At 45.8% G+C, this 63,249-nt stretch overlaps 2 protein-coding genes across 4 annotated transcripts; both read left to right on the forward strand.

The window, feature by feature from the left end:
* Nucleotides 1-3,031: 3,031 nt before the first annotated feature.
* PCMTD2 (protein-L-isoaspartate (D-aspartate) O-methyltransferase domain containing 2) lies at nucleotides 3,032-15,958 on the forward strand. Of its 3 annotated transcripts, XM_068416323.1 has the most exons (7): nucleotides 3,032-3,126; nucleotides 3,535-3,558; nucleotides 6,257-6,591; nucleotides 7,916-8,018; nucleotides 9,796-9,967; nucleotides 10,941-11,064; nucleotides 12,614-15,958. In XM_068416323.1, exons 3-7 carry the CDS (start codon nucleotides 6,285-6,287, stop codon nucleotides 12,994-12,996), a joined length of 1,089 nt encoding a protein of 362 aa, XP_068272424.1. In that variant the 5' UTR covers nucleotides 3,032-3,126; nucleotides 3,535-3,558; nucleotides 6,257-6,284; the 3' UTR covers nucleotides 12,997-15,958. The 3 variants fall into 3 exon arrangements, with proteins under 3 accessions (XP_068272424.1, XP_068272421.1, XP_068272422.1); XM_068416320.1 differs by lacking the exon at nucleotides 3,535-3,558; XM_068416321.1 differs by lacking the exon at nucleotides 3,032-3,126 and having other exon boundaries at nucleotides 3,134-3,562.
* Nucleotides 15,959-19,416: 3,458 nt separating this feature from the next.
* Nucleotides 19,417-60,506, forward strand: LOC137672252 (peroxidasin homolog). The gene is made up of 23 exons (XM_068416357.1): nucleotides 19,417-19,580; nucleotides 26,724-26,795; nucleotides 34,358-34,429; nucleotides 34,665-34,736; nucleotides 36,882-36,953; nucleotides 38,489-38,560; nucleotides 40,144-40,313; nucleotides 42,442-42,559; nucleotides 44,148-44,317; nucleotides 44,715-44,987; nucleotides 45,130-45,246; nucleotides 46,807-46,965; nucleotides 48,301-48,413; nucleotides 49,683-49,839; nucleotides 51,285-51,393; nucleotides 52,146-52,303; nucleotides 53,603-55,106; nucleotides 55,561-55,695; nucleotides 56,324-56,532; nucleotides 57,479-57,593; nucleotides 57,957-58,050; nucleotides 58,391-58,508; nucleotides 59,855-60,506. Exons 1-22 carry the CDS (start codon nucleotides 19,417-19,419, stop codon nucleotides 58,484-58,486), a joined length of 4,221 nt encoding a protein of 1,406 aa, XP_068272458.1. The 3' UTR covers nucleotides 58,487-58,508; nucleotides 59,855-60,506.
* The last annotated feature ends 2,743 nt before the right edge of the window (nucleotides 60,507-63,249 follow it).

Consider the following 63,249-nt stretch of genomic DNA (forward strand, 5'->3'; position numbering starts at 1 on the left):
AAAGGAAGGAGGAAACTGTAAAACAGGAAAATAAAGACAAGGAAAAGCAAGAAAAACCTTGGCTTCAGCTCACTCTCATGAAAATTGCTTGCTCTCAGCAATTAAGTATCCCAGCTAATGAAGGATGGAGACCTGATTCTTACTGGCAAGATTGTAGAGCTGGGGGTTGCTGGGAGTAGGGACAGGGATTGCAGTTGTGCCTGTGGGGGTCCCTGCCCTGCCCCAGCCCAGGAGCAGATGCTGGGGTGCCCCCTCCAAACCCCGCAGCAATGCCTGTACCGCTGGAGACACCTTGTGGTAAGTGGCTGAGAAATAGAATAATGCTGGGATTTAACCAGTGCCACCAGGCCCTGCCTTCCCAGCCCTACTCTGCTTTTTCCGCTCTCGGAGGCTGCTGGGGCTCTTCAAGCCAGGGAGAGCAAGGCAGTTGCAGGGGGCAAGTGTCTTCTCTGGGTGCTTCTCCTGGCTAATTCCTGTAATTCTCTGTCTGGAAACAGAGGGGCCGCAAGTCTCTGCGATCCTGGCAGTGAAAGGCTGGAAGGAATCATGAATACACCTGGGAAGGCTCTGGGTATTTGGGAATCCCTAAAACATTCCTCGAGCTCTTTCTGATCTTCTCGGGGACTTGCTGCAAGAGCAGCTGCTGCCGCTGAATCTTCCTCTCTGCCTCAGCGACAGTTTGCAGGGCAGCACGGTGGTGCTCCCCTCTACCCCTGCTGCTGCGAGCTCTCTGCCTACACCACAGCTGCTCTAGCAATAGTGGGAAATGTTTTACCCAGCTTTTATTTTAACAATTTTTGTGCAAAAAAAATAAGCCAACTGCTATTTTTCAAGCGGCTCTAGCAGGAAGGGGAGCAGATGCTGAATGGAAGCCCTGGAATCACATGTGTAAGGAGTTTGTCTGATCTGTGTTTGGAGATTTCAACTGCGCTGCCATTACGCTTGAGTGCTTTCTGTATTAAACAAGACGAGGCGAGCGCAATCACCGCAACCTGTTTTGGTTGAATCAGCAAGGAGGAGTTTCAGAATAATCCCATTCTCCCAGGCAGCTGTCTTCTGTGAAATGAAAGTGCAGACATCTACAGTATTACCCCATGCCTGTTTGCAGAGTCTGCTGTTATCATGTTAATGAAGGAAGCTGAGATAATCACCTTAAAGCATAAATACATCTCGGATGCTGATTCACTTTCTCCTATTTGAGTCTCATTTACCAGGGTGATTCTTGTTTTTTTTCCACTGCGGGCTTGATGTGTCTGGAAGGATAGCTCTTTCTTTTTTCACAATTCATCTCCAGAAAACTTAAATCAAGAAGCCTCTTGTCTAAATGTTGTTATTCCTTCTCATTTTGTAGCCATACGTAGTATCAAGTCCTGGATCTAAGGCCAGTCCAGACAATTTTGTTTGATCTGCAGCCCTAGATGTCACACAGATCACAGAGCCTCAGCCAGAGCTGTGTGGGTCATTACGGATGAAGACAGACACGCACTTTTAGAGGGTAATTTCTCTCATTTTGAGATGGGTGAGAGGAACCACCTTTTCCCCATGTCTTGTCAGGCCCTGCCATGTTGGTTACAACCACTGAAGGAGCCTACGTGGCTGGGTAAAACCTAAATCAGGTGCCTAACACGCAGCCAGATCACATCAGGGGCCAGGGATCCCTCCACTGCACGAATGGCAAGTCTGATACTGTGGCAGTCTCGCAATACTCCATGTTTCCTTCAAGCCCCAGCCCCTGGAGTCAGGTGAATATGCATCTCACTTATTTTCTTCTCAGTGAATTTCTTTCTAGCTTTATGGTTGCAGCAAAAAAAAAAAAAACCCCTCCAAGCATATGGCTCAAGATGGGTGTTAATAGGCTCAAAACACAGAATATCAGTTAGCTCCCGCAGTAATGTTTTTTTTCTAAGTTCCCATGATTTTTTCCCCAAGCCTGACTAACGATATCAGAACATCTGGTGTTGGCCACGCTTCACACAGGAGGTTCAGCTACAGCGCGAGGACTGTGTGTGCCAGCTGGAGACTGGCATCCCCCCAGCCCCTCGCCAGCTCCCAACGCTGGGCTGCTCCGTGCATCCGCTCCCACACCCTGGGAAGCCGCGATCACCCTCGGAGCTAGGGCAATGTGCTGTCACAGCGGGGTGTGCTGTGGAGGTGTCCTGCAGGGGATGGGGACTGGGAGAACTGGGAGAACTGGGCGCTGAGCTGAAGGAGCAGGTGTGGAAATGCAGCCCTGTGCGGGGAGCCAGAAGTTAGGGCAGGGAAGGGGGTACGGGGCTGGGGGAAGGCAGCCACACTGGGATGATGGGATGTTCCCAGGGACAGATGGAGAAAGAGGAGAGTCTTAGTCTGTATTTAGTCCTGGTCTGTATTTAGGCTGGATTTGTGGGTGCAGGCTGTTGGCCCAGTCTGTATTCAGACCTGGTCTGCATTTAGGCCCTGCTCGTATCCCCAGGCTGCTGGCCCAGGCCATATTTAAGCCTGGTCTGTTGGCTCCATCTGCATTTAGCCCCTATCTGTAGCTCTGGTCCTGATTTAGGCCCTACCTACAGGCCCAGCCTGTTGACCTAGGCTGTATTTAGACCCAGTTTGTACCTAGGGTCGGTCTGTATGTTGCTCTCACCGGTAGGCCCAGTGTGTTGTGTGCTGTGCTTTGTATTAAGGCCTGGTCTGTAGGCTCCAAATGCAGGCCTTACACACAGGCCCTGTAACTAGGCCCCATAAGCAGGTCCCATATATAGGCCCAGTCTGTTTTCAGGCCGCAGTGCCGCCAGGGAAGGGCGGGCTCCTGCTGTGACGGAGCCCGGAACCCCTCGGCCTCCCCCGCGCTGGGACGGGCCCGGCCCTGCCGGGTCTCCCCTCAGGGAACCGGCTCTGCCCCGCGCCCCGCAGTGGTACAGTCTTCCCCCCACGCCAGGTCTGCATGGTACAACCCAAGCAGCGCCCCCCGCCGCGCAGCAGTGGTCTGCTCCCCGCCCCCCCCCCTCCCCCGCCGCGATGGTGCGCGCCGCGCATGCGCAGCGGCGCGGCCGGCGCTCAGCTGGGCAGTGTTTACCGGTGCGGAGCGGGGCGGGACGGCCGCGCCGCCGGGCCCGAGAGGGGAGCGGGCCGCGCCGACCCGCCGCTCAGGTACGGCCGGGGCGCGCGGAGACCCTGTCTGCTGAGGTGCGGCGGGTCCCGGCTCGACTCGACTTTCACCGGGCCGCTGCAGCGCTCCCCCCCATCGCACCCCCCCTTCACCTCAGCCCCGTCCGGAGCCTCCTCAGGCCGCTGCCCCCCCTCAGCCCTGCGGCCTTCCTCCGGCGCTGGGGCTCCTGCTGAGGGTGCCCCGCGGTGGGGGCGCGGCCTTTCTCATGGCCTCTCCTTTGCCCCACCACCGGCTCCCGCAGGGCCGCCCTGGGCATGGCTGGAGGCAGCGGTGCTGTGTGGGGACGGGCCGCACCCAGGGGTAATTAAAGCGGGGGTGGGTGGCGGCGGTGGTGAGGAATCAACATCAGGCTTTCCTGGACCTCCCTCCCACTCTCTCATCTCCATCAGTTTCCTCGGCAGCAGCCTGATAACGCAGGTAGTGGTTGAGCTGTATGGCGTGGGGCTTTTTAATTTGTTATTTGAGAGGGTTAGGAGGGATCGGATTGAAAGCTGCGGCAGCTGTAACTTTTTTTTTTTTTTTAAATCGGTAAACATCCTCACCTTTGTTATTCCGTCTGGAGCGTATGATGTCAGAGCAGGAATTACCCTGGAAATGCGTTGGGGTGAAGAATTGCATTTGTGTGCCCTGTGCATTGTTTTGAGTCTTCCCCTGTGCACCTGCTGATGTTTGTGTTGTAAGAAATTGCTTTAATTTCAGTGTTGTGTTCCAGGCGTCTGAATGCAGCTTCTCATGTCACACTTGGGTTTTTGTTTGTTTGTTTTTCTGGTTTGTTTTTCTTAAAGGGGAAGATAGCAACATGCAATTGAAGGGATATTTCAATATTAAAAGGCTGTGTGGTTTGATACCTGTGTTGTGATCTGCTAACGATCATAACTTTTGCACATGAACTTCATGCCTGCTCAGATTTGTGGAAATCTGTGCTTTACCTAGAAGTGTGAAAAGTGCATCTGTGCCAGTTGTGGAGGCAGAGGATCTTGTTTTAAAAAGCTTGCTAAAAATAAGTCCTACTTGTAGTCTTGGTTCCCACGTCCAATAGGAGAAGGGAAACGAGGTTAAACAAAGATGTGGAATTATCCAAAGAGGAGTTTAAATGTCAAAGTTCTGTGTTCTGCATGTAAAACGTGGATTTTATTGGAAGTAAGCTAGTGTCTAGTAAAAGTGATCATTTCAGAAGTAACTGACAGCTGTCACAGCTTGGAGATTCCTTGATCTAGTTAGAAAAATATCTCCCATGTCATAGAATATGGAAGAACAGTTGTTGATCATATAGCTGAGTTAAAACCAGGTCGGACCAGTTGTCCCAGTGAGGCTTGCATGCATCAGAAAGAATTTGTTGGGGATCCAAAGTGGAACACTGTTAAAGCCACAACTTTTTATTCATACTTGAGATCTAAAAATGTAGGTTTTTAATAGCAAAAAGAGCTTAAGTGGAAGAAAGAAGCAAGCCTAAAAACAAAATATACAAAAGAAAGTCAAGGGAATCAACACCCTCAGGGAAGAGAGTATTTTAATGAAGAATGTTATATAAAGCATATGACCAAAGATAAAAGCAGCCCTGTATGTGCAGATGCAACGACAAGTAAGAGGAGAAAGGAAAAAAAAAATCAAATTGGCTGATGAACCCACCTAAGCCTTCAGCTTGATGCATTTCCACTGTGAAATAATAAAACACAATCATTTTTTATAGAGAAAATGAAGGAGTAACTATAGAAAGGAGAGGGGTGGCATTTTTTTTTAGGTTTTATTAATGGTCTGAAGCTGGATTGATGTATTTGAGACACGAATGTATTAAAAACTGGCTCGAGTTCACTGCCTAAGTATATCCTGTTTTGTGTGTCTCTGCAGGTGATCAGGATGGTATGTTATTTGAGTAACTGTGAAATTTCCTTAGACTCCTGTAGCTTTTCTTTGTTTCCTCTGAAACTGAAAGTGTATAATTTGCTCTTGCTGAACCTAACAAATAAACCCCAACAATTTAGCTGTAGGCAGATCAACTGATCCCAGGAATGAACCTAAAACTGCTGCTTCTGTGGTTGTTATTGTGAGCAAAGAAAGGCATTGTAAATAAATGCATTTTTAAAAAAAATCATGTTGTGTTTTCTGAAAAGGATTTTATTTTTTTTTTTAAGATATGGGTAGGGAAGAAAAGCTAGATTAATTTTGAGTGATAACTTCTTCTATGTTCTTTTCCCCCATACCTTTTTCTTTAAAACCTACAGATGTTTTACTACATGAAGCACATAGCCATGCTTAGTGTAATGCACAGTCAAGGAAGGTGCTTGCTTTTCTTTCCCCCACCCCATCCCCAAGCCTGGATAGGTTGCTGGAGATGATCATGTCAGTGAAGTCAGAAGTGTTTGTAATTTATAAATCTGTGTCACTGAAGAGTTTCCAGATGGGGGGGTTAGCTCATCTAGGACTTAAGGAATTCCACAGGCTTCAGTGGAAATTCTCTCTGCGGTTGCTGACTGTATCCTTAAGTGTTTTAGTGATGATGGTGGCTTAAGCTCTAAAGATGGGCTGTGTGAAAGTGCATTTGCTAAAGTAAGTAAGCTTGTGCTCTAGGTCAGAGGTTTTAACCTCTGTGAAATCAGCATCCTGACGCATGTTCAAAGAAGATGTAATTTGAGATTTTTCTGGTTCCTGCTGCCTGTGTCTTAGTCTCTTAATTTCCCCTTGATACTATTAGAGATAGAAAGTCTGCGTGTAGGAAGAATTCTGTTAGGCAAACCGAATTTCCACTGTTGGTTGCATTTGCAATGAAAAATGACCTATAAGCATAGGAGCTAGAATAATCCTTTATATAAAAGGGTTCAGTGAAAAAGCTGACATGCTAGTAAAACGTTGGTAGTGTTTGAAGACGGGCATTGCACATTTAAATTGTCTATTGTGATTTTCCCCAGTAGTGTCAGGTACTAGATGCTGGATCTGCTGCATTTTGTTTTTCATTGTTTGACTGGGGGATGGGGGTGCTGATGGTAATCTTTTTCTGCTGCTTGTGGTCCTTAGAGTACCTAAAAGTCTCTCTCTAAGTACTTCATATGCAGCAGCATAATTTAGTGTTCAAGTGCATGCTCTGCACCTCACCTTCCTTTATTATTCTTTTAGTTTTAGTGCTTATAGAAAACCATTGAAGATGGGAGGTGCAGTGAGTGCAGGAGAAGATAATGATGAATTAATTGATAACCTGAAGGAGGCACAATACATCCGAACAGAACTGGTAGAACAGGCGTTCCGAGCCGTTGATCGAGGAGATTACTACCTGGAAGAGTTCAAAGACAATGCCTACAAGGACTTGGCATGGAAGCATGGAAATATTCATCTTTCAGCACCATGCATTTACTCTGAGGTGATGGAAGCTTTGGATCTGCAACCAGGGCTGTCATTTTTGAATCTTGGCAGTGGCACTGGTTATCTGAGTTCTATGGTTGGACTCATCTTGGGTAAATGCCTTTTCAATCATGTTAACTGTTTATGTTAGATTAAAAAAGAAAAAGTTTTGAAATTGAGAATGAAACATTCCTCAAACAATGAAACTAAAAGATAGCTAGGGAAGTAAAGAATGCATTAATCCAAGTGGCCAATTTATTAGGATTCTTGCAACCTTCTCTCTGGAACTGGATGGGATCCAGATTTCTGTGGCAGTTCAGAACAGGCAGCGATGTAATTGCACAGGAGGCTGTAGTGGATTCCTGCAGGCCTGGACACAAACTTGGGTTTGTTGTCCCTTAAGCAAGAACCCAGCTCAGGTACAGGAGTGCCATGTTTAAACTAGGATTGAGCATGTCCACAGAAACCTGTGACTATAGCTGCTCTGTGCCTTGTTTGTTTTCACACTGTCCTGTCTAGACTGAAACATGTTTGAGATTCAGTCTTGACTCTTCCCAACATACAGGTGGGAATAGTCTCTGGAAAGCAGTTAGTGCATCAGAACTGACTTTGTGACCACATCTGCAGTAGGCACAAAGCAAAGCATCAAAGTGCAATTATACAATTACAGTTCGCCCTTAAGTATTTCAGTCAGCCACTGTGCTGCCAGGATAGACAGCAAGTGACTATAGGGAACATATTTTCCTTTTGTGAGGGTGTCAGGAATTTTAACTGCTGAAGTGTTTGTTGTCAGGATAGAGCATCACTCCCATCTCCCATGGCTTTTCGTGGAATCACATTTGTGGTTTTCTGATGGGTCTGTTGGGATTACCCAGGATGCCAATATGTAACTCCAGGGCTTTTGAACTCTTTGAATTTTTGAAAAAGTTACCAAGTCAGTTCTGAATAAAAAGCGTGGGTGCTGAACAACTTCTGTATTTCCCAATTTATTTTTGCTCTTAATTGAGGTACAATATATGGTGACTGTTCCTGATTCCTCTGAGGAGATTTTAATATTATTTTTATACCCCCTTGCTGATAGGCTAAAGATTTTCAGGAAGGATTTACTAAAACATGCAGGGTATTGTTCTGCATTGGAATTTTTTCCGAGTGGTCAGTTTTACAGCAATAGTATCAGTGTTTCCCTCCTACAGAGGAATTTCCTGCAGTTAAGAGCGATTGATTCAAAATCAATTGTGCAAAACAGCCTCCTTTGCTGCCAGAAATTGCAGGTGTAGGGTTGCAATCCCCATTGTAGTACTAAGATAGCTGACCCTACACAAGCGCTGACTGCCTGACTCAAGGAGCAATCTGTTATAGGAGGTAACCTGCAGTGTATTCAGTCCTGCTGGATTTTGTGTTGCCTGTTACCTTTATCCTAGTGTTCTACATTTGCAGGTCCTTTTGGGGTTAACCATGGTGTGGAGCTTCATTCGGATGTGACCGAATATGCGAAGCAGAAATTGGACTTCTTCATTAAAACAAGTGACAGCTTTGACAAGTAAGAATGCGGAATGCCCCTTTGGATTCATTTGGTGCTTTTGGCTTTAGTCATGGCAGTTCTTGGTCCCCTGTGGCAGCTCTGGATTCAGGGTAATTGAGGATTCTGGCTCCTTAGGCTTGCTGAGCTGCAGTGTGTGACCTTCTAAGCTGATGTGCATTGTGGGGGAGTTTCAGAATTTTTGCAGTGTTTTTAGTAGCAGAGCTGCTGTTGCAGAGCTTAGAGGAAGCTGAAGGTTACTTATTTTAAAATGCACTTGCAGGTAACAGCTTGATACTTGCAAATAACAGTTATGTTTGCAATCTGAGAGCATGCATGCTTACGAGACGAATATGAACTGATTTCTGTGGTGGCCTAATATGTTTTATCTGAGAAAAAGAAAAATGGTGTTTTAAAATATGAAGGTAGTTTTATGATGATTAAGTTGGTACTAAAACTGCTTGGGATCTGATTTATGTTCTTCCTTAGAACCTCCATTCTGCTGCTGTCACAAGTAATAACTTTCCAGCAAGATAACCATTGCCAATAGTAACCTCAGCAATAAAAGTTGTAGCTGTCATATTTTTGGATCCGTCTCACAGTTTGTTCAAACAAGGAAGTAAAGCATCTCTGGATACTTGATAGTCCTCCTCTCTTGGGAGGAAGAAAATTAGTCATTACGTGCTAGAATTTAAACTGCTCAGCCTTGTGCTGTTGCTGCTGTACTGGAAAACTGCTGATGAGAGCACTGTATTTTCTTGATGTTGGCAGCAGACTGAAGTTTGCAGAGTGGAAGGTGCTTGCACACAGATGACTGGCTTTGTTTCAGAGTCACATTGCTGCTGTTTGAATAGGTGTTTTAAGGAAGACTTTTTTTTCCTCTATCCAGATAAATACAGCTATGGAGCAAAAGTGAGCTGAATTCAGAAATCAACATGACTGGAAAATTGGCATTGCTGAGAGAAATGGCTGCTGGGTTATGCTGATAGAACACCGTGTGCAGGAGCTGTTAGCTGGCTGCTCTGAATGTCTAGCAGGCTTTGCAAAAGCAGAAAGCTTCAGGAAGTGTTTAGGAATAAATAGGTGCTATATTAAGCTGCCTCTCAAGATACCAGTAGAAAGAATGGATATGTTGTACAACTTCTACCAAAATCAGCCCTTAAATGTGGGGTTTAAAGCTTATGTAGATTTGGAGCACGTAAGAAAACCAGAAGCATCGTAGAATCATTCATTTTTCTTTCAAACTGGATCAGAAATGCTATAGGCAAAAATTCTTTTTATGAAGGGTGAAATCACAGTTCTTTTGAAGCTAATGGCAAAACTTCTGTTGGCTTCAGCAAAGCATATTTCTGAAGCATCAGGTTATAGTTCCCCACAACATCTGAAAACCATTTAAAAGCTTTTGAAAATGCCAAAAAAACCCTGGTGCAGTCCTCAAAAGACTTCTAACATTTGGAATTGCAGGTCTAATATTTATATTTGTGTATTATAACTGAGTCAGCATCAGGTGATTAAAAATAGCTTGTTCTGAAGAGTTATGTGCAACTCAAGTATGAAACTATGCATCCTTATCCTTTGGAGATTTTCATCTATGAATTCTCACCTCATTGTTCTGTGGTTTTGAGACTTCTAGCTGTGGTCTGTTCTGGTAATGTCTAGAATATACAGGCTTCAGGGGAGAAATGCCATGAAACTTTTGGTTTAAGTATTTTTCATTGTTTCATTTATTTCAGAATCATGAAAATAATTCATTTGATAAATTGTAATATTCTTGTATGATACACATCTTCATTTTCAGATTTGAATTTTGTGAGCCATCTTTTGTAACCGGCAATTGTTTAGAGATTTCGCCGGACTGTACTCAGTATGACCGTGTGTACTGTGGTGCTGGAGTACAGAAGGAACACGAAGACTACATGAAGAACCTGTTGAAAGTTGGGGGAATTCTTGTCATGCCTCTAGAAGAGAAGGTTGAGTGCTTTTCTACTTATGTTTCTCATTCAGTTATTCTTAGTTCTGATCTTGGTTTAGTCAATAGCTCTTCCTTTAGTTTGCCTTTCTTGTAGCAGATTGGAGAAAGCATCAAGTGCATCACTTTTCACTATGAGTGGAAACTGAACTCTGCACTCTTCATAATAGTTAAGAAATTCATAGTTGTACCAGTCTTTCACATATTCTGATCTATTGTTGTTAAGTGCAAATTTACTTTCATGCTGCAGAAAAATGTCAGCGAGGCTTTGTTCAAGTTTTATATAATCTAGTGTTGTACTTACGGTAAAATACAAAATTTTACACCCTGACTTATGAGAAAGTGTACAAGTTGTCCCTATTTACAAGTGTACAAGTGTCAATGGATTCTTTTTAGTAAAAAGTGGATAACGGCCCTGTGTGTGAGCTCAAGATTGTAGTCAGCCTGTCTTTCTGGTGTAAAGGTGTGTTGTTTTAGTGGACTTGGATGGCTAAGGTGTAGTTATCTGACGGTTTACCTCTGTCAGGGTGGTTGAGATGAGCAGAGTGCAGAGTTTCTTCCCAGTAAGATGCTGTGCAGTGAGTTAGTGTAGGAGATTTGAGCTGAAAGAGAAATCTAGTGATCCACAGACTTCCTTCAAGAGTGAGTGTTCATCAGTGACTGATGTGTTTTCTCAGTGGTCAGACATAGCTGTTCTGATTCAGAATTGAGGAAGATCTGGGAAAGCAGGGTGACCCAAACTGCCAGTACCCATGCTCTGTTTCAACAGATGAAGTTCCTTGGGGCTAATCCTGTAAGCAGTTCTGAATTTTCTCAGAAAAACCCCAGTGTTTCTCCTTATTACTTAACTTTTACTGTTGTGGCTTCTAGTACTTCAACCACTTGTGCAGGCAGAAAAGTTGTTTGTTCATTTTTTGTTCAAAAATCGTACTGTGGTTCACACAATGGACAATAATCTCCTTGTTTTGGTTTAGTTGACTAAGATAACTCGTACTGGTCCTTCTGCCTGGGAGACCAAGAAGATTCTTGCTGTTTCTTTTGCTCCTTTGATTCAGCCTAACCACGCAGATTCAGGAAAATCAAGTCTTGTTCACTTGCGTGAGTACAGACATTCTTGAGTATGGGGGAGGTTTCTTCTGCTATTTGGCTGTAAGCTGCACCTTGCTTTCTTAGATGTAACATCCCTATGAATCCTTTGAGGAAAATTACTCTCAACTGCTTCCTTCTTTGAACAGTTGTCTAAGTCTTGTGTTGGATCCCAGCCTGCCGTTGAGGATATCTGGAGGCCTGGTGCAAAAATCAGAATTGCATAAAATAGATTCTAAATACAAAGGATTTCGTGTGAAATTATACCTAAACTTTGTGGGATGCTTGGTCACTGTTTTTGCACACGCAGACATCTCTTTCAATCCTGAATTGCGTACTGTTGTGGTTCTCAGGCACTGTGGTGATGGAAAATACACAAGCAGTACCTGTGAACATACATTTTATCTACTCAGAAGTTTTAATCACCCAGCAATTTACAATCATCCTGAACCTGAAACGCTTGAGGGATGGAAGTTGTGCAATTTTTGGGTAGCTGTTTGAAATGCAGGTTGTATGCAGTGGCCTCAATCTTTAGATTAAGACTTAAGTGTAGAGAGGCCTCTTAAGACCACATGAAGACAGAGATACTTCCATAAAGAGATTAGTCAGGCTTTGTTCTTATTCTGGAAAGGTGTCTTTGCATGACAAAAAGCAGCTCAGTAAGCAGTCCATGCAGTGCTATAAAGTCCACTAAGTGCATATTTCAGCATACTTTGTATCGTGGCTTTGTAGTGAGACCTGCATTTATATTACATGTGATTTTTTTTTTTTTTTTCCTGCCTCCTTCATTCAGGTCCCAGGAATGCTTACTTGACAGTAGAAGGCAGGGTTTTTTTGTTTGTTTCAGTTTTAATTCATTTTAGTACATGGATGTGTGTGTATCAATACATTTTTTTTTTCTTTATGCTGCATGACTTGTGTTGTACATTTGTGGGCTGGCAGCAAATAAGTGCAGAAGACAGAACAGTCTTCCAAACCATTAGTGTGGGAGGTATTTTAATACAGTAACTTATTGTATTCTTCTATAATTACTTTTGCCAAATGGTTTCCAGCCTGTCTTCACCCACTAAGTCTGAAGCAGTTTTTGAAGAGCATAAATAGTACTCATGTTTTATAAGTGAAGAACTTGGCAAAGCTGAAGTAACTTCACAATAGAAAAATCATTTTGTGGAAGAGTTAAATAGACTTCAGGTCTAGTTATCTATGGTAGGAAAATATCTTTTTCTCTAAGTTATTAAACAGTCACAGTTTCAGTCACTAAGTCTGCATTCTTATAATGTTTAAGGCATGTATCTTAAAATAATTGTGAGGACTTGACATCAAAATATGAAACTGTTTTTCATCCCATTCTTTTTCTTCAGTTAATGAGAGAAATACATAATTAAATTTTCTTTGGAAAGTTACAGTTTATCTGAGTTGACAGGAGTTGAATAGAGCTGGTTTTGTAATCACAGCAGGGAATTCAAGTGGCCTGATTTAATTTGAACAAATACAACTTTTCCTATGAGTGCTCTCGAGGGGAGTTTCTCCATATCTGTTCATGGTTTTCATTTTGTTTTAGCCCCGGTGGCTGTTCGCAGCCTTCAGGATCTGGCTCGCATAGCCATCCGAGGAACCATTAAAAAAATTATACATCAAGAAGCGATGAGCAAAAATGGAAACGGGCTGAAGAACACCCCAAGATTTAAACGAAGACGTGTGCGTCGCCGTCGCATGGAAACTATTGTTTTCTTGGACAAAGAGGTCTTCGCTAGTCGTATCTCCAACCCCTCAGATGATAACAACAACAGTGAGGATATGGAGGATGAGACACAAGAGGAGGAAGAAACTAAACCCTCTGAACTAAAGCCAGATCCCCCTGTAAACTTTTTGAGGGAAAAGGTCTTGAGTCTGCCTCTGCCTGACCCCTTGAAATATTACCTGCTTTATTACAGGGAAAAGTAATTTCCTTCTTCTAGGAAGTAGGCAGAAAATAAAGTACTACTTAGGGCTTGACAAATGTATACCACTTGCTTGCCTGCTAATATGACCACCCAAGGCAGTCGGCTAGCTGGGGAATGTGGCTGCTGTTTACTTAAACATTATAGCTTTTTAAAGTTTTTTCTTCTCAGTTGTGTGCTATAGTTTTATCCTACAGCAGGGATTCCTTAGGAAGCAAGTTGGTGAAATGCTCAGCTGCTTATGGAAAGGAGGATTTAATTCCCTGATGCTAACTGCACAGAGATAGTCTAAAAATCTCATGGCTGCTCGACTGAATTGCAGTTTTTAAATATTCTTAAGCAGTTCCCCAGAGACCTTTGCTGTCTTTGCTCTCTCCCACCATGTGTTTACCATGGTGTGTGTTTAATGGAGGGTGAAGTATTAGTAAAAACTGACCTGGCAAATCTTGTTTCTTCCAGTAACCTGAAAAAGCACAACTTCTACAGACATGAAAGAATTTTTGGCATTACCCTTGTGGCATCCAGGTTTGGAATGAGAAGGAAAGCATCAGCTCCCCTTTGGTTGGTCTCAGTTTTGCTTATAAACTATATATACTTTTTCAGTAAAAGGTAAAAATGTTTTACAGAATATTGTTTTTTTGATGGGAAACACGTGTTCTAGTAAATTAGAGATGCAAAGTTGGGGGTTTTTTTGTTTTTTGTTTTTGTTTTTTTTTAAAACGATGGAGGCAAGTGAAGAGCTGCAAAGGTGATTAGCTTTGACAGGATGCTAGGGTAGCCAGGGCTGTGACTGTTGTCTGTGGAAATGTTTACAGAATAATTCTGAATGGGGAGATGCATAGCAGTGAGTTGGTGAAAACTGACTGTGAAAGCAGAATCTAGGGGATTTTGCTGTTGTGTGAGAGAACTTACGTCCACTGGGCTGAGCAGAGTGAAGTGCAGAGCACCAGCCTGAGCGGAGGGGTGTGTGTCCTGGTAAATCAGCCAAATGGAGTTTTGTGGAGGGTATGTAGAACCTCAAGAGAGTCTAGAAAGCCCATCCTGCAGTTCTCGGGTGTTCCCATGTGTGTGCCCCTGCTGTAGCAAGGTGGCTAGAATCACACGGTCCACATGTGGTAGGTGGAATGAAGTTGATCAACTTGATGGGTTATTTTATTCCTGCAACAGTTAAGTAGATGTTTTAACAGGTTCATATAGAAGGACTTTGCACTCTGCAGTTTTGTGGATGTGAACTCTTTAATTTTTATTCCCAAGTCTTCATGCAGTGGGTATGGAAGGAGATACCGTGTTTAAAAGGGGAAGTTTACTTGGTTCAGCCTGTTTGAAAAATCTACCTAAACCAGTAAAGGCTGGAAAGAAACTCTTGAGCTTGTACTCCTAAAGCTGGGTAGGTAATGAAGCTATGTTAAGGCATTGCCCCATCAGAAGCGTGTAAGTTGGTATCACTTTGATGTCTTTTTTTTTTTTTTAATTACACCATCTCCTCATTTTCTGAGGAGGAATGAATGAAGACTGTCTTGCCAAAAATATGTTGGGTTTTCAGTTAATGGTACTGAGTTGCACAACTTGCTTAATGACAAGTAGCGTTTTAAAGTTCTGTGTGGCTTTGAAAATAAATGGATGACTCTTGTACGTCTAAGCCCGAGGTGGAGAATTCTTCCTTGCTTAATAGGCTTTTTGTATATCTTTGAGAATATTATCTGATAATACAGTGTCATGTGGCCGCTGGCACACAACACAGGCGTAGGCTGTGTTTTGCCTCTGGTTTCCTAAGTCTCCACTTCTGGTCTAAATGGTACCCCGAGCTATCTTGCTCCCTCAGATTTTTATTTCTTTATTTTAAATGGGGCAGTTCTGTGGCCACTGAGCTGATGGTTTCCTGTAAACATCCCAGTACCCATCTTGTATTTCTGGAAACTACAATGAATTTCTTTCGACACATGAAAATTCTGAATATGACAGTAAATGGAAACTTAATAGAATCTACGTGTAATATTTCTCTGTGCTTCCCCAAAGGCTGTCACCTCTGTGTTAGGCATTTCTGCTTAATGGCTCTCATACCAGGTATGTGCCTTTCTGGATCGTGGCACAGTTTCCATACCCCTGCATAGTACAGGGTGCCTCCTCCTTTTGGCTGCCAGGTCATCTTTCAGTTTGTTAATTACAAAACTTTTAAAGAAGTTGCTTTAAAAATGACATTAAACTTCAGGTTCGTATTAGTAAACCTTGCTGAGATTCTGGTAAAGCTGACCAGTTGAGGGGAGTTATCCTTTATTTATCCCTGTTTGATTTTCCCCCCATCCCACCCGAGTTGTAAGAGATATTTTATCAGAATTTTTCACCAGATTTGCCTTTTTTATTACATTTGCTAGATTTTTGTAGCTTTCTATAAGATGCATAAAATACTGCTATTTTTCCTGGATAAGGTTGAATAAATAAATATATATACAGGAAATTTATGTTCTAGGTTGTCAGCTTGTCCCCTTGTCCAAAAAAACACAGATCCAAACAAACCCAGAGTAGAAATTTTATGTGTAATATAATTGTGAAATAGTATTGCTTATAGCCTGTAAATGAAGGGGAACTGTAAATATGTTTTCCCTGTGCACAAGCACTTGCACTGTAGTTTTGTATGCATTTCTAATAGAGGAGTTGTAGCATAACTGGTTTTGTAGAGTCTGTGAGCTCTCTAGGAATTTTACCTGCTTTGACTGTTTCCTTTTGTGTTCTAAGAAGTCTTCACTTTAATAGTGTGTGACTCCTTTTAGGTTTCGATACCGCGGTAAATTTGCAAAAAGAAATTAACTTCAAGCTGCTTTAATCATTAGTGTGTAAGTTGAAAAATCTTATGTGTAGAAACTAGAGTTAAATTGGCCTGAGGCATGCAAAAGTGTTACTCAATGTAAACTTTATTAATAAGTATTTCTGTATCAATAAATTCAGTAAAGACTTTTTAGCCTTCTTAACACGGCTTTGCTTCGTGTTGTGATTAGAATACTTTGTGGGTAAGTACTTATTTCCATAATTGAAGGTTAAGACACTACAAAAAGCACTTAATAATATGGTGCAGGTGCATAGTTTTAGATGAACTCCTCAGAATATAATCTCTCAAAAGAATCCTGCCCAGCTGATGACTTCTGAACCTTTATGTTGTGCAAGATGTATTTTGGAGTTAGCACCCACAGAACTGATCTAGATTTAATGTATCAGAGCGGTTAAAGAGTGAATTCACTTACCTGGCTGCCAGACCTGTAGACAACAGATATCAAGAGGTTATTTAGTCCATTTCTGTACTTCAAGGAATTGCTTAAACCAACCATGTCAGGAGCTTGTTTAATGCATTCTGGCACTGCAACTCCCCGCTTGTCTCCTGTGCTCTGTTGCAGTGCTTAATGAATGCAGATTTTTAAGAGCTGCTGTTCAAGGCTTCCATTTCACTAGTATTGAGAATAATATTTTGGCTTCAGCTGTAGTAGGAAACTGAGCATCATAGCAAATACAGCTGTTGCTGATCAAATGTACGTGTTAACCTTTATTCCACAGGATAATGATGTGTAGTTTGTGTTTCTTCCTGTCATCTGTGTACACGATAGATGTTCTTTTATCAACTATAACACAGACTAGTTCAGTGTTAATGTTTTCCTTCATGTGACGCTTGCTGAAAAAAATCCTTTTCTACTTTGGAAAGCTACAGCTGTGCCATACAAATGGTATCAAGTAAATTAAATTTATCAGATAATGTTTATGTTCACTTCATAGTTAAATGTGCAACATCACAGTTCCCTGGGAAGTGGTGGTTAGGGAAATTTTTCTACTGGGGCAGAACTGATAGTTAAAGCAAAGAAGGGTGGTGGGGGGAAAAAACCCCACACCTGAAAAACAACCCCAAATTTCCTTGCTTTCTACTAGTGTAAAAAACTGTCCAGCAGAGGCTGGAAATGCTTCAGCATAGGACACAAGCGTTAACTTTGATTCCTGTTGCTTAGGAGTTAACTTCTGGTTCTTGTTCAGGGCAGCACACTCCTTTTTAAACAATTTGTCATGTTGATGGAAAATAAGATAAATTAATGCAAGAGGAAGGGAGCTGTGATTGCTGGCGTTTCATAACATCTCACAAACATCCCGTTTTGTCGTGAAGGGGAGGTAAGCAAGGCAGAAGAGGTGTGTTTCAAGTTCAAGTGAAGATCTGCTTCTAAGTAAATGTACAGGTTGCAGAACTCGCCTTCTTGCACTCAGGTTATTCCCTGGCGTATGGCCGCTGTTAAATCTGCTGACTTGGCTAAAGATCCCACTCCTACAAAGTGTAGTAGGCAAATACCCATCAATCCTCCCAGAAGCTGCCACCCACCGCACAGCCAGGCACTGAAATAAGATTCCAAAGATGGTACGTACAGAAACATGAGTGATGCCTAGCCAGGCTCTCCTGTGAGGTATCTAAATAAACCTGGAAGGGATTTATTTTGCAGATGGTTGGCTTAGAGCTCAGAGTTGATGCACTAAGATGTAATTGGAGGCAGAAGGCAAAAGCCTTGTGTTTGAAGTGGCCAGATGCGCCAGGGAAGATGTTGATGACTTTCCTAAACACTGATGCGTGTTTGAAGAAAGCATTTTTTATTTTCCTAGAAATATTTATTTACGGAGCAGCTCCTAAGTGGCCGTGTTACCCTGTCACAGAATCAATCAGGTTGGGAGAGACCTCTGGGATCACCGAGTCCAAATCTATTTTGCCAGAGTTCAATGTGTTTTGGACAGAGGTGATAAGGGGATCAATCAGGCTGGAAGAACTTAAGTCTTGAAGACTTTGATGATATAACATTGTCTTTTCTGATGCACGTGAAGGATGGACTTCTAATGTACTTAATTTCTCAAACTGGAGTGAAAAGCTGTCATTCACCTGGAGCCAATTGTCCTACCGAGGCTGAAGCAGCTGATTTACCCTTTCACAGCCGGGTTTTGTAGGAAAAGGGGTGGTGGCCACTAGAGGACACTGTGCTCCAAGCCATGGCTGGGGGCCACGGGGCGAGCGGGGGTGGACCTGCTGCCATGCCAAAGTGACGGCAGGACAAACAACCAGCAGATCGCCGAGGGTGAGGTGCAGAAACCTGCAGTATGATGCCCTCCTATAGCTGGGAAAAAATATAGCTTTTACCACCTACGACATGAAATTTGGAAGTGAAACCCTAAAACCCAACACTGTGTCCCCAAATGCTCAAGTGACAAAGAATCTGAAGGGAGAAGAGAACCGGGGAGGTTTAAATGTCACTCTTAAGTACTGTTTTGTCATGTTAATTATGTCATAGTTTACGGTATAAAGCAGACTTGCAGGTTGATGAGAAACTTGTTTCATCTCCCAGGTCATGTGGAATGGTGCCTTGTTTGGAATTCCTCAGGTACCTTTGTGTCCTAATGAGCGTTAATGCCTCAACTCCTGCTAAACCCACACATTGAAGGTCGTGTATAGTAAAAACTTAAAACCTGAAGACAACCTGTTTTCACTATAAGCTTCTTTATAACCGTGAAAGGTGGTTAATTTAGCTGGAGACAAGTCCTGCCTTTTGCATCTCAATTTTTATCACCCAATGGGAGAAACTGAGATCTGCATTTCCTACAGTTCAAACTCGGTTTCTTTGTTTCTTTCCCTCTCCACCCAATTGCCTTTAATTTCTCAAAAATCCTGACATTTTTCCAAATGACATCCTTGTAGAAAGACGTTATACTAGCTAAAAGGGCTTTGAAATTAATCAGAAATCAAAGAACCTTTACAGGATGCATACAATGAGGTTTTATTGTCTCTATTTGCAGGTTATTTCTCTGTTAGCGATCTCCCTTTTAAAATCATTTCTCTGTAGCATTTCACCCTCCTGTCAATGGTTGGAAACATATTTTTGCTGGATGTTGTAACTACATGTAATAAGAGACAGGCTCTACCCTGAAAGTCTTCCTGCCTGATGCATTTGACTGTTAGATAAGATGCTGTCCTTAGTTGGCAGAGAGTGTGCTAAGGCAAAAATTTTGACTTTAAAAAAGCTTGACCCTGGGTCATCTGCGTCCTAGCTCAGCCCTGGAAGCACAGGGTCATTTGCTGGTCGTTGTCCACAGAGGTGCATCCTGCAGATAAATGCCTGAGGAGAAGGTGAGGAGTTAACTTGCTGTTCAAGATAAGAAACAAGACAAAAATCAATCACAATTAAGAGTTTATATTTCAGCACCACAATTAAAGAGGGGTGGGAACAGTATGATGTACATAGTGCAGAGAGGGTGGGCGGTTGGACTGTCAAACTGCCTTAATTTAATTGCAAACACATGCTGATGAGTCCCCTCCTCCTGGACCTCAGGGCTGGGAAACTTTTTTTTTTCTTTTTTTTTTTTTTTGTGTCAGCTCCCTGCAGTTCAGACTTGAGGCAAATACACTCCAGCAAACACCATGCTGATCAAACCCTCAGCTCTTCGAGGCTTTTTGTGTTTTCTCCTCTTGCCTGGTTTCTCCTGCTCCTGTCCTAGTCGCTGCCTGTGCTTCAGGACTACAGTGAGATGCATGCATCTGATGTTGGAAACCATCCCCGACATCCCACCCCAGACAAACATACTGTGAGTAACCATTTCATTTTACTACCTTCCTTACCTGCTGGGTCTTTAGACAGAAGGAAGCATGCCTTTGCCCTTGCCTTTTTGTTTTTATCCTCCTTTTTTCTGCAGAATTGTCTGCATCGCAGACTGCTTCATGCTTTTAAAGCATAAAACAAACTGCTGCTTTTGGCATCGGTTAATTGTTAACAGGACAATCAAGGGAATTGAAAAATTTAATAAGAATAATGCCAGGCGATCACTGGAAGACAGTTTTGGAGAATCAAAGGTCACGAATGTTAAACTGAGCTTATAGAAAGGTACACAGTTTACATTTGAGAAGGCTTTGTATATGGGTGTAGGGAGAGAGAGGAAATACTGCAGTTCAGGCTCTTGTTTCTACAGAAAAAACCCACTTTTTTAATAAATACAACCCCATTTCCAAGACTTTTTAAGTTCTGGCTTTCCAGTTTTTATCTGAAATATGCAAACCAAACTCTAAGGCGTATTTGGAAAGCAACAATTGTGGCAACTCACAGATTCCTTGAGAAATGAAGTACCTGTTGAGCTGGCTGTGCCTCTTGGGGAGGGAGCTGCTGCCTGAGTCCATTTGAACAGAAAAGGTGGAGAAAAGGGCATTTAGTGCTTGGAGGCTCCTGAACAGCTCTTCTGGACTTCTCTGTGATTGTGAGGTAGCTAATTCTAAACTTAAAGGTGGCTTTAAGATGCAGGCACACGATACTTCCCTTTGTGCTGCTCTTAGCTGATCCCTGGGTTTGCAAGACCTTTTTTTGTAAATAGTAGGAAAGACTTGTCAAAAATGTATCTTTATGCTCATCCTCCTCAAACTGCTGCTGATTGTAAAACTTTTTCAATTCTGGTCTGAGAAGCCTTTCCCTGTACCTGTAACAAACCCAATTCGGTCTCAGCCAGAACATCTATACGAGCATTTCTGCTGTAGACATCTCACTGATATTGCTAATGCAGTTTCTCTGCTGGCAGCCTAAGGGACATGGTGGCACTTTGCTGCCATCCAGATCTGCTTCGGTGGGTGGAAACCACAGAGGTTCTGGCGTTAGTGGCACACAGGAAGATGTCTACACTTGCTACAGCAGCCAGAGCTATGTTGTTGGGAAATCTGTTTGCAGCTGGGCTACTTGGGTGTCAGGCTGACATGGGGCAGGGCAGAACCTGGGCTTGCTCCCTGCCCAGGCTGGGGATGGAGGGGTTATTCCCCAGTGTGGAGCTGCTCAGTACTGGGTGTCTTGTTCCAAACTGTCTGGGTAGTGCTTATCTGCTCTTACTCTGCAAATTGTCACCAAACTTTCTTTTCCCTCTTATCCCCCTGCATCGTGAAATACTAAAATATTTAAAGTACCCTTACACTGTTTGATTTTAGCAAAATAACTTGTTTCTCTCTGTTTATACATAGATTTTATTGGGGGAAAAGTTTGTTTCTTTGGCTGAACTGAGATATTTCGGAGCTCAGTAAAGCTTGATTTCTGTTCTCTGTTTGAAATGAGACAACATTTACTGTCACGCTGGATAGCTTGAGTGTGTTTCTGGTAGAGATTCTTTGAGTACAGAGGGAGGGGAACTTACTGTGCTCTCCAGTACTGGACTGTGGATTTCTAAATGCTTCTGGCAACAGCACGCCTCTGTGCTGCAGGGGGCAAAACGTAACTCTGGACCATGCCTTGTTCTTGCAGCTTTAGTAAAATTCCAGGTAGTATCTTGCTGTAATGTAGGTGGCATTGAGTTGTCTGTAAAACTCAATCTAGAAAGGTGGCCAGGTTTTCCAGTTCTCTTTTAATACTGTCTGCCTAGTTATAAGCAAAGCCCATAGTGATGAGCAGAGATCCCTGTAGATATAAAGACATACGAGCCTGGTAAGTGTTCTCTGTTGGCAAATCATGTGCTTTTGTATGGTGTGTGGCAAGTAAAAATCCTGGCTTTCTGGCTATCTTGAAGATCTAATGTATGTAAATGCATTTGCCAGCCAGCATCCCATTGTATCTGTTATAAATAGCATTTGAATAATTAAACTTTTTTTAATTGTGGAAGATCAAAGAATGCATCTTAACCGAGCCCCTGACTACTCCAGCTTTTTGCTATGTTAATCTTTCTCCTGGGAGGACTGTTGTGTTGAACATTCAGAATTATAGCAAGAATAGTCTTGATCGTGGAGTTATTCTGAGTAGAAAATGTGGGGTTGTGATATTTTCCACATTTGCCCTTTGGTATGAATAGGACCGAGTCTGTGACTGCAGATTCAAACCCCGATCCCAGGCTCCAGCCCGGTTCCCTCGCAAAACAGCTGTGGTTTCCAGATGGAGTTTGCTTTGAAGTTGGGAGTTTGGGACTTTCTGACCTCCGTGACTCCGTGCCACCCTCTTTAACAATCCTTGAAGAGTGGGGAAGTCTTCTAGCCGGCACACGCTGTGCTTCAACAGGCCCCGTTGGCAGATGGCCCCCTCGGGGCTGTAGCCAGCTGGCGTAACTTGGAGCAGCCCATAGCCTTCTCCGAGCGATGCTGGGATTGGCATGGACCCAGTTCCAGGATTGATGAGCTGTTACTGGCTCCTCTTTGGTCGCCGTTTCCCTCCTCCCTTCCCAGTCCCAGCTGGGTGCAGCTGAGGATCTGGCCCAATGTCTGCTTTTAGCAATAGACTATTTATCTTTGGTAACAAAGTCTGTTCGTTTTATCCCAAGCAGAGAATAGGATGGCAGGAATGACTACACGTGTACAGATAAGTAAGCTATAGAAATTCATGGTGTATAACTGCAAACGTATTTTGGCTGCTGGCTGTTCAACTGGAACACGATTATCCAGATGTGATCTGCTGGTTACCACTGGGATTCCAGCAGTTCTTTTAGCCAGCAGCCCAACGAAGGGAACAGCTGTGAAACATACTCTCAGAAAATTTCCATAGGTCTTTAACCTTCGAAGTCATTTGTTCTACAGTGTAACATGTAAAACAATAAACTTGGAAACATGTGGGCATGAGTAGAAGAAATCCATGGAAAGAAGTTCCCCTCTGGCTGGCAGCTAATGGATTGCAATCCAATTATCCATGGGTTGTTCTCCTTTCTGCGTTATGCACAGCACATAATGAGTGAGGACTTCTAGAGAAACATCGCTGAGGGCACAGGCAAAGGGATCTGAACGCATCGCTGGCGTGAACTGAAGGTGACCCAGTTGTTCACAGACCTGGTTGCTAATTGGGCGGTGTGAGCATGGCCAGCTTGACAAGTTTTGTTTCCCTTCATCGTTGTGCTGCTTGTTTGGTGGCCGCTCGGTTCCTTTCTCCCTCCTGCAGCTCCTTACGCTGCAGTAGGGAAGGCTGTAGGAGGACAGGGTGCAGCTCTCTTAGTCTTAAGGAGCATAGTTTTGAGAAGGAACTTTATACATTTGTTGGGGAAAGGTTTAGTGAGCAAATGAGTTCCTGGAAAGGCTGCTCCCTTTGTGGTCTCTGTCGTGCGCTTTGGGTTGAAGAATGGATTACTCATTTCCTCTGCCTGTGATAGTCTTATATGCAGCCACTGAACGCACACCCACGCGTTCTGGATGTGCCAGGTGGGATCTCTTTCTGATTTCTTTCACTGTAGTGTTTAATCCTCATTAAACCTTTTAGAAGTGACCAAAGTCTTCTGTATGTTCTGTTTATAAAGTCCCTTCAACGGAAGGAAAACGGGGAGGGAAGGTATTTAAAACATATTTTCCTTCCTAGAAACATTCAAGCGTCTTTTGATGAAAACATCCTAACTCTTGGGATTGGAGCTACCTTAAGTGTTTAGAAATCCTGCCTTCACTGGGCTTCACGGTGCTTCATCATCTGGTTCCCCCTTGAGTACTTGCATTTTCATTGACCTCACCACATCCTTCTCCCCGTAGGTATACCAGGATTTTTTCCTGTGCTCTTTAAGGAGAAGTCAGTATTTTTTGGTGAAAGAATGTGTGTATTTTTGGTAAAGACTTAAATGGTCATGCTCATACCAGGAAAAAACTGACACCTGTGCTACCACGAGACTTGATAGTAAAGAATGCCCCAGCAGTTCATTTAAGCTGGCATGGTGCTACTGCTTCTTGGCCTCCATGGAAAAGGTAAATATTTTCTTTTAATCCCTTTGGATCAGGGTCAGAACACACTTCAGGAGGAGGGGAAGTTGTCTTCATTTGATGTGGGCGATATCTTGAATAGTTGGTGCAAAGGAAATACGTGTTAGGTTAAGGGAGTCCTGCTCCTTGCCGACATGAATACCCAAGAATAGACTCCGCTGGTTTGATTAGGATCAAACCTTAATCTGCATACCTGCTGCTAATACATAATAGCTCAAATTATCTAAGACTGATGAAGTCAACAGTTTGCTGTGTCATCTCCCTACTTGAATATGTGTCCAGGGGCAAAACTATGTTGTGGAGGTATTCCTTGCTCCTGCCTTTACTGGCAAGAGCTAAAGAGATGCACTGTGGCAGCTGATGACATGATTCCACCAGGGATGAAGCCCCAGCAGACCCCTCCTGCCCTGGCACTGCCTTCAGGGCCAGGCTGTGGAGTGCAACATTCACGCCAGATTACGTGCACAGAAAAGGTGGGATCAAACAGCTTGGTATGTCCTGCTCAATTACTATCTTGCCCCAGCTGATGCAGAGGGAGCCCTTTTGAAAATCTGATCTCTGTTTGTAGGAGCTGAAATCTTAAAAAGCTGGTTTGGGAATGCCTGTGGTAATTTCTTAACTGAAATCCAGTGTGCCCATCCCTAAAACTTTAAAGTGTAAGCAGTGTGGCAGTGCAGCAGAGAGCAACAGCCTGTTCTGCAGCGTGAGGCTCCCTGCATCTGCTTGCTCTTCAGTGTTTCACCCATGATCGTACAATCTGCTGAACTAGTACTTCCATGCTGAACATATTTTCCTTCCTCTTCACTCCTCGAACAGTCAAATCTTGATGTCTTAAGCTGGTACACCCCAAAATAGCCAGGACTTGGAAAAACCCCCAGCCCCGAGCCTCCCTGCGGTCTCCTCATCTGTCTGGCAGAGCTGGCGATGCTCAGCTCCCCATGTAGGGATTCGGAGGCGAAGGCTGTCATTTATTAAAGCCATTTGGGGACTCGTGTGTGAGAGGGACATTCCTGAGTTGGGGAGCTGATGACAGTGAGCCTGGAAGACTTCACTTCCATCTCAACAAGGCTGTTCTCCCTTCCTGCCAGGACTGTAGCTGTTTGGCAGGACGAGGCAACCTGCAGAGCTGACTCCAGTTCTGCGGATGAGAGACACGATCATCCTCCTGATAAATGTTCTGGCTCTTCTTATATATAGGAAACTTGACTTAAAAATGGTGCTTAGGATGTCTTTCACACCCTTCCTTCCCCAGGAAACACTGGAAGGAGCCTCAAGGTCTTCTCCCTCTTTGTAAAACCACCTTCACTCTCTGACTGTGTGGATAATGATTGGGTGGCTGCCACTTACTCAACCAGTTCTGGGTGAAATGGTCCAGAACTGCCAGCATCGTTGCTGTGTGCAACGGTTTTGAACACAAAAAGATGCTTCAATGAAACAAACCCAGTAATTTCCATGGAACTGCAGTAAAATACCTCTTGTAGCTAATTATCTGCTTAGTTAACAGAGTAATACATGATTCTGTAAAAGCCTAAATAGATTAAACAGAGTGGAAGTTTCTTGTAAAAGCCATTGATTGCTTTATATGCTAATCACTGTTAATTATTTAACACACTGCTTTCAGGAGTGATTGTTCTGATAGCAGCTGAGAGGATCAGAAAGATTCAAGTGTCATTCTGTAAAGACCTGTTCCCCCATCCATTTGCAAATTCTGGCATTCTTGGTAAGCCTCTGCCGTGGGGTTAAGAGTTCCCAGGGTCACAAAAGGTGAGTTATCTCAATAGCAGATCCTAGATCATCCATGTATTCCAGCCCAGTTTCCTGTCAGAGCTGTGGTGCTTTGGCATGAGGATTTGGTGAGGTTTTCTGCTGAGCCAGTCAGGCTGATGTTGTCCGGAGGGATCAGTATTGTGTGATGCAGGACAGGCACCGTGTGTGTGGAGGTAGAAAAGGATCTGGGCTCCTTTAGCAGCAGCTATCCCCTTTGTTCCTTGTGGAAAGGTATCTTCTAATCCCAGACTGCCGGCTTGTGTTGAACTTGTAGCTATTTTGAGAATTCTTGTTTTAAACTCTGCCTCCAAATGCTCTGTAAAGTACCACCAGAGTGACGGGCAATTCAACATGTTCGTGTGTGTTTTCCTCTTGAAGCAAATGCCCTTAAAAGGCTGCCTTAAACTGAGAAATAGCTGCGTATTCTCTAAATGTGGTAGATCAGGCAGCGTAGGAGAAAAAAAAAAGCAACTTCATTGTTGTGCTTTGGATAGAAACTAGCAGCAAAAAGCATTTGTCAGTCTTCTGTGATTTGTTATAATACACTGGATCATACAAGGTGCCAAATCAATGCACATTCCCTATAGAAGTGTTTCTACTTGGTTAACCAGGTTAAACCACTTAGCTCTTATTTTATTATCTCATTAGCAATCAGCCCCCCCATGTTTTAGGTCTCCAAGTCGATGTAGTTACATGGACAGCCCTTGAAATTTGCCAGAATCCCCTGGGCTCCACTAATTCTAATTGAAGTTGGCACAAATGTGAAATGCAGGCAGCGATAAGCTGTTCTGAGTCTTGGAGCATTGCGGAGCAGAATGTGAAATGCTTGTTATATGAGGTTATTTGATCAGGTTTAACCATTTTAGGGCAAAGATAATTTTGCTAGGTTCACGTGATGATGTGAGTTCCTCTACAAATCAGTATGAGATGGAAGTGTAATTGCACATGAAGTTGGGGTAGTGAGCAGCAGACTTTGTCTGTTATTGATGGAGATGATCCCCTGAGTCCTTTCAGTCTTTAGTTTTCTATGAAATTAAAAGGAATTTTGTAAATATAGGGTTGTCCTGGCTGTTGACTGGCTTTGCAGGCATTAGCAGACCCCAGCCATTGTCCCCACTCCTCCACTCCCTTCCCTGGTCTTTGTCTCCATTTCTCCAGTTCATGTAGGCCTAATATGATAGACTCTCCCAGCAGCCCTCCTCCCTTCCTCCTGTGGATGATGCTGATTGCCGAGGGCTTGTTTGTATGACAAGTGCACTGATTGTATTTTCTGCTTTCAGAGATTTACGTTTCAACCACATCAAGGAGATACAACCTGGAGCCTTCAGGAGGCTGAAGAACCTCAACACGCTGTAAGTTCCACTCGGTGATCCTGCAGTGAGGACATACATTTATTGCTTATGTTAGTACTATCCCCTATAACGGCTTAAAGATGGCCTTGGTCTTTTAGTTATTTCAGCCAAGCTTTAAAATTCTCTCTGTTTTACCCTGGGTCGTGGTTTTTACCCCTTTTAATTAAATGTGCCATTTAATAACTTTCATTTTTTCACATTTAACCTGTCTTTTTAAAAAACATTTGAGAAACCTGATGTATACTATTACTGACTGAGGATGTTTCAGCAGGTACGGCCTTAGAATAGCCCATAAAACCAGCTCTGGCCTGGGATCAAGGTAGCAGAGGGATGCATTAAGAGCTTTTTCTTTCCATGGCCTCGTCAAATGCATGAACCACATGAGCTGCTCTACATGATTTTAACTGAAGAGAGAGCGTGTCCTTCTAAATGCCATCTTGCTCCTAAGCCTTGCCCTACAATAAATGCCTACACCTACCCTACTGCAGGTAGCAATGGGAGTAGAAGGCAGTGCCTTTAGTCTTGCATCCCAGCCGGAGCAGGCATGCTCACGTACTACTCACTCTACTAACAAGTTTCTCGCTCTGCTCAGAGGAAATAGTGGGAGCCTTTGCTGCTTCTTGCTGCTGTAAGGCTGAGGGTTTGAAGATAGATATGAATACATCTGCACCGTGTAGTCAAGAAGTTGAAACCAAACCAGCTCCCAAATCAGAAACAGAAGCTGTGTCAGCACACCACTGTGCTGGATGTAATTGGCCTGTTGGGACTCAGATGTGATTATTCGAGCTGTAACACGGCGCTAACAGCTATAAGATTTCCAGGTCCAAGTTTGAATCTCTCTGCGAGGCAAACCAGCTACCCTGGGAACCTGCACTGCATGACAGATGCTCAGATTTCCTGGGTCCATACTTTCATGGTCCCAAATGGCAGGAGAAAGTCCAGGTGGTCAACTAGTAGACTGGTAGAAAACTTTATTGCCAGTGATGCTGTTCATCTAGAGCACAAGAACGGCCCATGTTACTCTCTCAAACAGCACCATGTGGTACTTAATTACCAAAAACAATAGAGAGAAAAGTTCCAGAAGATTAATACTGGTGGATTTCTGTCATTCAGGATAGGGGGAGAAAAGTGACTAAAATATCTAGAGAGAAAATAGAGTCCAAGTCTGTAGGGTTTTACCTTCTTACAAAGCTCTGCTGAGGCATCTTGATCTCTGGAGCTGTTCTTCCACCTCTGAAGCTCTCCTGAGTCAAGGAAACAAACTGTTCCAAATTATGTCATCTCTGTGTGATGCAGACAGATGTTTGGCAGGCAGCTCGGCAGGACCGCCAGGATAGTTTCAGCCGAAGCCTGGGGAAACGAAGGATGCTGGCAGGGCTTCACTTGGAGAGACGCTCCACCCAACCTGCGGAGCGTTGTAAGAGATCCCAGTTCCTGCCCTGCCAGTGCCTCGGTCTGGGCAGGTCCCTGACATCTGCAAGACTTCTGCTTCTGTCTTTCTGACTCCTGCCACTCTGCTTAAAGCTGGTTATAGATACACAGCCTAGCTGAGATGGAAAGACCTGTCTCTCTGTAATACCTGTTTATGCTCTGTGGATTTGTCTAATTCTTTTTGCTTTCTGTCTCTACACCCTTCTGGACAAGGAGGTCAAGGACAGCAAGTCCATGAACAGGTACTAAAGGGAATAGGCAGGAAGCTACCCCCTAACATCCCTAATCTTGTGATTATGGATTCTGGGACAGTAAGAGGAACATGTTTTGCACAGATAGTGGGAGGCTGTCCCTAAACAGTGTCCTGTGACCATTGTCAGAGCTGGAATACTAGACTAGGTGAAGCACTAACAAGACACGGCATTTTTATATATTTGAATTCTGAAAATCAACTGGTTTTGCAAATGAAACCTTTCCATTTAGATAGTACTTCGTATGCTTGGTTGTGTTTCCTGGTTTGGCCGGCAAACTGGAAAAATCAGTTATTCTCACACTCACAGTGGTTAACTCCCACGGATGAGGAGCTTGATAATTGAACGAGAGAACGTCAGACCTCATACTCCTAAAGCAAATTTCTCTCCAGGAACTTTGGTTTGTCCAATTCCCACATCAAAACTGACAAGAGCTAAAGAATTTGCTGATGTTTCTTAGATGGTAAACTTTTGCCTGAGGACTCATATAGGTCTTCAAATGATAAAGAGAATAAATCCTTTAAAGTCCTTGAGAGATTTGCTGGCAAAGTTTGGCCAGAATATTCGAAGCAAGAGGTTTGGAGGACAGAGTAGCTCAGGTTCCACATGCAGAGCTCTGAGCTTGCAGCTTTCTCCCACGGGACTTAAATAAATGTTCCTTAAGCAAACAAATGCTTTTAAATGAGCCTTTTCCTACAGTGCTTTGGCCTGGCAGAGGAAGGGCAGTAGATTCTGGTGAAGTTTCTGTTCTGCATCTCTTTTTGGGCAGGATGGCTGTAGTATATCCAAGTTTGACAGTTTACAAACCACCCTGATAAGGAAACCTTTGTAGCCTGCAGTGGATACGGGGAGGTGGGCTGTGAGACTGACAGAAGAGGAGCCTGGTGTGGATGGATGTCCTGTGGGGCTTTTTTGACAGTTCAGACCTTCCCCTGGCTCTCCTCTCTTGTCTCTCCCTGATGTGGGAGATTTGATAAATTACAGACCACTACTTTAAATGAAAACAGGAGCCCTGTTTGTCTGTGAAAGGGGCACAGTCATTATATGTTTCTGGCTGGGGACTCCTGGTGCAGCACCACAGGTAAGCAATTATCCTGAATGCTGCACCACTGGGAGCTCGTTCATCAGCTGTCTGCAACGTTGTGTGCATTGGAGAAGTCCTCTTGGGCTAAAGGTCTTAGAGTTGTAAGGTTTCCTCATCCTTTCCTATTGCCTCTTTACATGCAGATGTTGGTGTCAGGATCTCCTTTGTGTATTTTTAAACTGTTAATATGTCCTCTTGGTAAAAAAAAAAAGAGTAGCAGGGAGAGGGAGGGGAAAAGCTCTTGCATGCCATCAACAAAATACCCACAGCTCCTCAACGGATCTTTTGCTCGAGTTTGCCAACACCAGCCGTGTCGCTTAACCCAGCATTAGCTCACAGCAGGTGGTGGACTGTGGAAGAGAGCAAACACATTGCGAGCCCATGGCGTGGCTCAGCGTCTCACTGCTTTCCAGCTTTTACTCCTTAGGTCATCTTTGGGTGGGGATGGATGATGACACCCCTGCATGAGTGTCCCCTTTTGTGCTCCCGCAGGAGGTCAGCACCCTGCCATGTTGACCCAACTGGTCGATTGCTGTATTTTCAAACCAAGGCCATCATAACCAAATGGTTGCTGCTACTTGAGTTTTTCCAGCATCATCTATAGAAGTGGCCACCCCTGGGAACAAAGCACTATTTCTTAACTTCTCCAGTAGGTATTTTGTTCAGCCTGTGGAATGGGCACCCTGGAGAATAGGGACTCTGTGGAGACCACATCATGGTATGTGCTTCTGCCTGGGCCTTTGCCCTGCCAATGTCCTTGCTCACATCATGTTTCTTTTTCTGCTTAGGTGAGAGCAAAAGGCACTTCTGGCGAGCTCAGCAGCTCTCCTTTACATGCTGCTTGTAAAGGGTTTCAGGGTGAATGACAGGAGTAACATGAAGGCTGTGTCTTGAATCCTCTAGTAGCTCATGAGAGAATGTGTTCCTGCCAGTGAGGAAGGGATGTCAGAGCCTGCTTGGATCTCAGAATAAAAGTTTCTCCCTCAAATATGGGAAATGGCTATTCCAGATCATTCTGTCAACAAGGGAGAATGCATGGCTGAACATGAAACTCACTTTTTCTCCCCCTTTAAATACATTATGTGATGATTTCTATTAATGGTGGAAGGAAAAATACAGCTGTTATGTCACAACGACTGTAGCATGTGATTTGTCAGATGAAAAGAGGAAAGAGTACATGGTTTGAGTCTGAATTCTGTACTGTCACATCATTTAATACATTCTTCAAAACAGAAAATGACTCGTTTAATGCAATTTAAGCCTGTGCTTGGCAATCCAGAGAGAGGGTGGGGAAGAAGAAGGGAGGGGTGGTCAGGACATAAAACCTAAAGGAAACTGAATGTAAGATGTTCTCTTACTGAATCTGGGCCAGATCTCATGGTGCTTGTATATCTTAAACTTCCCAGAAGAATTTTTCAGGAATAAAACCTGTGTGATTTAGTCCACCTACTCATTTGGAGCCCAATTCACCAGCTGCCATGAAGGGGAATGCTATCATTTTGCTATCTTTTGATAAGCTCCAGGAAATGTACTTCTGGTTCTTTTGATTTAGGTTGTTTTGCTACAGGGTATACTTAAGGCATGCATCGATAATGATCTTTCCAGCTTCTGTCTGCCAGAGCATTTATTCCCAACAGATCTGGTTAGCAGCAGATCTTAGCTTTCAATCCTCTTCAACATTAGCAGGAATTTGGGCGTTTTGCTATTGATTGCAGCTGGGATCAATACCAAGGCCATGCCAGGATTTTGCACACTTCTCTGCCTAGGTGAATTGCACAGAAGTCAAGGAGCAGACAGCTGTGCACAAGCCATCTGAAGTCTTTATAGGAGCCAGATGTGCTGTCTTGTCTGTGGATTTCTCTGAAAGCAGCATTTTGGAACATGTGGACTATGATGGACTTCATAAATTATCTCACTTTTGATTTTCTTCCAGGACATATCCTTCTATTACAATGGGGAATTCTGAGACAGGAAACAGAGATGGCTTCTTCCATACACTTTTTAACCTTTAATTGGGCAACGAACAAATTTTTAAGTATCAGACGATGAGATAAGAGGCTTGTGTGCTGCATGCCATCTGAACTTCCAGAATTTGGCTTGTTTGGCTTGGATCACTGATAACACCCCCTTGAACTGTCCTAAATAGCCAAGACAACAAAGCAGACTAGGTTAATGCTTTTAAATAGCACCAAAATGCAGTCAGACAACATGTTGGAATTTGAAATCCCTCTTGGACTTCAGTTGCAGCCCAGACTTGCTGCGTTGAAGATAAAGGGTCAGTGGAAGAGTCCAGACCACCGTGATGCGTGGGGCTGCTCAGGTTGTTGGCGTGTCCTTGCCTTAAGGACCTGGTCATTGTCTCATGTTCCCTATGAAAGGAGCAGCCGATGCCAGCTGCATGGCAGGGGACAGGTGCTCACGTCCATGGGAATGATGTCGGAGCTGGCACCCGTCTCAGGCCATCTAGTGTCCTCAGAAGTGGGGCCAAGGATCAGATAACAGAGAACAAGCTGCCTTCATTCTCCCCTGGCTGAAGATGAAAGCGCGCTGACAGAGTGCAGGGAAGGAAGGGTGCACGGTTGGTGCCTCTGTTGTCTTTGTCCCGCGGGTAAATAGCCAAAAGCCCTCTCCCGCGCTGCTCTCAAGCAGTTATTTCCAGTCCTTGGGTGCACAATCATCAAATAAACCTTTGGGTTGGTGTTCAGGGGCTGTATTTCCACTCAGCATATCTGGCTGTCAAAGCAGAATAGCGTGTTCCAAGGACTTGACATCATTTTTGCATCCTTATGAGTGAAGTTGGGTTGTTTAACCTCAGCTGTGTGTATTGAGCCATTGCTTCCAGCTGGGCAGGAACTTTCCAGCAACTTTCTGCCTTAACCTCCTCAGGCTGCTTGTCCCCAACCCTGGCAATGTGCAGTTTGGTAGTGGCACCCACAGCCGTGGTAGCAGGGTAGCTAATCAAGAGAGGATATGTTTAAGAAAAGACTGGACATGGCACTTAGTGCCATGGTCTAGTTGACGTGGTGGTGTCAGGGCAATGGTTGGACTCGATGATCCCAGAGGGCTCTTCCAACCTGATTGATTCTGTGATTCTGTGATAGTCAAATCAAGGATACTGAGATTTTTCTCAAACCCTTATTGCTCTGACTTCCAAAAGCTTCTTTGCAGTTGGGTTTCTCACGTGCTTTCTGGACCCTTAATATAATACTCCACCTGAGAACAAGCTGGTGGAAAGCTGGTGTGACGCAGGTGCCTGGCAGTAACTTGTGAAGATGCCACAACACGTCTCTGTTTCTGACATCTTTTATCTTTGCATCCCTGAGGCGTTTGATTTTATCTTCTTCTTTCCCACACGTTTTCTTCCATTTCTCCCCACCTCTTTATCTTTTCTCTCCATCCTTTACCTGCACAAACTATTCTTCCCAGGAAGGGACCTTTGCTTGTAGTGCCAGAGGCTGGCTGATGCTCTGTCTACCCTATTTTCTCCAGCAAAGTGGGGCAGAAGGTTGGGCTTTACTGCTGGGAAAGTGCTGAACTGTCTTCTCACCTGCTGTCTGGTGGCAGATCCTTTTTGAGGAGTGTAGCTATCACAAAAAGGAGCTTGTAAAATAGAAAATGCTCATCCAACGCACGTGTAGAATTTGACCCAACGTTGTAAGGTCTGGCTGCTTGCAGAGGGAATAGCAGTTTTTCCTACAACACTAGAAAAATAAATCTTTGCAGTTCATGGTCGCAGCTCTCCTCTCCATCCACATCTCCATTTAGGAATTTTAAAAAAATAAGTGTAGCTGGTGAAATCCTCGCTCTGAGCTGTTGGGCTATAAGCTCTGCCAGCTCTGCGGCCACCATGAGGTTTGCCAGATATGAACATCAGTAGGATACCGTGGCGAAAGACCGACAGGAGTGGTTAGGCAGCCACGATGAATAGTTAACCGTCGTATGTTAAAGAGCTATTTATAAGTGATTTATTTCCTTCTCTCGGTGTTGGGCTTGGCAGTGGTTGCAGAGGAGGTTTTTGTGGCGTTCAGCTGCGTGGTTACCGCTGTTGCACACAGCGTGGTGGTTACGAGGTTGAGCTGTTTCTGGTCGTTGGCATCGGTCATCATCTGCACGCACAGTCATGGCAACTGCACATACAAGTCGGAGATTGCCTGCCAACGCGATGCTGTCCATAGGTTTTGTATTAAAATCTGGCACAAGGCTCTCTAGATCGAACGAGGCTGTCTCTGAATAGCCCCAGGAACAAGATCTGTGTTTATTTATTTTTCATTTGCACATATTTGTGTACAAAGTGGTTAGAACAAAGCGTTACCATTTTGTAACTCCTATAACTCCACTGTGAACTAGTATTTTAAATGGCATTTGTACTCTTAAAAACTGGCTCTGCACACCCCTACTCACACGTCGTTGAACACAACCATGCACCTTCAAAACCCACTGGGGTTGTACAAGAGTGGCAGCAATGATTTAATTTCTCCCTCCCCTCCCTTCTGCCTGTCCCCCTTCCCCTCATCCCCTTCCTGGATGAAATTGTAACTTTGAGGTGAAAACCACTATGGCAAAAGGTAAAAAAAAGTCTTTGAACATTGTACATGTTGGAAGCACTCGGCACCTCTGGGTGAGAAACCTTCTCATTGACTTAGTGGTGTGAGTATCCAAACTTATTAACTCCTTTAAACCCTGAGCTCTGCAAAACACAGGTTCAGCATTTTTAGTGGGCATCCAGGGACACAAACGCCACAAGTCTCACACGTGCTGAATTCACCGGTTATGTTTTTCTTTCTTGGTTTGAACAGGCTGCTGAATAATAATCGGATAAAACAAATTGCGAGAAGATCCTTTGAAGATCTGGAGAACCTGAAATACCTGTGAGTTGGTAGCTCAGTAGTTTCTTCACCTCTTTGAAATGTAACAACCCGCTTCTAACACTGGCCAGTCAAAGATGTATTTTCTGTGTTAATATCACAGCTATAAAACATTGCCCTTGACTCCACTCAGCAAGCTCTGCGTTGCGTTGGGGTTCATAGCTGTTTCCCGTGTCTTTTTAAAGCACAACTGCTGATCAGTTGGCCTAATGCTTTTTTCTTTCTCTCCTTTTTAAAGCTACCTTTATAAAAATGAAATCCAGAGCATCCAGCAACATGCCTTCAACGGGCTCCGTTCTCTGGAACAGCTGTAAGTACAAACGAGCCTTGTTTGTTGCTGGATGTGATGTGTGTCAGAGCTGATTTATTGGCTCCTCTAACCCAAGTGCTGTGTTTCCAGTAGTGGAGAGTACCAGACACTTAGCAAGGAGTAGGATGAGGCTTCTACTGTTTTATCATCCAGCTTTGCAAGACTGGCTTCATTTGAACACAGCTGGTCCCAGTACTGATTTTGGTTAGTTAATGCTGAGGTCTCTTCCTACTGACGTCCCATATGTTTTCTCCTGACCCTAAACCTCTGGAGCATAGGAAGAGCCCAGCTGTGCTTCTGATTCCCTTTACATCCAAAGACCTTACGATGGGAGGAGATAGAGGTCTGTAGGACAGCTTGAAGCAGAAGGCAGCTGGTGTGTTTATGTCTGCTGGGACTCCTGGAGCAGAGAGTAGGATGTGGCCCCTTTGCTTGAATTGAGGGTGCTGGGTGAGTTTCTGTCTTACCCAAACCTTTGCTGAAAGCCAATGGATGAAGTGCGAGCTGAGAGCTGGGGCAGGGGGTGTTTGTGGGAGCGACGGTGGTGCTCGGATGCTGTAAAGCATCTGGAAATTGCAACGGGGGAAGATGGTGGATCCAAAGAGAGAAATGACCTTCCCCCCAAGCTGCCTGGCACTCTGGGATGAAAGGAGCTTCTCATGTTTTCCTGGCAGCTGGAGCCCCTCACAGTGACACTCTAGCACTCCTTATTTGCTTCCCTTCTGTCTATTGCAAATCTGTGGTGTTTATTCAAAGAAGTTTTGGGTTTTGACTCTTAGTGCTCCACGCTCAAGGTGAGATGGGAAGACTGAGGTCTGACTCTTCTAAAGTGTCCTGCTAAACTGGGATTGCATTTTTCATGCTGGGGTCATGATGTGTTATGTGCATGTGTGTAAATACATGGGTACACATGGAGCGAGTGTGAGCATGGATGTTTGAAGTGTAGGATTTATTTGCATCATTGGAGAACTGGGACCAAAGGTTCTAATTCATGGATTGTGCCAAATGACAGTGTTTATAGGGCTGGAATGTAACTAAGGATTTTGATGTAAAATGGATAGGATCCAGCCTGTTCTCCAGGCCAACAGCAGAAATGGACAGAGTGTAATGGGAAGTTTCAGGCAAGCTTAATAATGGGTGTGCTACCAACCTTGTGTACAAGATGGTTTTTCATCAGCCAGCTCAGCGAGGATGGCTGGGAGCAAACACAGGGAGCAGATACCGGCTCAGCTATGCTGGGAGAGGAGATGATGCTGGCCACAGTGATATTTTAACAATGAGCGTTCCAGACTTGATGTCACGAATAAAAGAAAAAAAAACCCAACAAAACCACAAAACCAACAAACAACCCTCTGAAAGTCCCATCTGTTTTCAATCTCAGGCAGGCATGGTTCCAAAAGAATTAGCTTTGCTCAAATCCTACCCCGTTTTCCTGCACCCCACAAGCCAGCTTTTCAAGAAAAAGTATAACCCGATTGATGGACGGTATCAGATGCTTTCCTCAAGGTCCAAAGCAATGACAGCAGACATCTGAGACTTATTAAAGCACTGTTGCTCCCCGCTGCAGAATCTGAGTCACCGACTCTCGGTTTGTGCTCTGATAGTGGACCATTTATCATGGATCCTTCCATTACAAATCAAGCAGCCATGTGGCAGCTTAGGCAGTTGTTTCTCAATGCAGTCCAGCTACAAGAGCTGAATGAGAATTTGTAGATCAGTGATTAATCCGTGTCCGCTGTGAAATTTATGCCTCTGTGTAAAATAAGGGGGAAGAGTTTAGGCAACTTGGACATTAGGAAGCATTTCTTCTCAGCAAGGGTCATTAGCCATTGGAAGGGGCTGCCCAGGGAGGTGGGGGAGTCACCATCTCTGGAGGGGTTTAAGAAAAGACTGGACATGGCTTCAGGGAAGAGCAAATCTGCCCTCCTCTTGTTAAGAGAGAGGGTAAATAATTGACAGAATAGGGAAAAGCCAGTGTTGGCTACTGGTTTTGTGTGTGGAAAGTGGAGACACTGAAGAGAATGCTGGCTTCTCCACATCTGCCCAGAGATGTGTAGTGACCGACTGGTCGATTGATCTGGAAAGATCTTCTGTCTTTTAAATTGCAATCTGTAACCCTGCCCTTTGTGATTTTCTGTGTGACAGCTACCTGCATTTCAACAACCTGGAAAGCCTGGAGCCAGAGACTTTTAGTGACCTGCCTAAACTTGAAAGGCTGTAAGTAAAGATGGGACCTTTCTTGTGAGTAAGGGGGCGAGGAGAAGGGGAAAAAAACCCCTTCTTTTTATGTAACAGTTTGTGTAGCATGAAGTGTGGTCTTCAAAATGGAGGGAAATGCAAAAAGAAGCTTCCTTGAAGGAGGAGGTTTTACAGACTTGCCAAGTAGAGGGTTACTGAGAATAAGAAGGGAATTTCCCATGTTATGTTATATTCAAGTTTCCACCTAAATAGGGGTAAATCTGCAGAAAGCTCTACGGTTAGCCAAGCCAACTTAAATTTTACTCTGACCATAAGGTCAACATTTGTCACTGTTGGGCAGTGTGTAGCAAAAAAGGGGGTGGAAAAGGAATAAAGTCAGAAGAAAATCTAACAAGAAAAACACACATCCTTCTTGAAAGCAGTTAGGAAACAAAGTCCTGTGTCTTCTGCTCCCCAGGATTGCTTCTAGGAGTAATGTAGCCCCTAGGATGAAAGTTCACATGGTGGTTCCCACTCCATGGTGAAACCAACAGACCCTTCTATGCTGCATGGAAATGTGCCTTACATCCATACACGCTAGGAAAATAAACTCGTGGGATCCAAACACCCTTAGGAAAATTCAGACCTGGATCAATGCAGCATGGCTGACCTCAGTCACTGTATTTGATCCAACAAAAATTCTGTGTTTAAATTTTAGAGGAGGATTTGTCAGCACCCATGCAGGGCAGCTCGGCTGAACTTGCATGTACACGTGTGTATGCAGACACTTGCACGCAAGCTGTGCTGCTTTTGTATTTCTTCCCTGTTCCACCATCCTACTAAAATTGCTTCCGATCTTTTGTTGATCTTGTCTGGGTTTTAGATGTAACCGACATAATTAAGCTTCTCCTTCCATTAAGGGAATGGAGAGTTAATTATTCCATCCTGATCCCTTAGCGCAGTCAGGTTTTTTCTAAGAACTGGGGAGTCTTATCTGTGTGCCAAGACTCTGGAAGTGAGAATTTGCCTCAGCTTTGTTCAGAGATAAGCCCAGTTTAGGCTGTTGTCTGAATTAGATTTACTCCTGCTTTATAACTACATGGAGTCTAGGACATGAGCTGTCTAGTGTCTTCTGCTGGAGCCTTACTTCAATGGCTGCCCTTGTAAAATTCCCATATCTTCTGCAGGGGGGGAAAGAAAAGGTCCTTTCTAAATTAGAGCTGACCCAGGCACAGAAAACAGAGGGTGGGTCCAGTCTGTGGGGATCTCGTGCCCTTTCTCCTCCCTTTGCAGAGAATGAAGCAGATTAACTCCAAGGTTCCAGTTTAAACCTGTTACATCACATCTTGAGTCACCGTTTCCAGTCCACACCCGCTCTCCGCGTTGGTGCGTCGCTTTGCGCTCGCAAATGAACGAAACCCCTGTAGCTCATGGAAACAAACACAGTAGATGTAAAAACTAAGCTCTGTTTTGATGAGCAGCCTTTGTATTTAAACTGAGTTTTGACCTGGGATGTTATCACCTGCCTGGTGTAAATACTGCATGATGTTTTGGCATGGGTTCTCCCCTTGCAGATTCTTGCACAACAACAAGATTTCCAGGATTCATCCAGGGACGTTCTCTCAACTGGAATCCCTCAAACGGCTGTAAGTAAAGAACATTGCAAAGAGCAATTGTTTAGCTTTGATCAAACGGCCAGGACCTGAGGAAAAATGTGCCTGCTTGGCAAAGCTTTTAGTTGTTGCACTTCTAAGGCCACTGGTAAGTTTATAAAACAGTTTTGATTGGACATGAGAGCTGATTTAACCGGTTAGTGGTTTCTTCATGCTAGTGTCTAGTTGTAATCTAACTATAATCTTCTTACAGCTCAAATATGCCACAGGAATGAACATTCCTGGAAAGTCCTCACAACCATCTGCTGTCCTACACAGTTTGAATCCATAAAACATCTTTCAAAAAGGCAGGAGGTCCAGGTCACAGACACGACCTCGAGCAGGTCTGCAGATCAAATTGTAACATAGGAGGAAAAATCATAGTCGTAAAAGAAAAGGCTTTTTTTTCTAGAGATTGAAAATACTCAGGGGGGTGCCGAGGTGCACCATTCTCATCCCATGTAGGAACGCCCTGCTGTGTTATTCCCACATAACCTGGCTGTCTCTTAAGCTTACTTTTTGCTTGCTTAAACCCCCCAGAGCTTTGCTTTGTTTGTCTTTTATGATCTCCGGAAATCAGTTCTATTAAGTGTTTTTGGGGCAAAAAAAGGCAAAAACTCAAGAATTTTGGTGTTCTGCCATGATTTTAAACTACAGGAAAACAATGTGTTTCTCACTGCAGCCCTCTGTGATTTCTGCAAGCAGGTAAAATGCTTCACTTTAACAGGGAATAACTTGTGACGTTGTCTGTAGGTGTCAGAGGAAAAGGTGGGGTGAATATAAAATGCTGTATCAGGTCCTCGTGCGAAATCTCACGTTCTCAAACATTTGTCACTGCAAACATTAGACCTTTCTTCCATGTTTTTTTTTTTAAATGGCCCAAACTCATCTACTGTAAAACTGTCAGTGGGGAAAGAGGCATCAATTAATCCTCCTGTAGGCTTTATTTATCCTTATGCATAGCACTGCAGATAGGAAGGAGGTCAGTGGAGGGAGAGGCCTGGGTGTGCTGGGAGGTCACTGGTGCTCCATTTGGCACGGTTCAGGTGTACATTGTGGTAATAAAAGTTCTTATGGTTGTGCAAAAATGCTGCAGCCTCTAGCAGCTGGTCACAGAAAGAGATTGATCCAAAGCACGCTAAAATCAAGGGGGAGGTTTTTTGAGCTAAGAGTGAAAGAGAATGGAAAGCTCTAACAGAGGCAGTGTTATCTGCTGTTCTTACAGAACTCAGGTTGAAGTCTTCGTCGTGGGGGAAATACCAATATTTCAGTGTCCCCCTTTGCTTCAAATTAAGCCAAAAGTGGATAATCCAGTTTAACAGAATAATTTTCCTTTGAAACTGGAATGGCTTATGGGTAATGTTAGTTTTTCAACTAAATCATTCTGACTTGGTTAAGCGTCCTATTTAAATGTTGTGGGTATCAAATATCTCAAATTTTCATTTGGGGTATAATAAGATACAGGGAAGAACAGCCAGGTGATCCTTTACTCCGGAGGGCTGTTCCCCTCTGCATCCTGGTGAAGGAGGCAGCAGTCAGAGGCTGGGAAACAACCTGCCTTGTCCTCGCTCTTGCAGGCGGCTGGACTCCAACTCCTTGCTTTGCGACTGCGACTTGATGTGGCTGGCTGAGCTGCTGAAGGAATACGCCGAGCAGGGCAACATCCAGACAGCCGCCACCTGCGAGGCTCCTCGGGAGCTGCACGGCCGCTCCATCGTCACCTTGACCGCCCAGGAGTTCAACTGCGGTGAGCGAGGTCAAACCCCTCCACCGGCCACCCCCCAGCCCATGGAGTTGGGCTTTTCTCTAGGAATTGCTTCCTCCACCCCTTTTCCTCCCTCTTCCCTGTCCTGGCATCCTGCTTTCTCCCTCCTTTCACTGCTGAAATGGAGAAATCCCAGGGGGGTCACACGAGTTGTCAGGATAATGCAGAGAAAGCTGACAGTCACGTGGGAGTTGGAGGCAGATAATTTGTCACTGAAAAATGCCATTTTTCTTCTCAGCAAGGGTCATTAGCCATTGGAAGGGGCTGCCCAGGGAGGTGGTGGAGTCACCATTTCTGGAGGGGTTTAAGAAAAGACTGGACATGGCACTTAGTGCCCTGGTCTAGTTGCCATGGTGGTGTCAGGGCAATGGTTGGACTGGATGATCCCAGAGGGCTCTTCCAACCTGGTTGATTCTGTGATTCTGTGAAATGAAAGGGATTGTTCTGAAAAACTCCAAAGTTAAATATTTCATACAGAAAAAGACAAAACTGACTTTTAAGTGCAGGCATCAGTGGAGGCCGGCACAAGCATCGGCTGTGGTTCCCTGGTACTTCACTGCTGGTAGAGTCAGTTTGAGATGTTCCCACTCGCCCAGGCCAGCTCTTAGCATCCCTCCTGGATATGCCAGTCCAGCTGGGTGTGTGTCCATGCTGTGAGCCAGATGGGTGAGATCAGCTGGATTTTGAAGAACTCTCCCTTGCATTCTGCTTTTCTCCTGTGATTTTATTTTTTTTTTTTTTAAATCTTGACTGTTTCACAGCTTAATTTAGGGCACAGCCATGCAGAGAGTTGAACTGGCACAAATGGGTCTGTAACCTCAAGGGACAGGGAGGAATAGGAAGGGTCTAGAGAAAGCAGCTGGGGGCACATGGAGTGGGACCGGGTGCAAGTGGATGTGCCACACAACGAGCTGTCCCCTCAACACCCCCGGTGCCACGGTACAGCCATTAATGTAAATTTGTTCTGGTTTAGGCATGGGCACACAGTGGGATGTCTGTCAAATTAGCCAGAGCACCTGGTGGGAAGATTTTGCTGGCATTAGGCTTTTATGCTGGTATCGTGCCAGCTGGGGAAGACAAACGATGCATAATTCAGCGTAAAGCTCTAATGATGTAGGCAGCTGAGTCAGTACAAAGCCTGCTGGCATCAACTTAACCCACCGCTTTTTAGCAGATGTGGAACAAATCTGCACTGGATCAGCGTTTTGTACCGTGGGGCTGCGGTGGGTTTGGTCCCGCAGTGGCATCGTGGAGGCTGGTTGCCAAGCCGTTGGTGTGCAGTCTAAGGAGCAAGAGCACAGGTCTGCCCCTGGGAAAAGGGGCAGGTTCTCACTTAGTCTTGTGAATAATCCAACTGGTTTTACTGGATTACTGGTGAGCATACAGATTGTTAGACAGGTAAGTGCTCTGCAGAATCAAGAGCTCCTGATCACGTACGTGACTTCATTCCTCTTTTAGCACATCTTTTAAATGTTTAACTTGCTTAGTGTTTGAGCACATCTTGAAGTGAAGCACATAGTGAAAGGCTTGGCCGAGCAGGGATAGGCTGATGAATTAGGGACATCATGAATGAAATCCTGTCAAAAGGGAAGGGGGTGATTTGCAGCAAGCTGGCACTGTGTTTGACTCGATGATCCCAGAGGTCTCTTCCAACCTGATTGATTCTGTGTGTTCAGATGGAGCGGGCGGTTGCTGAGAGCAGCAGGGTGCCAGGGGCAGAAAAACAACCCAAGTGAGGATGCCACTGACTTCTGTGCTTATTTTCGGGGAGACAGGGACCAGCTCTCGGGGCAGCTATAGTGAACCAGTGTGCAGCAGGTCTGTTTTCTCCCAGCGCTGCCCGGGGCTGTGCAGGGAGCTGATCTGCTGCCCGACATATGGGCAATAGGAACAGCCACTTCGATTCTCCAGGGCTTTTAGCGGGCTCAGATGGGTGCTGTTCCCTCCCTGGTATCATCAGTTTTGCTGTTGTTGGTGAGAAGTCTTGGGGTGGCTCTGAGTGGGCGCCGCTGTGCCCAGGGCTCTGCTCAGGGGTTGCGTTACCCACTGCTGGGCTGCGGGTGGGTTTGTGCTGCTCCAGGCTGGGTTGTGTTAATACAGTGTTTTGCAGAGAGGCCTCGCATAACCTCAGAGCCCCACGATGTCGACGTCCTCTTGGGAAACACGGTTTATTTCACCTGCAGGGCAGAAGGCAACCCGAAGCCTGCGATTATTTGGCTGCACAACAAGTAAGTCGCACACGATGAGCCCTGGGGTAGCAAAGGTTTTCAAGCACCGAGCTCTTCAGTGACTGCTTGTAATTACAAGAGCTGTTTCACACAACGTAGAAAAAAGAAAAAAAAGAAATGGATATTCCATGGGTTGTATTTACCTTCCTTTTAACAGCATTCTCTTGTAACCACGTAATCCAAGTGGTGTTTTCATCCACATTTGAAATATTTCATCTGCCTTCGTAATGGATTCCAAGAGCTTATCTTTCCCATAAACATACTCTGCAGGCTGAAAGCAATTGTCTTTTGATAAGAAAAAAAATAAAATTAGTATTTCATGTTGCCCTAAGCCACCGTGCTTGCCATTTATTAACTGCTGAAATGCTTCTGGTCTCTAGGTTTTTCTCACTGAAGGCCTCGCGTGCTGGGAGAATGGCTCTTTTTTTTTCAAAGGGAAAAATCACAGTGCTCCACTGAAAGAGAGACCTTGCCAAGCAGTGTGTAGGTTAAAATATGGACGAAAAATATGAGGCAACACTGGAAAAATATGAGGCTGTGCTAGATGCTAAAGTGTTTCTGGGAAATGCTACACAATAAAATATTCTGTGCTCAAGCAGTTGCCCACTGTGGAAGTGAAGTTACTTTGCTGCTTTACGAGCTTCTTGTCTGTGGGAGCCTGAGTAGGGCTTGGTTATTAATAAAAATGATCAATGTATGCTTCTTCAGCTGACTCCCCACCAGGCAGAGTTTCAGCACAGAGCAAAAGTTTATGGCTGAGTTAAGTCCCCCTGGAAGGAAGGTTTTTGTTAGGGAAACGCTGGCAGGCTCCCAAAGATAGCATTGTACGAGGGGTAATGATAATAAATGTTCTGCAAAGGAGATAGGACTAGAGTGAAGAGACACCAGGGGAATTAAATAAATGCCCAGCAAGCAGATTAGTTTGCATAGTGGATTCAGCCTTTGTCCAAGGGGGAGAGAGGTCCCTTCTCAGTCATCTGCAGCCTTCCAGGATTCCTTCGTGCTGGGACAAATGGGCTGCAGCAGTGGGACCTTCTGCCGCGGGCTGGGATCCAGGAGTCGCAGGTCGTTGTAGAAATAAGGAAGATGTTTCACAGCTCTCGGGTTGGGTTGGAGTCCAAGCTGTGTTGGGGTCCCACAGTGACTTACTCAGAGATTTTTGCCCCCCACCCCCGAGGCCTTTGAGCCTGTTTGAATAGAAATGGCTGCATGCAATAACAATATTAATTCATTATTATATTTGCACTTAGTAAATAATGAGAACAAGCTTTCTGGGCCTAGATGTCCTGACAATAACAACAACGCCATTGCATGGGAAGGGTATGCTCTCCTGATGGGCCATAAATGTCGTCTGTAATCAGTGGTGAGAGAAAAAGTAGCTCACCCAGGGAGTAAATCAGAGCTGGAGCTGAAGTTCAGTGCTGTAAATCATAACTCTTGCTATAAATGTCATGAAGGCTCAGAATAGCTCCAAGGAAGACCAACTCACTGCGATGCACGCAAAGCCCCACCACTGCCCCAGCAGCTCGAGGGAAGACCACCAGCCTCTCCTGCTTTCATACTTCACCTGCTTGTGGCTGTTTTTCAGTAACGAGATTGACATGAAAGACGACAATCGCCTGAACCTGCTGCAAGACGGTACCTTGATGATCCAGAATACCAAGGAGTCGGACAAAGGCGTCTACCAGTGCATGGCCAAGAACATAGCTGGGGAGGTCAAGACACAAGAAGTCGTGCTGCGCTATTTTGGCACCCCATGTAATTGAGCCTTGTGCACCAGCTCGGGTTGGGAAGAGAGTGGCTAACGGCGTAGCGTGGTCTGAGCTTTAGGGGTTCCTTCATGGGAGTGGGGATTTTAGAGGTTGAAGGTAATTTGGGGCTGGGGAGGGAGTTTGGAGGCTGGGATGAGTTCTGCAGCACAAAGGTATCAAGGGTGAAGGGGACACAGGGGTGGGGATGCTCCAGCACTGAGTGACCGGGATGGGGAGGTGGTAGGAACAAGTAGCACCGGTAGAACTGCTCACATGGAGGATTTGGAGGTTAGGGAAGAGCCAGGTGACTGCTAGCTGGGTTGCATGAGGAGCCCAAGCAATTTCTGCCTCTAACTGAGCAGGCAGCAGAGCTTCTGGTTTCTGAAGCACTCGTTTCCTTCCAGCCAAGCCCACTTTTGTGATCCAGCCACAGAACACTGAAGTGCTGATTGGGGAAAGCGTCACCTTGGAGTGCGGGGTCTCTGGGCACCCCCACCCTCGCATCAGCTGGACCCTTGGCACAGGCTCTCCTTTACCGCAGGATTCCCGTTTCGCTATCACCAGCTCTGGAGGACTCTTCATTCGCAACGTCACCTTCTCAGACCAGGGGCAGTACAACTGCAACGCCAGCAACACTGAGGGGTCCATCCAGGCCACAGCAAGGATCATAGTGCAAGGTGAGGACAGTTCTGGGATACAGCGTTTGGTCGGGGGGGTGTATTTAAGCCCTGTGACTGGTTCTGCTCCCATGAACTGGGCATTAACCCAAGTGTGCTGCCTGAGTTTTTCCTGCTGCTCATTCATTGCTTTCCCCTCCAGATTCTCCCAGGTTTCTCCTCATCCCCACTGATCAGACAGTAACTGAGGGACAAAGTGTGGATTTCCCCTGCTCTGCTGAGGGTCACCCTCCACCCGTGATTGCCTGGACAAGGGCAGGTACTGCCTCGCTTGACGTGTGGTTTCTTTCTCTGCCGTGCCACCATCCACGGGGTGTGGGTGAGTCCAGGGCGATGACTTGCAGTGGTGACACAGGACAGATGGTGATCAGCACAGACCTAGTTGCACTAGGAGGTATGTCGTACATCACCAAGGATGACGTTAAGCACTGAGGAGGTGACTCTTAGGTCTATGACACGCTAAGTCATCGTGTCAGAAGGAGAGAGTGTGCCGTTTTTCATCAGCATGAAACCCATGGAAAGCCTCAAACTTCTTCCTGCAGTGGCTTCCTACCTCCTTTGAAAAGGCAAGGTCTGGACACCCCAGGTCAGTGGCTACCACCATGTACCAGCTCTTCATCATTGCCATTGATTTGCTCCTCTTGGGGAGCGTGTTGCAGGAGAGCACCGTTCACCGCTGACACACCTCTGAGGTTTCTTTTAGCTTAGGACAAACCACTTTAGGCCAACAGGTGGTGGTGAACTTGTAAAGTCTCGGATGATTGTTAGCGCTGGCTCCGCTGAACCGATCCCTCCAACACTTTCTGGGACAGAAGCCAATAACGCTTGGCCCAGAGGCCTTCCAACTTTTCCTTATGCTTCACAAGCCATAATTAATGGTTTAGTGCTGTGGACTATTCATGGCTATTATATTCCAGCTTCCACAGCAATAGCTCTGATGCAAAGTTAAGAAGGACCAGCTGAAATTCTCCTCCACCAGCATGTTCTCCACCTCCTTTAACCTGTTTTCCGCCACTGCCCAGATTTCAGAAGATATCTCTTAGAGATATGGAGCACTGCGACAAGAACTAAGGTTAAGAACTGCTTTGTAACCAGGTTTGCTAGGTCACTCAGCAAACTAAGCGAAGCTTAACCAGGCTTCACAGTGCTTTCACAGAAGGCACGCTAAGAGCAAGACCAGAGGAGGAGAAGCGATGGAGCATCGCTCATTCTCAAAGCCACTTTTGACAAAGCGGGGAGGATTCAGATTCCCTTTGGTATTTGGGATGAACAAATAGAGCCCTTATTTGGAGGAAAATGGGATATTAGGAAAAAAAAGTCGCTAAACTGAGAAGTTCTACTAATTTTGTTTGGGTTTGGTAAAGCATTTTAATTTTGAACTTTTCTCCTTAAATAGAGGAAATATTGAAACAATGCAGTTTCCAAACCAAAGAAAATCAAAACACCAAATTAAAAAAGACAATGCTAAATGTTTCCATTGATTTGATTAAACAACCAGTTTGGATAATGGAACACAGATTTGCTATCCATCAGGTGTCAGTAAATCTGCAGTTTGCACTAAGAAAAGGCTCATGAGGAAAGACAAAGGGTACCAGCTCCTTTCCAGTTGCTTAGACAAGACAACTGAGTCACGATCCTGGGTGTGGGAAGAGCAGCATCTGTCCTGGTCCTCACTTAGCAAGATGGAGATGGCATTTCAGGGTGGCTGATGTCATGACGGGAAGGAAATGAAATTTTTTTAACTGTCACACAGATGTCTCCAGTGATGGGAAGAGAAATCTCACGGACAATTAACAAATCGCACTGCTTGTTTGCCCAGGTGGGCCACTGCCGAACGACCGGAGGCACAGCATCCTCTCCACGGGGACCCTGCGGGTGATGAGGGTGGCTTTGCACGACCAAGGCCAGTACGAATGCCATGCTATCAGTGCCATCGGAGTGAGGACCCTCCCGGTACAGCTGTCGGTGACCCCACGAGGTGAGCTGGTGGGAAATATGGGCTGGCAAATGGGTGTTACGTTAACGTTATGGTATATAACACGCTATCTGACAAGGCAGGGAATTGCCCCGGACCCACGGGATGGGATTTGCTTTTGCCTGGGAGCAGACATCTGACCCTGGGAGCTCCATCGGTTGGTGGGAAACGTTAAAGAGATTTCCAGAGTGCCAAGAATTGTAAATTGGAAGAAGCTGCTGCAGTTTTCCTTGAAAATTTATCTGATAGTCTAGAAAAAGTATAACCATGGGAACGAAACTCATCTGGTATGGCCAGGGAATGGGCTGGTGGTGGTTGGCATCTGCACAAATAAATGCTAGAGCAGGGTTATGGGATCAGAAATGACCTTTGACGCCCCTCGGATGAGCTCTGATAGCTGGCCGGTTTGACTGAAAGATGGGGCCCTTTAATGTGTTTGGGAGTTGTTATTAAGAAAATGATTTTGGTAAAAAAAGGAAACGGATTTTTATCTGAGAATTTGCAAAAAAATATATTAATTAAATTCTTAGTAATCTTTTCTTTACTATTTTTAAATTTTGGCTTTCCTACAGAATGAGTTGTAAGATTCTTTTTTTAAATTAAATATTCTGCAAAAAACCTAATTCCTTCTCAGGAAGATTTAACTCTGGCTCCAGATACGTTTGTCTTAAACATTAGCTACCAGGCCATAGGTTCAACCTAAATTCAGGTATTCTAAAATCAAGCCTCTGTAAAACACAAGTCAGGCAGGAATGCTTTCATGTTTTTATTTTCTTTTTTGTTCCCATACAAATAATCGTTCTAAGTAAGCAAACATCCCTGCTTGTTCACAAACGTGGCAGAATTTTACTAATGGTAGACTGGAGGGAAGGAAACTATCTAGAAACAGGAAATTAGTGATGCTTCAAGCACAGAACTCACAGAATATTTTAAGACCAGCAAGATCAATATAATTATTTAACCTGACCTGACTAACACTTGATGAGAGCCTCATCCGATAATTCCTGAATCAATTCACGATCCTTGTTTCAGCCAGAACATCTTTTCTAGAAAGTCTTTGAATTAATGATTTTAAATGACAGAGAACTCGGCACGTTCCTGTGTAATGGCGCCAAGTAGAGACACACAGGAGCAGAAAATAAGGACTGTGAATTCCGGAGGACTTGGTAGAGAGACAGAGAGCAGGGGTGAGCTGACAGCCCTCTGCAGAGCCCTTGCCACAGCAGAAGGAGCCCAGCAGCTCTGGTTTGCCCACGCTGAGATGTTCTGCACGCAGGTTTCTCTGTTTTCCTTGATGCATTTCTTGCACTCGTGACTTTTCTCCCCCGTGTTGCACAGTGATACCCGTGTTCCTTCATCCCCCCCAAGACGTGGTGGCAGAGACAGGCCAGGACGTTGCCATTACGTGCGCCGCCCAAGGAGATCCACGGCCCACCATAACCTGGGTCAAAGTAAGAGACAATACCGTGTACTCGATGGTCACTGGGAAGCAGGATGGCTCCTCTGTGGGAGCTTTAGACAACTCTCTCCTTAAACACCTCTCCCAGCTCAACTAGTTAAATCAGTTTGTGCAATACACATGGAAGAAATTGTGTTTGATGAAAATTTAGGGACCAACATTTCCACTGATCTGGGATTTTTAATGGTCTAAAAGACTGTTGTTTTTTCTCAGGCTTGAAGCCTTGCAACATACATCCCTGTTTTCTCTTGTTCTTCCTTCTAAAGGAGTACCTTGAACCCAGTAGCCTTCCAGGATGTTATTGACTATTCCTGGACAAAACTGAAAATGTTTTTTTTCTAAGTAGTTTGTCCTTATTTCCAGGATTCCCACTGGTGGAACTGGATGATGCTGGTTGGCTTCAGCTTTGATGGGGCAAAGCCACGATCCCTCACAATCACGCTCCAGCCTCGCTGCTCTTTTCAGGGATTCATTAGATGAAGCTCTTTAGACTTTTTCCTGCTGTGCCATAGTACAACACCTGTGACCTTCACTGTGACCTGCCTTTGAGCACAGTCAGGCACAGAGCAAATTAGAGGGGAAAACGCTTGAGCCTCGGTTACCCTGCAGAGGTCTCGTGGGAGGTGACCTTGCAGCTTGCCTTGGGCTCCAGCCAACAGTGGGAGCAGAAGAAAAGCATCTGGGAGGGCAGCAGAGTGAGCATTAGATTGGGGCAGGGCAGCAGAAAGATGTTAAGAAATAGGAGAATAAAAAAGTAAAACCTGAAGCCACTCGCCAGGTTGAGAGGTGGGGTTTGAATGAGCTGCTGCAATCAGCAACGCTGCCCAGAGCCAGCAAAAGCTGATATCTACAGTTCAAGGCCAGCAAAAGCCCATCAGTTTCAGGTTGTCCCAAAACTGAAGACTTTTAGACTTATTCACATGCCGTGAAGCTTCTGTGCCAGCATCAGGGCACAGCACTCGCTCCAGCCAGCCCATCTGTAAGAAGTGCAGAGAAATGTGTGGGGTATCCATGCCCTGCAGTGAGTGCCTGGAGGTGGACCAGGGTGAAGGAGCTGAGCAAGGACCTTCTGGCAGTGGGTCCAGGCAGGAGCAGGTGTCCTTGGGTGGCCTGCTGGTCTCTCTGGAAGAGCAATGCTCACATCTGGTGGCCACATTGGTTCATCGCAGCCGTCTGCGGGTTTGCTGAGTAGGCTGAAGGCTGGGATGATGGAAAGCTTTCCATACCCTGACACGTTTTCTGTCTTTTGATGGTGCAACAGGAGGGTATCCAGATCACAGAGAGCGGCAAGTTCCACGTAAGCCAAGACGGGACCCTTTCCATTCAAGACCTCGGCGTGGCCGACCAGGGCAGATACGAGTGCATAGCAAGAAACCCCTTTGGCTTCACCTCCAGCGCGATGCAGCTCACCATCACTGGTAGGGCATCTCCTGTGGTCCTCTGGAGCCTTCTCTCGCTCTCGTGTAAGGAGGGGCTATAACTTTGACCAGATAACTCTGTTATTTCTTTAGCTTCTCCCCAGACAGGTCCTTCGCAGGAGTGGTCGGGGTCGCTCCGGTGTGTAAGCCCACGCACCTCCCGGCTGCTCCTCGCTGTTTTCTCAGCTGAGCCGCAGTTGCTCCCTGCAAAGCCAAAGGTGGTGTCTGAAACCGCCTCCTGCAAGCCGAGCTGTCGGCGTGCAGGTGTTTACTGCCTCTGCTGGGAGGCAGAAACTTATTATAATGTGCCAGCACGCTCACAAGTCATCGTCTGACCGTAACCTCGCACGCCAGGGGAGGGAGGAGAACAACATTGTCGCTGCAAATACAGGGGCTTAAATGTTCGCTCGGTCCCGTGGGGATGGGAAATAAGTCGCTCGTGTTCAAGCTACTGCTCGGTGCGTTAGGGAAGCTGTGATGAATAAAGAGGAGCAGCGCTCCTCTGCTAGTCAAACCAGAGGTCAAGAGTGGAAATTGTACTTCTTAGAGGGTGAGGAAGAAGTGACAAGGGACAAAAATCAAAGGGAAGCACGAAGGTTAAAAATTTAAGTAGAGGGCTATTGCTCAAGCACGCAGGAGTAACCAGCACGAATAGTGAGTAACTTATTAGATGAACTTGGTATCATCTCCTACACAGGGACTGTATGCAAGGAGCTGAGAATAATCTGAAATTTCTTTGTTGTTTGAAATTATTCCTAAGGTAATTTCTGTGATTTATTCTTGACTGGTACCTCATTTTCCAGTTGGCTATCGCATACGCTGGTAGCCAAATGGGAACTGGTTTGTTCTGCTGTGACAAAGGCCCTGGCTTAAAAATTGCATTCTGTAGTAATTTTAAAGGGTTCATGTGTTTACTTCTGAAGGTATCAAAACAATAGCTTTCTTTTTTTCATTTAAAATGATGTATCTGATGTGTTAACACTAAATTTGAACTGAATTAGAAGTGTTCCACAAATGGAAAATTAATATATGAGCAATATGTTCAATTGAATGTCATAACTTTCAGAAGTTTCCTTTGTGGGAAGTAAATACATTATTTTGGGTTAATCCACTGTGATTTTTACATTTTATTTTTCCAGTTTAACCACCAGCCAAAACAGGCATTTATTTGCAAAGCTGTACAGGAGCAAACTCTGAATAATGTGTGTCCCACAGCCATCTCCTGAAAAAGTCACCTTTTTCAGGCAGCTCATTTCTGCTTCAGAAAATCTGGGTTTTTTTTAAAAAAAAAGAAGTTTAATGGTGTTTATGTTGCAAATGGAAACGCAGTTCAACCTGCGATGAAGCTACTACGAGGCTTGTACTGATACGCAGATTTTCTTGGAAGACAAATTAATATCAAAGTGAGTTTAGGATATTTTTTTCTTTCTTTCTGCTTTGGAAAGCCACGGATGTCGGTCGGAGCGGTGACACGTTTGTAGCCACGTCGCTCCGGGAAGCCATCAGCAGCGTGGACCACGCCATCAACTCAACTCGCACTGAGCTGTTTAGCAAGTAAGTGCATGAAATGCCACGAGCTGAGACTTGAGGCAGAAAAGAGATAAAAAAGACAATGAATGAAGCTTTCTCAAATCTCATTTTATTGTTGACAACCCGCAAATGAAAGCTGCGGTGTTGTTTTGGGTGTTGGAGGTTGAGGATGCACCATGTAGATATAAGGATGTGACAGAGCTTCATAACAGGCCTTTGGGATTCTGGCAAAATCTGATACAGGAATATCACCTCTTCTGTCCCTTATATCTGCAACGTATATTTTGTGAGCTGGAGTTGGCTCCAGAGACAGTGCATAGAAAAAAAAAATCATCAGCATAGTCATTTTATAAATGCAACTGTGTCGGGTGAACAGAAATAATAATACAATAATTCTAACCATTTCCTCAATGAAAAATGACTTCCTGAGTGAATGGTAATTCCTTCCTCTTCCACCCCAATGTATGTTTTTATTGAAAAGATAGTTTGTATTAAGCCCAAAACATCTGGGTTTCAGCTGTTGAAAAGTGAAAAATAAATTACTATAGCAGAAAAAAAAACAGAGATGCTGAGGAAATTAAGTATGTGTATTTTGTTGGGGAAAAATATCCTTTCTTTAATCATCTGCAGTACGCAGGCAAGCCACAGCATCCTTAAACACCAGTTTTGAGGGTCAAGCACCAGAGCCTGACTCCTCTTGCCTGCAGAGTCTCATCGCTCTGAACAGAGTCTGTTTATTTTAACGTCCCTGTGTCACTTCTAACTCCTGGAAACAGACGCCCCAAGACGCCCAATGACTTGCTGGCTCTCTTCCGTTACCCCCGGGACCCCTACACCCTTGAAACAGCCCGGGCAGGTGAGATCTTTGAAAGGACCTTGCAGCTGATTCAGGAACACGTGCAACAAGGTCTAATCGTGGATATGAACGTCACAGGTAGGAGAGAATTTTTTCTTTCCCTTCTTAACTTTGTGTGTAGGATTAAATTAAAACAACAATGTGTAGATATCCAGAAAGTTTAAAAAGTGCTAATTTTGATATGTCAAGAACTGTGTGTCTGGGTTGCAGTGCTCTCTTACATCTCATGGTTTTCATAACAGCCGCAGGGCTGGTCTTGTGGTCACCATACCAGCCCGGTACTCAGGAAAGCGGTTCAGTTCCCTGCTTTGGTAAAGGTTTCTTGACTGGTTATGAAAGCCCTAATCTTTAAGAATACTTAGCCATCTAACTCACAAAGGAGTACCTTTGTGGATCTGAGTTTTGACCCCTCAGTGTCATGGACAAAGAACATTTCTTGCTCTCCAAGTGGCAACGAGAAAAATACTGAAAACTGGTGTATTTGGGTGCTGTAACAGGAAGGGGGATGTCACTCCTCTGTCTCTCTGCTGCTTTGACCTCTTAGCTACAAACTCAGGTGGCTTCCAGCCACTCAGATTCCTTTTATCGAGGCAGGATAGCAAGCACCAAAGCAATGCAACACCAAAAATACCTGGTGAGGTCCAAGCATCCAGCAGCTGGACTCCAAAACTTGCTAGCTGGGACTTCCTTTATGTACAACAGACATTCCTGCACACAGCATGTTTCTACCTATACGTGTGAGTTACCATGGAGCAGGCAGGTACGTTTGGGGCCCATAAGTACTTCTTCCTGCCTGGATGTATTCCAGGCTGCGAGGAGTCTCTCCCCAGGCTGCAGGTCTCGTCTGGGCTGGTCGGACTGCCAGCCTCTCCTCCTCGTTGCCCCGTCAGCATCCGCACAGAGCAGCATTATTCAGCGCTTTCGCACGGCGTAGTGCCCTGGCAGTCACCCACAGCTTCCCTGCTGCTCGTCACGTAGGGTTTGGATGGTCGGTGGTGCTCAAGGTCGCAGTAATAACTCAGAGAGATGTAAAATAAACCCAGGATGGAGACCAAGACCACCCCCATAGTTTGGTCTGCCAGTCACAAGATTTCTGGTTTCTACCTCCACGCAGTTTATACTAAACTCTTTTCCCCTTCTTTTCTTCTCTGTGGGCCTGATATGATCCTGTGCTTCGTTTAACCTTCCATATATTACATAGCAACACCACGATCAGAGACCTGGGCTTCCTGGTCATGCCCATGCCTTCCTGGTCATGCCCATACCCACCCTGGCAACCCCAGCAGCGGTTTCACACAGAGCCCTTACACAGGATGGTAGGAACCCGATGGCTACAGCGGCCGTGGTCTGACCTGGTGCTTTGCTTTACCTTCACAGGCTATCGGTACAATGACTTGGTGTCCCCTCACTACCTCAACATGATTGCCAACCTGTCAGGCTGCTCTGCCCACCGCCGCACGCCGAACTGCTCGGATATCTGCTTCCACAAGAAGTACAGGACCCACGATGGGTCTTGCAACAACCTCCAGCACCCAATGTGGGGTGCATCACTCACAGCCTTCCAGAGGCTCCTCAAACCCGCCTACCAGAATGGATTTAACCTCCCCCGGGGGTTTTCCTTGGCAGAAGATGCCAGGGACCTGCCCCTTCCTCTGCCTCGCCTCGTGTCCACCGCCATGGTCGGGACTGAGACCATCACCCCTGATGACCAGTTCACGCACATGCTCATGCAGTGGGGCCAGTTTCTGGACCACGACATGGACCAGACGGTGGCAGCCATTAGCATGTCCCGCTTCTCAGATGGGGCACCCTGCAGCGAGGTGTGCAGCAACGACCCGCCTTGCTTCTCCGTCATGGTCCCTGCCAACGACCCCCGTGCGAGGAACGGGCGCTGCATGTTCTTCGTCCGCTCGAGCCCCGTGTGCGGCAGCGGGATGACCTCCCTGCTGATGAACTCTGTCTACGCCAGGGAGCAGATCAACCACTTGACGTCTTACATCGATGCCTCTAATGTTTACGGCAGCACAGAGCAGGAATCGCGGGAGCTGCGGGAGCTGAGCAGCCAAAATGGGCTGCTGAAGCAAGGGCGAGTTGTGCCCAGCTCAGGGAAGCATCTCCTTCCCTTTGCTGTGGGGCCACCCACTGAGTGCATGAGAGACGAGAACGAGAGCCCCGTGCCGTGCTTCCTGGCAGGAGACCACCGTGCCAATGAGCAGCTGGGTCTCACAGCCATGCACACGCTTTGGTTCAGGGAGCACAACCGCGTCGCCACGGAGCTGTCGGCCCTCAATCCCCACTGGGATGGAGACCTCCTGTATCACGAAGCACGGAAGATTGTGGGTGCCCAGATGCAGCATATCACCTATGCCCAGTGGCTCCCCAAGGTCCTCGGGGAAGCTGGGATGAAGATGCTGGGTGAGTACAAAGGCTACAACCCCAACATCAACGCAGGGATTCTCAACGCCTTTGCCACTGCTGCCTTCCGCTTCGGGCACACCTTGATCAACCCTATCCTGTACCGGCTGAACGAAACCTTCCAGCCCATCCGCCAAGGCCACATCCCCCTGCATAAGGCCTTCTTCTCCCCTTTCAGGATCACACAGGAGGGTGGGATCGACCCCCTCCTCCGCGGGCTCTTTGGGGTTCCTGGGAAAATGCGGGTCCCCTCCGAACTCCTCAACATGGAGCTGACGGAGAAACTCTTCTCCATGGCACACTCTGTCTCACTGGATTTGGCCGCTATCAACATCCAGAGAGGGCGAGACCATGGCATCCCACCTTACAACGACTTCAGGGTCTTCTGCAACCTCTCGTCTGCACAGGAGTTCGAGGACCTCAGAAATGAGATAAAGAACTTGGAGATCAGGGAAAAGCTCAGGAGGTACTGCAGCCTGGACCTGGAAAATCACTGGAGATCAGGCAGTGAAAAGTTTCTGCTCCTCCCAGGACACCCATCAAATAACCTCCCCAGATATTGCTACCCACAGATGTTAAGATAGGGTAATAGCTGTGGTTTAAGAACGGGGTAAGACAAACGAGCTCTCTCCAAGTGATCAGTCTGGTTCTGGGTGGGATGTCATCAGGCCCTACTGTGGTGTAGTTTGGGAGCAGGTTGAGCCTTGGAGCTATTTTCCAGTGAGACTAAACTGCATCCTATCTGCACTGGCTGCCTCTTCCCAAAGCAGGCCTTCATCCCATTGTCTTTTAGATAAGACCATTATAAATAATGTCCAGATGAGTTCCTTGCATACAAATTCCTATGATGAAATCAGATTTTTATTATCTGCAGTCTTTGATGGTCTCTTAACTTTTTTTTAATATCTGTTATCCTGCAGTTTATATGGAACTACCAAAAATATTGACCTGTTTCCAGCACTGATGGTGGAGGATCTTGTCCCTGGTACCAGAGTTGGACCAACACTGATGTGCCTGTTAACAACACAGTTCAGAAGGCTGAGGGATGGAGACAGGTAATATCATCGGAGTCAACCCAAAGTCATTGGTATTCTCTTTGGGGCATTTGCTCCCTATGGGGAGGAACAAAACCTGTAATTTTTGATTATATCTTGTCTTACGATATGAGGAAGGGTCTCCTCTGACTTGCCACAGTTACTGTCAGTGTGTCCTTTCCTGATTTAATGATTCTCATTTCACTGCAGGATGCTGGGCACCATTGAGCACGTGCCCAATGTCTTCTGAAAACGCTAGAAAATGTCCGTGGGAGCTTCCTTCTAATTCCTATTTGCTGCTTGTGTAAATGAGGCACATCTTTGCCTGGTGATGCACTTAGGGCAGGAGCATTGTTCACTCATGTCCCAACCTGCTACAGCAGAGCTGTCCGAGCCTTGGGATTCCCTTGCAAGGGGCTGCAGCTGCAGGTGGTGGCACCCTGTAGCTCTGGCCAGTAGCTCACGGGGGTTCATGGGTTCAGAAAGGGGTAATCAGTGTTCACAGCCGCCTGACACCAGAATAAAAGCTCCTTTTGAGGGGTGTGGGTGCTGCCACACAGATGTGGGGCAACTCTTCTCCCTCTCCCAGCCTCACTCCCCATCCTTTTCTCCTACTCCCGAGTCATGCTGTGATTACAACCCACTGCAGATTTTGGTATGAGAATCCTGGAGTCTTCATGCCAGCACAGCTGACTCAGATCAGACAGACATCCCTTGCTCGTGTCATCTGTGACAACAGTGACCACATCCAGCAGCTCCAGAGAGATGTCTTCCGGGTGGCATCGTACCCCCAGGGTATGGTCAGCTGTGAAGAGATTCCTGCAGTGGACCTCCGCTTGTGGCAGGACTGTTGTGAGGGTAAGGAAGGAGGCTGCTCTAGCACCCACTGACGTGGGGATGGCTCTGGGTGGCATTTGTCACATGCCGTCATCTTACATGAAATGCCAGGAGCTGGTATCATGCTACAGCATGAGAACCATGTCAGCAGATGGATGCAAAGAGGAGAATAGAATAGAATAGAATAGAATAGAATAGAATAGAATAGAATAGAATAGAATAGAATAGAATAGAATAGAATAGAATAGAATAATAGACTAGACTAGAATAGAATAGAAGAATAGAATAGAATAGAAGAATAGAATAGAATAGAAGAATAGAATAGAATAGAAGAATAGAATAGAATAGAAGAATAGAATAGAATAGAAGAATAGAATAGAATAGAAGAATAGAATAGAATATTTCAGTTGGAAGGGACCTACAGCAATCATCTAGTCCAACTGCCTGACCACTTCAGGGCTGACCAAAAATCAAAGCAAATTATTAAGGGCATTGTCCAAATGCATCTTAAACACTGACAGGCTTGGGGCATCGACCACCTCTCTAGGAAGCCTGTTAGCTTCATTGAATCTGGCTGAAGGTCCACCTAGCTGAGGGCTTCTGTCTCTGGCAGCAGCCAATAGCTCATGCCTGAGGGAGAGACTGAAACAGGACGTAGGCATGGTGATCCCCACCGTGTGTCACCTCATGGATTCATTTGGGAGTCTGTAGAACTCTGCCATTAAACCACAGATCCTGCCATGGTCCCTTTGTGCTATATCGTGGGTATGAATGTCCAGCTGAGACATGGGAATCCATGCATGCTGCATGCCCCGTTACACCCCTTTGTTGCCTCTTCCCCTCCAGCATAGGAGATGTGTCAAGGGTGGATGGTGAAGGAGGGCAGCGCTGCCTTGTGCTGCCTGCAATCCACTCGGCTCTGCTTTAAACACAAGTGCTCACTGCAGACTTTCCCTTCCTTCCCAAGACTGCCAGACACGTGGGCAATTCAGGGCTCTTTCTCAGCGGTTCCGAAGCAAGAGGTCTCCTGGCTTCAGCTACCCAGAGGAAAACCCTGCCAAGCATGAGCCTGCCATCCCCAGGTGTAGTATCACCACTTCATTTACCTCCGTTTTATGAAGCATGGGTAAAGTTTTTAATAACTCAGTCCATTCAGGCCTTTGACATTGGCATTCTGCAGAGGTCTGGAGGTCAGGGGTGTTTCAGTAGACAGATGCTGAGCTCGGTCAAAGTCCTCCAACACTTTAGCGCAGAGCCTGACTCTCATATTTATATATCTGGGCTGAGTGGCTCTTTGGTTGGTGTCTCTTGGCAGGTGAATCTGGCAGTCAGGCCCTTCTGTTTGATGCTTACTTGGAGGCTGATGTTGGAGAAGGCAGAATGATTCTCTCATCCAGGAAGCTGACGTTTGCATAATCCTTTTCACTTTTTATCCCTGACCCCAGAAATGAGGCACCTTCTCCAAGCACTTCCTCCAGAGAGAACCTTGAGTCACTTGTGGCTGAACTGGAGAAGACAGTTGCTTCCCTACGGAAACAGGTAAAACTTTGCACCCCAGCGTTTGTCTTCCATGGAGTCACCCCAGGAGCAGGGTTTAGCTACAGGCAGCCTCTGCGACTTCCGTGTCCTCCAGAGCCAAGAGCCACCATCCGATCAGAGGGAACTAGTGGCAGGTACAGAAGAAGTAGAGTAGGGAGAGAAGAGATGAAGCTGAGCTCTGCGAGCTCAAACCTCTACAACTATAGGGTAAAACACAAGTCTGAGCCTCAGTGAAGGTAACTTGAGCCAGCACTTTCTTCTTGTATTTGGGACAGGTTAAAGATTATCTGTGCAATGGTGCGGACTCCTCTTAGAGCTGCTGCTTTCTCATCCCCACCAGGTGAATGCACTAGAGAGCCAGCTGAGGTGGCACCACAGGAACACCAGCACCCATGGGCAGGGGAAGACGACTGGAGACAAATGGAGAAAGAGATGACCATGTTGCCTCTTCGTAGAAGGTCAGTGTGTTTGTTCTGGGCTGGGGTCCAAGAAGTAGGTCAATGTGGTGCTGCTGAGCATGTGGTGGGACACCTCAGTAGTCTTCACATACAGAAGAGACTGTTGCAGAAAGGAATGGAGCAATCTGGTGATGAATGGGACAAGAGGTAATAGGCTTAAATGCAGCAGGTTAGACACTCATCTCTACCAGTAATGATTAGTGACTCACTGGAATGGGTTGTCTGGGGACGTTGTGGCGTATCCTTTCCTGGAGGTCTTTTAAGAACTGGTTTGGCAAAGATGGGGAAAGACATAAGTATAGGATGGACGAGGTGGACTGGGTGAGGTCTCTCAGGCCTATTCTCCCAGGACTCTGGGTAGGTTTCTTCTAACAACACTTAATACCATAACCCCAAATCCAACAGCCTCCAAAGGACCTTTGTGGGGAGAGATATCACAGAGCTCAGTGATGGAGTAGATGGACTGGTTCCTCCTCAGGGTAACAAGGACATCTGGGCAGATGGAGCAATCCATCATTTGCTTACATATTGGCAGTGATTTCCCCCTCAACGTCTGAGTCATTGTGCACCTCTCTTCTGAAGGCACCAGTCCTCTGTTTGCTCAGCTCGAGCCAAGGGAGTGAGGATGTTCAAGCGCACGTTTAAAGCCTCTGTCAGCACCTGGGGACTCCTGCTGCTGCTCAGCCGTGGCAGGGTGCTGGCAGAAAGCTGCCAGACCTCTGGTCCCTGGTGTTTAGGGGCACTGAGAGCACAGACTGACCTCCCTTAGCCTGCTCTCCGTGGAGATCCCTGCAGCCTTGAAAGAGAGGATGAACAACTCGCTGGCACCTGCCAGTCTGGAGGAGGTGCTTAATGGTTTCTATGTGTTGCAAATGCTTCCTCCGGGGAGAGGAGCAGAGGAGTTATGCAGAAGTGTTGTTGTGCCAGGCAGTCTGTACTACAAGGAGCATCCTCTGGAAGTTAGATTACAGGATAGGGCAAGCAAAGGCTGGTCTGTGCTGATAATCTCAGCAGAAAGCAGAAGGGGAAGCCTGCAGGCTGGCCACACTCTTTTCCAGTCTGGTTTGGTGTGTTGGTCCTTACAGATTTTTCCAGCCAGTGATTCCTCTTTTAGAAATTTGACATAAATTGCAGTGTGACACATGAGGTGGCTTTTCCTTGCCATCATTTCAGATCCTTGAAGAGTGCTTTAGGGTCTACAGGGTCCTTGAAAGGCATTTCTGTGGGTTTGAAGGGCTGTTGCTGTTGTCGTGCTGCAGCCGTGCGTGCCCCAGCCCTGCCAGGCACAGCTCGCCCTGCCTCCAGCTGCCTCCCTGGAGTTTTTCTGCTTTCTTGTGCCATTTCAGGTGCCCTGTGACCTGCACTCCTGCTCTCCACCAGCCAGTCCAACCCACTCCTACAGCGCTCAGAAGCAGCAGCCATGAGCCCCCGCGATGCTCTGCCTCCTCTCACACCTCCCGTCCTCCTCCCTGTCCCAGGACGTCCGTGCTTCTGCCTGGATTGAACCCTCTGCACTGACTGTCCACGAGCCCCCCGGCCCCTGGACCGTTCCTGCCCTCGTCAGCCTCCCGGGGATGGGCTCTGCCCCCTTTGATGGTGACAGAGCCGCAGTCTGCCACGGTGCCACTTTCTCCTGCAGTCCCTGAGAAATGGAGAATAACTGAAGCTGCTTTAGTGCCACTGTTCTGCTCTTCTCTTCCCACGCAGCGCTGTCATCATCCACCGCCCCTTGTCTGAAATGTCCCGTGGGCACCCAACCGAAACAGTTCATTAAGAGGCAAAACCTTTCTCAAAGGCACTGTGGTGCCAGGAAGCATCTGGAGAAACAACAACAAAAAAAACCCAACACAATTAAGCATACATGAAACCCAAAACAAACCCCAGCCATCTTCTCATGCCAACAGCAAGAGGAACCCCAGGGCCCTGGCAAGCACCGTCAGGTTGGACATTAGGAAGCATTTCTTCTCAGCAAGGGTCATTAGCCATTGGAAGGGGCTGTCCAGGGAGGTGGTGGAGTCACCATCTCTGGAGGGGTTTAAGAAAAGCCTGGACATGGCACTTAGTGCCCTGGTCTAGTTGCCATGGTGGTGTCAGGGCAATGGTTGGACTCGATGATCCCAGAGGGCTCTTCCAACCTGAATGATTCTGTGATTCTGTCTGGGCTGGGCTGGCAGCCCCTGCCAGCAGCGAGGAGGTGAACCCAACTCCTGGCTGTTGGGGTGCTTCAGGATGGGACGCCGGGCACAGCAGACCGCGGCCACCCGCGATGAGCTGCTGTGCTTTGCCAGTGCTTGGGTAACAAGTGGTGCATCCTCGGTTACACCACCCTACGAGTGACCTGCCGTTACGTGCCCAGTGCTCAAAAACATTTTCCTCGGCATGACCCACATCCTGCAACTTTCTGCCCCTTTAGGGCTTTAGTTGGATTGATATTCCTCTTCCTTTTTTTTTTTTTTCCCCCCAAAAGGCTCTTTGCTGGAAGATGTATTTCGAGTGTAAATGTAACAGGACATGGAACAGAACCTCAGATAATTAATGTGCTGGGTGCTCTCATTAGTGGAGGGGAGCTGCTGGTTTCTGTCCGTACAGGAGAACACGTGCAGTATTTGACACACAGATGAATGCAAAGGGCTCTTTGTCCCTCCCAGGTGCTCTGCAACCAAACCAGGACAGTGTAACCAGCTCTACTGACCACGTCCTCTGGTTTTGTTGCTCTTTGGAGGTGCTTTTTAGTGGTGCTAGAACTAAAGTCCCTGTGTATCCACCGTAGCCCCAAATCTGTGGACAGAGTGGTTTGTAATACATCCAGATAAGCTGGTCACAGGGACTAAAGAGAAAATACTTGATCCATCAGATATCTGTGCCTTCCTTATCTTTCTCACTTTGCCTCTGTCCTCCCACCTTCCTTCCCACAGTGCAAGGACCAGAAACTTTTACGAACATGCTTTTTCTTTTCCTCCTTTTTTTTTATTTTTAGGTGTTTTATAGTACCAAAGGGATTCAAAGCAGCAGGGATGCTCCTGGAACTTTTAATAGGAAAATAAAAAAAGATACTAGAAAAAGGTTGTGATTTATCAGCTGTTTCGTGGCGTGGGACTCGGAGCTGTGTGTGCGTGTCCTGTGGAGATGCAGGTTTGCAGTGATGAGTGTGTGTTGTGCCTGTCTGGTACGTTCAGCTCCGAGGCAGTATTTAGTCCTCAGGGATGTTTGTCATTTTGAAGTACTCTTTCATTTAGGTGCAAATCAAGATCCAAAGCCTTGCGTGTTGTAAATCAGCTGCACTTGCCTATCGCTTGTACCACTAGAGAATCTCCTCTGGCAAAGGTCAATAAAGGTAAATCAGGCTCCAGTCTCCTTCTGCAAACCACAAGTTTACCAAGTCCCCATTCAAAACAGTAAGGCATAAACGTTCGGCGCTCGATCTAATCAGATAATCTCTAAATGCATAACCAAGCAGCCCATTTTCCTCCTGCTGGGACGTGACGTGAGGAGCAGACGTGTCAGAAGCGCTGCAGGAGGACCGCAGAGGGGATGTCCCTTCCCCACGTGTTGCAAACCCTTCTGTGCTCCATCCTCTGTTCCCCTCCCCAGGCTGAAGTGGGAAAAATACAGAGAGAAATCACACAGCCACGAGCGAGGCTGTGTGCTGGGCAGGTGGGGGAAGACCTTGGCGGAGTTACCCATGTGTTCAGGTGCTACTTAGAAGTAGGGAGCCAAATATTTTGGTAAAGACTCCCTTCTCTCTAGTTCCCATCTGTGCAGCAACACACAAGCCACGCTCATGAAGCACTGCAGACTCCTGCCCTCTGCCCTGGGCTTCTCTGCGTGGGGGAGACTGTAGACCCCCAAACCCAGATACTGAAATCCAGCTTTTGGAGGTTGATTGGGCATCATGGGACAACCAGGACCCAGGACATGGCAAGCCCAGAGCTGTTGACCCAGGGACAGGTTCAGTTTGTTCTTCATACACCAATGAACATTGGTTCCAATCTGCAGCCTAGACCCCTACAATAAAGTTTCCTTTTCCCTTTTTTTAAGCAGCCTCTTTCAAAACCCAACTGCGCACCCAAAATGAGCTACCAAGGGCAATTACAAGCAGAGGAGGATGGAAATAATGGGCTCAAGGCCAGGAGCGTAGTTGCCAGGCACAAAACTCCCACTAATTAGATGGAACAGTTAAATGACAAAACCCAGGAAGGGGCTGGGGGGCTGGAGTGGGGATTTCTCACCGGAGCAGTGATAAAGGGCACATGGGAGGTGGAAATCTTCATCCTTTGGCTGATGTCTGTGGTTGCTGGGGTTTATTGGGGGGTTGTAGCATGTCTGCATCCAAGTGTGAGCGGGACTGTGGGTGTGCTGAGGGCAGCAGGAGCCGGGGGGTGTGTGCCAGGGCTCGGCTCCTGATGCCATGCAGGCACCTGGGGCTGAGCCAGACCCTGCACCTGATGGTGAGAGGGACCTATCCCTGCCAGGGGCTGAGCGAGCACTGGATCCTGGTGGGTCTGGGAGTGGGTTCCTTAGAGCCCCTCTGCAACGGGGAATTAATGGGAGGAGGTGAATGCTTTAGCGGGGTGACCCTGGGAGGGCATTGCAGACCGAAAGGAAAAAGCATCTTGTGTTATAAACCCCATAATATCCACCCAGCAAATATCCAAACCACTTCAGATCTCTTCTGAGGTTATTTCCTTAATTCTGTTTTAACTCTCACACATTTGTGGGTGCGATTATTTTTGTATGGAAA

This window comes from Nyctibius grandis, chromosome 19 (assembly GCF_013368605.1).
Source record: "Nyctibius grandis isolate bNycGra1 chromosome 19, bNycGra1.pri, whole genome shotgun sequence".
In the NCBI taxonomy this organism is placed as follows: Eukaryota; Metazoa; Chordata; class Aves; order Nyctibiiformes; family Nyctibiidae; genus Nyctibius; species Nyctibius grandis.

What these genes read in the sequence shown, in the direction of transcription:
- PCMTD2 (XM_068416323.1), top strand. Translation starts at nt 6,285, where the DNA reads ATGGGAGGTGCAGTGAGTGCAGGAGAAGATAATGATGAATTAATTGAT. An exon ending in TATGGTTGGACTCATCTTGG is followed by an intron (nt 6,592 to 7,915) that starts GTAAATGCCTTT and finishes CTACATTTGCAG; the next exon opens with GTCCTTTTGGGGTTAACCAT. An exon ending in TCATGCCTCTAGAAGAGAAG is followed by an intron (nt 9,968 to 10,940) that starts GTTGAGTGCTTT and finishes GTTTTGGTTTAG; the next exon opens with TTGACTAAGATAACTCGTAC.
- LOC137672252 (XM_068416357.1), top strand. Translation starts at nt 19,417, where the DNA reads ATGCTGATCAAACCCTCAGCTCTTCGAGGCTTTTTGTGTTTTCTCCTC. An exon ending in ATCAGGGAAAAGCTCAGGAG is followed by an intron (nt 55,107 to 55,560) that starts GTACTGCAGCCT and finishes GTTATCCTGCAG; the next exon opens with TTTATATGGAACTACCAAAA. An exon ending in CATGAGCCTGCCATCCCCAG is followed by an intron (nt 57,594 to 57,956) that starts GTGTAGTATCAC and finishes CCCTGACCCCAG; the next exon opens with AAATGAGGCACCTTCTCCAA.